The 72089-nt window shown below is 36.8% G+C and overlaps 2 protein-coding genes across 2 annotated transcripts; both read right to left on the bottom strand.

Annotated features, from left to right (window-relative positions):
• Positions 1–32231: 32231 nt before the first annotated feature.
• Positions 32232–49999, bottom strand: LOC127673971 (vomeronasal type-2 receptor 116-like). Its single transcript, XM_052169776.1, has 6 exons — positions 49779–49999; positions 43336–43630; positions 42196–42987; positions 41267–41482; positions 39574–39697; positions 32232–33160 (listed from the first exon to the last, which is right to left on the bottom strand). Exons 1-6 carry the CDS (start codon positions 49997–49999, stop codon positions 32232–32234), a joined length of 2577 nt encoding a protein of 858 aa, XP_052025736.1.
• A 16698-nt stretch (positions 50000–66697) lies between these two features.
• On the bottom strand, positions 66698–67729 carry LOC127673972 (formyl peptide receptor-related sequence 3-like). Its single transcript, XM_052169777.1, has one exon. The coding sequence runs from the start codon at positions 67727–67729 to the stop codon at positions 66698–66700; it is 1032 nt and encodes a 343-aa protein (XP_052025737.1).
• Between the last annotated feature and the right edge of the window lie 4360 nt (positions 67730–72089).

The raw sequence follows: 72089 nt of genomic DNA, 5'->3' as shown, positions 1-72089 counted from the left end.
TTGTGGCTTCATAGAAGGAATTGGGTAGTCTTCCTTCTGTTTCTATTTTGTGGAATAGTTTGAAGAGTATTGGTATTAGGTTTTCTTTGAAGGTCTGATAGAATTCTGCACTGAAACCATCTGGTCCTGTGCTTTTTTTTGTTGGAAGACTTTCTATGACCCCTTCTATTTCATTAGGGGTTATGGGAATGTTTAGATGATCTATTTGGTCCTGATTTAATTTTGGTATTTGGTATCTGTCAAGGAAATTGTCCATTTCCTCCAGATTCTCCAGTTGTGTTAAGTAAAGGCTTTTGTAGTAGGATCTGATGATGTTTTGGATTTCCTCAGTTTCTGTTGTTATATCCCCCTTTTCATTTCTAATTTTGTTACTTTGGATACTTTCTCTGTGCCCTTTGGTCAGTCTGGCTAAGAGTTTATCTATCTTGTTGATTTTCTCAAAGAACCAGCTCCTGGATTCTTTGATTCTTTGTATGGTTCTCTTTGTTTCCACTTGATTGATTTCAGCCCTGAGTTTGATGATTTCCTGTCTTCTACTCCTCCTGGGGGAATTGGCTTCTTTTTGTTCCAGGGCTTTCAGGTGTGTCATTAAGCTGCTAGTGTATGCTCTCTCCATTTTCTTTTTGGAGGCACTCATGGCTATGGGTTTTCCTCTTAGCACTGCTTTCATTGTGTCCCAAAGATTTGGGTATGTTGTACCTTCATTTTCATTAAATTTTTTTTTAACTTTTTTTTTATTCGATATAATTTATTTACATTTCAAATGATTTCCCCTTTTCTAGCCCCCCACTCCCCGAAAGTCCCGTAAGCCCCCTTCTCTTCCCCTGTCCTCCCACCCACCCCTTCCCACTTCCCCGTTCTGGTTTTGCCGAATACTGTTTCACTGTGTTTCACTGAGTCTTTCCAGAACCAGGGGCCACTCCTCCTTTCTTCTTGTACCTAATTTGATGTGTGGATTATGTTTTGGGTGTTCCAGTTTTCTAGGTTAATAACCACTTATTAGTGTCTTTGATTTCTTTCCTTATTTCTTCTTTGGCCAAGGTGTCATTGAGTATAGTATTGTTCAGCCTCCATGTGTATGTAGGCTTTCTGTTGTTTTTGTTGCTATTGAAAACCATTCTTACACCATAGTGATCTGATAGGAGGCATGGGATTAGTTTGATCTTCTTGCATTTGTTGAGGTCTGTCTTGTGACCAATTATATGGTCGATTTTGGAGAAGGTACCATGAGGTGCTGGGAAAAAGGTATATTCTTTTGCTTTAGGGTGAAATGTTCTATAAATATCAGTCAAATCCAATTGGTCCAAAGCTTCAATTTGTTTTACTGTGTCCCTGTTTAGTTTCTGTTTTCCTGATCGGTCCATTGAGGAGAGTGGAGTGTTGAAGTCCCCCACAATTATTGTGTTAGGTGAAATGTGTGCTTTGAGCTTTAGTAAAGTTTCTTTTACGAATGAGGGTGCCCTTGCATTTGGTGCATAGATGTTCAGAACTGAAAGTTCTTCTTGGTGGATTTTCCCTTTGACTAGCAAGAAGTTTCCCTCAGTGTCTCTTTTGATGACTTTAGGTTGAAAGTCAATTTTATCTGATATTACAATGGCTACTCTGGCTCGTTTCCCGAGACCATTTTCTTGTAAAATTGTCTTCCAGCCTTCTACTCTAAGGTAGATTTTGTCTTTGACATTTAGGTGTGTTTCCTGTATGCAGCAAAATGTCGGGTCCTGTTGTGAGTTTTAATGCTACAGAATGTTGAGAAGTTTCATTATATTAAATGGTGATGAGTGACAATTTCATGTAGAGTTATTCAAAGACTGATAGTGGTGTAGAAAATTATCAGGTTATTGTTAGATGTTATGGAGCCAACTGTGCACAGAATACTTGAAGTCTTTGAGATCTTTCTCCACAGTGAAAAAATAAACACAGTCACCTCTCTTTTACATAGCCATGGTATAAGATTATGTGACAAAACAATCGTGTACATATGATTAGATAAATTTCAGTAACTAACTCACTGGACAACACTTACAGAGATGCATGAAGTTTTATTCAAAAGTTTATATTTTCCAATTATTTAGTTTGTAGGGAGTGGTTCTGATGCTCAGGTTCTATTCCTTAATTGTTCCTTGATCTGCCAATAAGGAAAACCTTGTGCTATTTGCTGGGCAGAGGCAGGATCTCCAAGTCTCAGGAGGAAAAGGGAAACACAAGGAGAGAAGGAGAGTGGTTGCCATGCATTGGAGAGAGAAGAACAGGGCAACCATATGGGATCTCAAAAGGGAGTAGCCTGCAGGCAGGTGGTCAGGAATGCTTAGTAACTGAAGTTTAGGGAAGGAGGAGAGAAGGAGATAAGAAATTGGTAAGGGCATGATTTTCCAGGTTGGAGACAGCACCACCCAACAAATATGTCCTAAGGCAAATTAAAAAGGAATATCTGTGTGTTTGTGTCTTTTATGCAAAGATTCAAAGGAAACTGAGAGGGGCCTGGTAGTATGGCCATCTGCTGGAGCTAAACAATAAAACCACATGCAAAAGTGGTTTTTAACAAAATACATTATTTTAGTGTTTTGTGTGTAAATAAGCAGTTTTATTAAATCTTAAACAATTGCACATAAAATATTTAGTATATACTTACTCTCAATTCCCTCTAGTATTCCTATATGTATCCTCTCATTTCCAGCTCATCCTTCTTCTTCTTCTTCTTCTTCTTCTTCTTCTTCTTCTTCTTCTTCTTCTTCTTCTTCTTCTTCTTCTTCTTCTTCTTCTTCTCCTTCTCCTTCTCCTTCTCCTTCTCCTTCTTCTTTCTTCTTCTTTCTTCTTCTTTCTTCTTCTTTCTTCTTCTTTCTTCTTCTTTCTTCTTCTTTCTTCTTCTTTCTTCTTCTTTCTTCTTCTTTCTTCTTCTTTCTTCTTTCTTCTTCTTTCTTCTTCTTTCTTCTTCTTTCTTCTTTCTTTCTTCTTTCTTCTTCTTTCTTCTTCTTTCTTCTTCTTTCTTCTTCTTTCTTCTTCTTTCTTCTTCTTCTTCTTCTTTCTTCTTCTTTCTTCTTCTTTCTTCTTCTTTCTTCTCCTTCTCCTTTTCCTTCTCCTTCTCCTTCTCCTCCTCCTCCTCCTCCTCCTCTTCCTCCGCCTCCTCCTCCTCCTTCCCCCCTCCCTGTCCTTCTCCTTCTCCTCCTCCTCCTCCTCCTCCTCCTCCTCCTCCTCCTCCTCCTCCTCCTTCTTCTTCTTCTTCTTCTTCTTCTTCTTCTTCTTCCTCCTCCTCCTCTTTCTCTTCCTCTCCCCCTCCTCTTCCTCTTCCTCCTCTTCCTCTCCTCCTCCTCTTCTTCCTTTTCCTCTTCTTCCTCCTCTTCTTCTCTTCTTCCTCCTCTTCTTCCTCCTCTTCCTCCCCTCCTCCTCTTCTTCTTCCTCTTCTTCCTCTCCTCCTCCTCTTCTTCCTCTTCCTCCTCCTCTTCTTCCTCCTCTTCTTCCTCCTCTTCTTCCTCTTCTTCTTCCCCTTCCCCTTCTTCTTCCTCTTCTTCTCCTCCTCCTCCTTCTCTTCTTTCTTCTTCTTTGTTTAGATCTGTGTCTTTGCCTCTCAAGTATTAGGATCACAGGACTTAGTTTATTTATTTATTATATGTAGATGTATTTGTATTTGTGTTTGTTTATGTATACATATATGTATATGCTATGTGTGTGTATGTGTGTTTGTGTGTGTGTGAATTTTAATCTCTTTCTCCCTTCTTTGAAGGGATATGAATTTATTCTTCTTTTCATTGGAGTTTATTTAATGGTCTTCCCCATATTAAATCTGTATAAGTTCCTTTTAATCTTAGAGTCCAATCAATTCTCCATTTTGCCTGACCAGAAGTTTCAGCCTGGTTTATGTATCCTATGTTAGGCTGAGATATTATCATTTCTCCCCATGGAAAGCCAATGTCTAAGGATACTGGGTGCTCAGAGTAGGTTTGATGCCCTAATTCATTAGGGTTACCATGTCTCCTACCCATGCCATTTTAAACTAGAACACTGCCTGTCAGTGTATCCAGTTGGATACTATGATGGCCACATTTAGACCAAAATTGGCCTTAACCACTTATTCCTTTAAATTTAACACAATATCACATTGTCTCTATTATGTGCCTGTTTATTTAACTTATTTATTCCTTTCACAAAGGATTTTTCATTCTGCATTGCTAAGATCATTATTAATGTGCAATATAGTTAATAAATCTAGCAGTATTAGTAATCGCTTTTGTTCAGTGATCTCTGGATTCCTTAGTTGGAAACTTTATTCTCCTGAAAAGATGAAGACAAACAACTTTGAAACTACTCTGGGTCTTTATATTGACTCACATAATATATCTTTTCTAGATCAAAAGGTTTTTTGGCAATAAAAAATGCAGCATTTACTTGGATAAATATAACTACATTTCCCTTTTTCTTTATATAAATGTAAGATTGATATGTATTCGTTTTTTAAATTGCTAAGGGTGTTCTATTTATTGTTAAGCAAATATCTACATCGTAACTTTAATGAAAAAAGTTAATGTGTCATATTTATTTTTTTAATATATATATTTTTATTTTCTATAATCTTTGTTTACATTCCAAATGATTACCCCTTTCCAAGATCTCCTTCCTCATATGTCCCATAAACCTTCTTCTATCTACCCATTCTCCAATCAACTCTCTCCTTTTTCTCTGTCCTGATACTCCCATCTAACTCTAGATCAATCCTTTCCAGGATCAGGACCCTCTTCATACTTCTTCATGGGAGGCATTTGTTATGCTATTTGTTCCTTGGGTATTCAGGGCTTCTGGGCTAATTAATATCCACTTATCAGACATTGCATTCCATGTGTATTCTTTTGTGATTGGGTTACCTCACTTAGGATGATATTTTCCAGATCAAACCATTTGCCTAAAAATTTTGTGAATTCATTGTTTCTAATTGCTGAGTAGTATTCCATTGTGTAAATATACCACATTTTTTGTATCCATTCCTCTGTTGAGGGAAACCTGGGTTGTTTCCAGCTTCTGGCTACTACAAATAGGGCTGCTATGAACATAGTGGAGCATGTGTCCATATTGCATGCTGGGGAATCCTTTGGGTATATGCCCAAGAGGTATAGCAGGGTCCTCCGGAAGTGTCATGTCCAGTTTTTTGAGGAACCTCCAGACTGACTTCCAAAGTGGTTTTACCATCTTACAGCCCCACCAGCAGTGGAGGAGTGTTCCTCTTTCTCCACATCCTCGCCAACACCTGCTGTCTCCTGAGTTTTTTGAACTTAGCCATTCTGACTGGTGTAAGGTGAAATCTCAGGGTTGTTTTGTTTTGCATTTCCCTAATGACTAATGATGTTGAGCACTTCTTAAGGTATCTCTCAGCCATCAGAATTTCTTCAGGTGAAAATTCTTTGTCTAGATCTGTACGCCATTTTTTAATAGGGTTATTTGGTTCCCTGGGGTCTAACTTCTTGAGTTCTTTGTATATACTGGATATTAGCCCTCTATCAGATGTAGGGTTGGTGAACATCCTTTCCCAATTTGTTGGTTGTTGTTTTGTCCTTTTAACAGTGTCCTTTGCCTTACAGAAACTTTGTAATTTTATGAGGTCCCATTTGTCAATTCTTGATCTTAGAGCATAAGCTATTGGTGTTCTGTTCAGGAAAATTTCCCCTGTGCCCATGTCCTTAAGGGTTTTCCCCAGTTTCTTTTCTATTAGTTTCATTTTGTCTGGTTTTACATGGAGGCCCTTGATCCACTTGGAGTAGAGTTTAGTACATGGAGATAAGAATGGATCAATTCGCATTCCTCTGAATGCTGACCTCCAATTGAACCAGCACCATTTGTTGAAAAGGCTCTCTTTTTTCCACTGGATGTTTTTGGCTCCTTTGTCAAAGATCAAGTTACCATAGGTGTGTGGATTTATTTCTGGGTCTGCAATTCTATTCCATTGGTCCACTTGTCTGTCACTGCCAATACCATGCAGTTTTTAACACTATTGCTCTGTAGTATTGCTTGAAGTCAGGGATACTGATTCCCCCAGAGTTTCGTTTGTTGTTGAGAATAGTTTTAGCTGTCCTGGGTTTTTTGTTATTCCAGATGAATTTGAGAATTTCTTTTTCTAACTCTGTGAAGAACTGAGTTGAGATTTTGATGGGGATTGCATTGAATCTGTAAATTCCTTTTGGCAAGATGGCCATTTGAACTATATTAATCCTGCCAATCCACGATCATGGCAGATTTTTCCATTTCCTGAGGTCTTCTTTGATTTCCTTCTTCAGAGACCTGAAGTTCTTATCTTATAGATCTTTTACTTGTTTGGTTAGAGTCACACCAAGATACTTTATATTTTTTGTGGCTATTGTGAAGGGTGTCATTTCCCTACCTTCTTTCTCATCCTGCTTATCCTTTGAGTATAGGAAGGCACCTGATCTGCTTGAGTTGATTTTGTAACCAGCCACTTTGCTGAAGTTGTTTATCAGCTGTAGGAGTTCTCTGGTGGAGGTTTTCCGGTCACTTAAGTAGACTATCATGTCATCTGCAAATAGTGATAATTTGACTTCTTCCTTTCCAATTTGTATCCCGTTGATATCCTTATGTTGTCTAATTGCTATAGCTAGAACTTCAAGTACTATATTGAAAAGATATGGAGAGAAAGGGCAGCCTTGTCTAGTCCCTGATTTCAGTGGGATTGCTTCAAGTTTCTCTCCATTTAATTTGATGTTGTCTACTGGTTTGCTGTATATTGCTTTAATGACGTTTAGGTGTGGGCCTTGAATTCCTGTTCTTTCCAAGACTTTTAGCATGAAAGGATACTGAATTTTGTCAAATGCTTTTTCTGCATCTAATGAGATGATCATATGGTTTTTTTCTTTGAGTTTTTTTATGTAGTGGATAGCATTGATGAATTTCCTTATATTGAACCATGCCTGCATCCCAGGGATGAAGCCTACTTGATCATGGTGGATGATTGTTTTGATGTGTTCTTGGATTAGGTTGGGAAGAATTTTATTAAGTATTTTTGCATCGATATTCATAAGGGAAATTGGTCTGAAGTTTTCTTTCTTTGTTGGATCTTTGTGTGGTTTTGGTATCAGCATAATTGTGGCTTCATAGAACAAGTTGGGTAGATTTCCTTCTGTTTCTATTTTGTGGAATAGTTTGAAGAGTATTGGTGTTAGGTCTTCTATGAAGGTGTGATAGAATTCTGCACTGAAGTCATTTGGTCCAGTGCTTTTTTTTTTTTTTTTTTTTTTTTTGTTGGGAGACTTTCTATGACCCTTTATATTTCTTCAGGTGTTATGGGACTGTTCAGGTCATCTATTTGATCCTGATTTAGTTTTGGTGTCTGATATCTGTCTAGGAAACTGTCGATTTCCTCCATATTCTCCAGTTGTGTTGAGTATAGCCTTTTGTAGTAGGATCTAATGAGTTTTTGAATTTCCTCAGTTTCTGTTGTTATATCTCCTTTTTCATTTCTAAGTTTGTTAATCTGGATACTGTCTCTGTGCCTTTGGTTAGTCTAGTTAGGGGTTTATCTTCTTGTTGATTTTCTCAAAGAAGCAGCTCCTAGTTTTGTTGATTCTTTGTCTTGTTCTCTTTGTTTCTACTTGATTGATTTCAGCCCTGAGTTTGATGATTTCCGGCCTTCTACTCCTCCTAGGTGAAATAGCTTCTTTTTGTTCCAGGGCTTTCAGGTGTGTTGTTAAGCTGTTAGTATATTCTCTCTCCATTTTCTTTCTGGAGGAACTCAGGGCTATGAGTTTTCCTCTTAGCACTGCTTTCATTGTGTCCCATAGATTTGCGTATGTTGTGTCTTCATTTTCATTAAATTCTAAAAATCTTTAATTTCTTTCTTTATTTCTTCCTTGACCAAGGTATCATTGAGTAGAATATTATTCAGTTTCCACGGGTATGTGGGTTTTCTGTTGTTTTTGTTGCTATTGAAGACCACTTTTACTCCATAGTGATCTGATAGGAGGCATTTGATTATTTCGATTTTCTTATATTTGTTGAGGTCTGTCTTGTGACCAATTATATGGTCGATTTTGGAGAAGGGACCATGAGGTGCTGAGAAAAAGGTATATTCTTTTGCTTTAGGATAAAATGTTCCATATATATCTGTTAAACCCAATTGGTCCAAACTTTAATTAGTTTCATTGTGTCCCTGTTCAGTTTCTGTTTTCCTGATCGGTCCATCGAGGAAAGTACAGTGTTGAAGTAACCCACAATTATTGTGTTAGGTGCAATGTGTGCTTTGAGTTTAGTAAAGTTTTGTTTATGAATGAGGGTGCCCTTGCATTTGGAGCATAGATGTTCAGGATTGAGAGTTCTTCTTGGTGTATTTTTCATTTGACTAGCAAGAAGTGTCCCTCAGAGTCTTCTTCGATGAATTTGCGTTGAAAGTCAATTTTATCTGATATTAGAATGGCTACTCCAGCTTGTTTCCTGAGACCATTTGCTTGTAAAATTGTCTTCCAGCCTTTTACTCTAAGATAGTGTTTGTCCTTGACCCTGAGGTATGATTGCTGTATGCAGCAAAATATACGGTCCTGTTTACATATCCAGTCAGTTAGTCTATGTCTTTTTATTGGGGCATTGAGCCCATTGATGTTAAGAGATAGTAAGGAATAGTGATTATTACTTCCTGTCATTTTTTATGTTATTTTTTAAATTTGATTGGTTATCTTTTTTTGGGTTTGATGAAAGAAGGTTACTATCCTGCTTTTTTCCAGGGTGAAGTTTCCCTCCTTGTATTGGTGTTTTCCTACTATTATCCTTTGTAGGGCTGGGTTTGTGGAGAGATCTTGGGTAAACTTGCTTTTGTCATGGCATATCTTAATTTCTCCATCTATGGTGATTAAGAGTTTTGCTGGGTATAGTAGTTTTGGCTGGCATTTGTGTTCTCTTAGAGTCTGTTTGAGATCTGCCCAGCATCTTCTAGCTTTCATAGTGTCAGGTGAGAAGTCTTGTGTGACTCTGATAGGTCTTCCTTTATATGTTACTTGGCCTTTTTCTCTTACTGACTTTACTATTCTTTTTTATTTAGTACATTTGGGGTTTTGATTATTATGTGACAGGAGGTATTTCTTTTCTGGTCCAGTCTATTTGGAGTTCTGTAGGCTTCTTTTATATTCACGGGCATCTCTCTCTTTAGGTTAGGGAAGTTTTCTTCTATAATTTTGTTGAGGATATTTGTTGGCCCTTTAAGTTGTAAATCTTCACTCTCATCTATGCCTATAATCCTTAGGTTTGGTCTTCTCATTGTGTCCTGGATTTCCTGGATGTTTTGGGTTACACGCTTTTTGCATTTTGCATTTTTTTTAACTGTTGAGTCCATGGTTTCTAAGGTATCTTTAGCATTTGAGATTCTTTGTTCTATCTCTTGTATTCTGTTGTTGATATTTGCATCTATGTCCCCTAATTTCTTTCCAAGGTTTTCTATCTCCAAAGTTGTCTCCCTTTGAGTTTTCTTAGTTGTTTCTACTTCTGATTTTAGATCCTGGATGGTTTTGCTCAGCTCCTTCACTTGCTTGTTTGTGTTTTCCTGTAATTCTTTAAGAGATTTTTGTTTTTCCTCTTTCATGACCTCAGTCTGTTGACCAAAGTTCTCCTGTATTACTTTAAGTGATTTTTGTGTTTCCTCCTTATTGGCTTTTGTATTCCCCTGAATTTCTTTCAAAGATTTTTTGTGTTTCCCTTGTAAGGGCTTCTAACTTTTGTTCCATTTTCTCCTGAATTTCTTTAAGTATGTCCTTCATGTGTTCCTGTACCAGGATCATGACCAGTGATTTTAAATCCAAATCTTGTTTTTCTGGTGTGATGGGGTATCCAGGACATGCTGTTAATGGAGAATTGGGTTCAGATGCTGCCATATTCCCTTGATTTCTGTAAGTGATGTTCCTGCGTTTGCCTTTTGCTATCTAGTTCTCACTGGTGTTAGTTTGTCTTGTCAATGCTGGACTCACCAGTGCAAGCTGCCTCCTCCCTGCGGGCCTCCGGTACACAGATGACATCCTGCACTGCCTGGAGTCTGAGTGCTGTGCCCTAGGCTGTTCAGATCCAGAAGCAGAGACTTGAAGGCTCCTGCCCAGGGCCTGCTGGACTCACCAGAGCACACTGACTCCTCCCAGCCGGCCTCCCAGGTGTCCCTCTGGCCTCTTGCAGGGCCTGGAGATGTGGTGTTGTAGCCCAGGCTGTTCTGGATCCCGAAGCGGATATCGTCATATTTATTTTTATGTTGTCATTTTTTTAAGCGGCAGTATCAATTAGCAGATGGTCCCACATTGACATTATTTTGTAGATTATGCTGGTCAAGAATTCACATGTAAATTTCTGTCTTTAATTCCTGTGTCTGTTGTGTATTAGCTCAGATGTTGTGTTTGTCTTGTCCACATCCCTGTCCCTTGTTTATAGGGAGAAGCTTTTAGGCCTTTCATTCAATTCTGGCTGCAGTAGTCAACCTACACCTGCCTTTCTGAATGCTATGAAAAAAGAACATTAATTCCTATAAGATGAGATTTGGATTTCCTAATATGCCAAGCCTGAGAGAAACTGATGAGACTTTTGCCTTGTCTGTGCATTCCACAAAGTCGTTTTAGGTTTTACCAACTGTCATCACACTGACTACTTTTAGCTTGTGTGTATGTGGGAGTACAGTTTGTCCCTATCTGCCATTGCTGTGTTCTGCCCTTAAAAATGTCCCAACTACTGTGATAAGCTTTCAAATTCAGTAGGGAATTATTTTAAGAAGCTCCTTCAATACAATTACTCTTCCATTGCCTTCTTCAAAGCTAGAAAATCGTTTCTCTTCGCCACTTGTCTGTGTATTGTGCAAAGCTTTGGGTTTGGTCTCTTTTTGTTGTTTTCTTTCCTTCTATTTTTTTTTAACAGACCAGGCCTCTTATCCTGTTAGCCTAACATTCCCCAACTTATTACCTTGGCATTTTTAGAGAGTGTCTTTCATGAAAGCTGTAACTAACAAGGAAGAGAATTGCTCTCCTAAAATGACACCAAAAGCTCCCTTGCAACCCCTCTCTAGCTAGTCAGTCTTCCACTGGCTCAGCCTTGCTGTGCTCAGCACAGAACAGCCAGTGAGGCATCTTGGGGCAACAGCAGCAGTGGAGGCAGCAGCAGCAGCAGCAGCAGCAGCAGCAGCAGCAGCAGAGGTGACAGAGGCAATTCCCCAATTCTGCTCCCACCCTTTCACCTTTTCTTGAACCCTCACACCTGGCCCAGCCAGAGATTTCTATGGATAGCCTCAGGTACACAGATAAACATAGTTAGGCTATTCTCTGATTACCTCTTTACTTAAAATAACTCACTTATTTTTATCTACATTCTGCTAAATGAGTGGTTACAAGGTACTATGTGACTGAATCTGAATCATCACATCTTCCCAGGTGAGTCGCCCCATCACTCTTTCTCCATAACTTTCTCTACCTCCTGAATGACCCACCTTCTATTCTACCTTTTCTATAGGCCATTTTTCTAAATTGACAGGTGATGCATCTGTATTATACCCAAGATTTTCTCTGTACACATTTTTTTGAGATTTTCTAATTTTATGGTGAACAGGTTTTTGAAGTAATATGTAAAAATTCTGCATTTCTTCTGTGTCTTTTATGTCATAAATTTCATTTCTGAATTTATTAATTTTGTATCCCTCTATTCCTTTTGTTAGTTTGCATAAGGTTGTGCTTATCTTGCTTATTTTCTCAAAGAACTAATATTTTGTTTACTTCATTATTTCTTTTGTTCTTGTTTCAATTTTATGTATTGTTTGCCTTATTTTGATGATTGCATGCCATTTAGTCTTCTTGTGTTTATTCACCTATTTTGGTTGTAGAGCCATCAGGTATGCTGTTGAGTTTTTAATATGAGCTATCACTTTATGAAGTCAATAAGTGATATAAAATTTCTTCTTTACTCTGCTTTCCTTATGACCCATAACATTTGATATGTTGTCCATTCATTTTCATTGAATTCAAGGAAGTCTTTGATTATTTTATTTCTTCCTTGACACAGTTGTTATTGAGGAGAAAGTTTGTTAGTTTGCATAGGTTTGTTGGCTTTCTTTACTTTTTCTGTTGTTGTTGAAGTCCAGAATTAATTCATGATGATCTGATAAGATACAGGAATTGTTTTGATTTTCCTGTATGTAGTGAAGCTAGATTTAAGAACAACTAAATTGTTTATTTAGGAGATTGTTCTGTAAGGTACCGAGAAGAAGGTATACTCATTTGATTTTAGGTGAAATGTTCTGTAGATATCTTATTGGTCCTTTTGTGTCAAAACATTTTTTAGTTCAGTTTTTATTAGGAGAATTGAGTTCATTTGTGTTAATATATATTGATGTTCAATGATAGTTAATTCTAGCCACATTGTTGTTAGAGGTTTGTGTGTGTGTGTGTGTGTGTGTGTGTGTGTGTATGTGTGTGTGTGTGTGAGAGAGAGAGAGAGAGAGAGAGAGAGAGAGAGAGAGAGAGAGAGAGAGAGAACTTGTATGTATTTCCTTTCCTTTGAATTTTGTGGTTTGGATTTTTTTCCTTTTGGTTTAGTAAGCCTCCTTGGTTTGAAATTTTCCTTACGGCATTTGCTGTCTGGCTGAACATGTATATAGATATTGCTTAAAGTTAGTTTTGTCATGAAATACTTTGTTTTCTTCACAAATGGTCATAGAAAGGGCCACCTATGCATCTCCAAATTTTTATCCCAGAATTGTTCCTGTCTAAAGGAAATACAGGGACAGAGTACTGAGCAGAGAATGAAGGATAGGCCATCCAGAGACTACTCCACATCGGGATCAATCCCATATATATGGACACAAAATCCAGACACTATTGTTGATGCCAAGAAATTCTTGCTAACAGGGACCTGATGTAGCTGTCTCCTGAGTGGCTCTGCCAGAGCCTGACAAATACATAGGCAGATGCTCATAGCAAGCCATTGGACTGAGTACCATGGGTCCTTAAGGTAGAAATTAGGGGAAAGACTGAAGTAGCTTAAGGGATTTGCAATCCCATAGGAAAAACACCAATATCAACCAACTTTATCCCCCAGATCTCCCAGGGACTAAACCACCGACCAAATAGTAAACATGGAGGGACCCATGGCTTCACCTGCATATGTGGCAGAGAATGGCCTTATCAGGCATCAGTGGGAGGATAGACACTTGGTTCCAAGAAGGCTCCATACTCCAGTGTAGGGGAATGCCAGGGCGGTAAGGGAGGAGTAGGAGTGTTGGTAGGGGAGCACCCTCATAGAAGCAGGAGGAGGGGGGATGCAATAGGGCATTTGCAGAGGGGAAACCAAGAAAGAGGATAACATTCAAAATGTAAGTAAATTAAAATATCCAATAAAAAAAGAGAGAAAAAAAGAAAATACATGTCTGTACTTCAGTGACAACCCCTACACCCACCCTACTACACCTCCAAAAAGTAATAGTCCAGACAAGAAGCCACTGAGAAGAACTCTTAGAAAGTGTGTCAGAGATGTTGAAGTGTCCCTCTTTACAGTCAATGGCTTCTGACAGAGGTGTGGGAGGGGAAGGTCTTAGTTCTGTTTAAGGGACTGGTCACTGAGAGTTTGACGATGCTCCAATAAATTTATAGATAACATAAAGTCGATTTTGTTTTTGTAAAACAAACAAACAAACAAAACAAAAACAAAAAAAAAGAAAGAATGGAAGGAAGGAAGAGAGAGAGAGAGAGAGAAAGAAAGAAAGAAAGAAAGAAAGAAAGAAAGAAAGAAAGAAAGAAAGAAAGAAAGAAAGAAAGAAAGAAAGAAAGAAAGAAAAGTAAGAAAGAAAAGAAAGAATTACATGCCAGTAATCCAATTGGAAAGACTGAGATAAGATGTTGACAGTTTGTGGCCAGCCTTGGATGCATAATGTGACCACATCCAGTAAATAAATAAGTAAATAAAGTGTTTCAGATTTGAATCAAGATAAGGCAAAAGAGAACTATTTTTTAGGTATAGAGTCTGGACTGGCATATGCGGTCTTTTCCAATTTGAGAGACAATTGTTCAGGCACTTTTGAATTTGAGATTCTTTCAGAACTCAAGAGTAATTCTATCAGGTCTGCTTCATGATATCTGACCCTTTTTACTTTGCATTTTTCAATGATCTTCTTTAATCTGTACATAATTTACTGTTGTTTCTTCCTCATACGTGGATTTTCTTTTCTGGTGCAATGTACCCGGTGATTATTTTATATTTATACTCATCTATTTCTTTAGAATATGGAAATTTTCTTCTATGATTTTGTTAAAATATTATCTGTTGAATAGAACTAAGAATCTTCTTTTCTTCTGTTCCTATTATTCAAAGATTTTTGTCTTTTCATGCTATCCTAAATTTCTTGATATTTTGTTTCAGGAAGTTTGTAGATTTCTCATTTTCCTTGACAAATATTTCTATTTCTTGTATTGTATCATCTACATGAGAGATTATCTCTGCCTTTCTTGTATCAAGTTGATGTTTAATCAAAAGGTGCTCTTCACATACATAGGTATGCAATCTCCAGTATTCTCTTACTTTATACTATTTTATTGCTTCTATTTCAATATGTCTATGTCTTTAACGGTATTTAGTCCCTTCATATGTTTGATTGTATTGTTGTAGATGATTTTGTTAAGAGATTTTGACATTTACTATTTAAATGTCTCTATCATCTTTCTATAATTGCATTTAAGGCCTCTTTGTGCCTTTTAGCTAAGTCAGAACATCCAGGACTTTCTATTTTCTACTAGTCTATTTTCCACTAGACAACAAAGTTAGTTGTAATTCAGTAGCAAGAATGGTGACTCTTACAGAACAATATTCATTGGACTTAGTGTCTCTACTTTTTAGAACTGTCTTTTCATATAATTAGAAAATTTCTTAACACGAAAGTTTGTTTGGGGGTATTTAGCTTATACATTTCCTTAAATATTCTAGATATTTAACACTCTCTGAGGTACATTTTGAATTGTTTTTCTCAGATTACTTAGGTTGCTTAGTCTTTGTAGGAACAGTTTCCATTGTTGCAGAGAAATTAATTTCATGTAGTCTCATTTGCTGATGATTTGAAGATTTTCACCTATTTTTGAATTCTTGTTCAGAGAGTTTTTATATATGTAACTTCAAGTGTATTCCTTCTGCAAATTTCATGGTTTTAGGGTTATGAGTGAATATCATTAATTTTATTTGAATTGATGTTTCTATTGAGTGAAAGATAAACTGATGATTTCACTCTGTAGGTGGATTATAGTTTTTATCTCTTATTGTTAAACAGAAAGTATTTCTTACCAATGCATATTATTATTTTTTTGCTAAATGACACTGCTCATATTTATTTTGAGACAGCATCTCTGTTTGAATCTTGGGCTAGTTAGAAATTTCCTGGCATATAAGAGGTACAACTTTGATGACAGAGGAATTATAAAAGTTTTGAGATGAAGTGCATATTCCCAAAAGCCCACTATCCTGCATTTACTTTAAAAGAAAATACATTTGATTGTGCTGATGGCAGGAGAAAGTGTAGAAACTTCTTTGGAAGAGGACAAAAAGGAAGGAGGAATTTAGGAGGAGTTAATAGACTCTCTTTGGGACTATGGGCATATGACCTTTTAGAAGATCTCTTCCAGGAAGCAGTTATAGTATTCTCAAATCACAAAAATGGTTAGGATAAATGGGTCCACATCTTTGACAGAAAGTGTATTTTTTCTTTCTAAATACATAGTCTTTTTTCACAGAATATGAAATAGAGATGTACTGGAAGAAAATTGGCAGGGCAAACAGTTATAAGCTGAGGCTTTGAGTAATGTCTGGGAGAGAAGTCCTTTCAGAAAACATGATGCTGGCTTGTTATGAAAGCCTTCTGTCTGTGTCAAAAATCTGGTAGGTTTCTAAGAAATATAGACCAGATCTTTGAGGAAAGAATCCAAGAAAGGCTGGAAGGTTTACTGAATCTCTAAAGTGCATTGAATAGCATTCGTGTTCTTTTTTTTTTTTTTTTTAGATTTATTTATTTGTTATATGTAGTACACCATAGCTGTCTTTAGACACCCCAGAAGAGGACATCAGATCTCATTATGAATGGTTCTGAGCCACCATGTGGTTGTTGGGATTTGAACTCAGGACCTCTGGAGGAGCAGTTAGTGCTTTTAACCATTGAGCCATCTCTCCAGCCCCAGTATTTGTGTTCTTAATGAGTCAAAATGTTCGAAGTGGTGGTTAAGAGTTGATGAATGAATCACACTTCTGTGTGATTTTATTCTGTGTAAGTGTGCAGAATATCTTTGTGTGGGTGTATGCACAAGTCTTAAAGTACTTATCCCCCCTCAAAAGGCCTCTGGTGCTAGTTGTACAATTTCTTCCACATATGCATGTGATAATTGAAACGTGATAATAAATTAAAATATTTTCAACATCTGTAATCACCTTGAAAACAGAAATATGGAACATCTTTAAATCTTGTATTCTAAGATAAGCACATTATACTTACAAATGATGGCAATTATAAGATCCACAGTGTGTCTCTAGGAAATTTTATATAATATATTCATGAACTTATAATAACAGACTCTGTAATTTTATAACAGTAAATAATGTTTACAGAGCACAGAAAATGTTGTATATTGGGTGGTAATAGCCTTCTAAATTAAAACTTTTTCATCTTGGAGACATAGATATTATGACATGGGAAATTGTAACAGGAATATTCTATTACAAATGAAGACTACTTCAGACTCAGAGTTAAAGAACACATGAGTTTGCACATTCCTAAAGATAATAAGAATATCCAAATGTCTTTACTTCTAAGGCCATAAAATGTGTATGAGCTTCTGGGGAGGGAGGAGACTGGTAAAGAATTTTGAGTTGTGTGATAGTTGTTAAGTGACTTCCAATATTGCAATATTCATGAGAAGTCATACTAATGTAGTAGGCTTTTATGTTATTCAGCTGTTTTAGAGCTGCCCATTCTCCTGTTAAGTAAATTCTCACCCATACTCCTGTAGCTAGCATAAAAAAAGCATTATTTTTTCAAAAAAGGAAAAATTCATCTTCTGTATCTGATAAATAGCAAAGGTCTATTGATAGTTGATTGCAATACATAGAACACTAATCAAAGAAGGAGAAATACGGCTTTTGTTGAAAAGAGAGAACAAGAACTAAATGATGACCAAGGGTTATATGCTCTGAAGCAATTAAATAAGAAATATTTTTATGCATCATCACAGAGAAGCCATGGCATATATGATATATGAAATTAGTATGTAATTTAAGTTTATTAGCAGATTGAGGCACCATATCCCACAAGGTAACATTTAACAGACATACATTAATCCTTGTAGAAAAATATATGGAGGTTTATACCAAGACTGCACAGAGCCACTATACTAAACAGTATAGCACATGCCTTGTGAAGAATCTTTATCTGAAGGAAACTGCATGTAAGAATGTATATTGACAAAAATAGAGGTATTGTGTAATGTAGTAATAAATGGAGTGGTGGGATTGTCAAATGGAGCCTAGTTGATCTACCAGTATATCTTATATGCTGGTTCAGTATTTGCTTTGATACATGCTGTATATTTTGCACTCCAGTCATCATTGTCCCCAACAAGTTTCTATTTTGAATAATAGAAATTTTGAGATATGGTAATGTTGCATTGACAGAAATCAACAGTAACAAATGTTTTTTTTTATTCGATATATTTTTTATTTACATTTCAAATTATTTCCCCTTTTCTAGCTCCCCACTCCCCGAAAGTCCCATAAGCCCCCTTTTTCTTCCCCTGTCCTCCCACCCACCCCTTCCCACTTCCCCGTTCTGGTTTTGCCCTATACTTCTTCACTGAGTCTTTCTATAACAAGGGGCCACTCCTCCTTTCTTCTTGTACCTCATTTGATGTATGGATTATGTTTTGGGTATTCCAGTTTTCTAGGTTAATATCCACTTATTAGTGAGTGCATACCATGAGTCACCTTTTGAGTCTGGGTTACCTCACTTAGTATGATGCTTTCTAGCTCCATCCATTTGCCTAAGAATTTCATGAATTCATTGTTTCTAATGGCTGAATAGTATTCCATTGTGTAGATATACCACATTTTTTGCATCCACTCTTCTGTTGAGGGATACCTGGGTTCTTTCCAGCATCTGGCAATTATAAATAGGGCTGCTATGAACATAGTAGAGCATGTATCCTTATTACGTGGTGGGGAATCCTCTGGGTATATGCCCAGGAGTGGTATAGCAGGATCTTCTGGAAGTGAGGTGCCCAGTTTTCGGAGGAACCACCAGACTGATTTCCAGAGTGGTTGTACCAATTTGCAACCCCACCAGCAGTGGAGGAGTGTTCCTCTTTCTCCACATCCTCTCCAACACCTGCTGTCTCCTGAATTTTTAATCTTAGCCATTCTGACTGGTGTAAGGTGAAATCTCAGGGTTGTTTTGATTTGCATTTCCCTAATGACTAATGAAGTTGAGAATTTTTTAAGATGCTTCTCCGCCATCCGAAGTTCTTCAGGTGAGAATTCCCTGTTTAACTCTGTACCCCCATTTTTTAATAGGGTTGTTTGGTTTTCTGGAGTCTAACTTCTTGAGTTTTTTATATATATTGGATATTAGCCCTCTATCTGATGTAGGATTGGTGAAGATCTTTTCCCAATTTGTTGATTGCCGATTTGTCCTCTTGATGGTGTCCTTTGCCTTACAGAAACTTTGTAATTTTATGAGGTCCCATTTGTCAATTCTTGATCTTAGAGCATACACTATTGGTGTTCTGTTCAGAAATTTTCTCCCTGTACCAATGTCCTCAAGGGTCTTCCCCAGTTTCTTTTCTATTAGGTTCAGAGTGTCTGGCTTTATGTGGTGGTCCTTGATCCATTTGGATTTGAGGTTAGTACAAGGCGATAAAGATGGATCAATTCGCATTCTTCTGCATGCTGACCTCCAGTTGAACCAGCACCATTTGTTGAAAAGGCTATCTTTTTTCCATTGGATGTTTTCAGCCCCTTTGTCGAGGATCAAGTGGCCATAGGTGTGTGGGTTCATTTCTGGATCTTCAATCCTGTTCCATTGATCTGCCTGCCTGTCACTGTACCAATACCATGCAGTTTTTAACACTATTGCTCTGTAGTATTGCTTGAGGTCAGGGATACTGATTCCCCCAGAATTTCTTTTGTTGCTGAGAATAGTTTTAGCTATCCTGGGTTTTTTGTTATTCCAGATGAATTTGTTAATTGCTTTTTCTAACTCTGTGAAGAATTGAGTTGGGATTTTGATGGGTATTGCATTGAATCGGTATATTGCTTTTGGCAAAATGGCCATTTTAACTATATTGATTCTGGCGATCCATGAGCATGGGAGGTTTTCCCATTTTTTGAGGTCTTCTTCCATTTCCTTCTTCAGAGTCTTGAAGTTCTTGTCGTAAAGATCTTTCACATGTTTGGTAAGAGTCACCCCAAGATGCTTCTCCGCCATCCGAAGTTCTTCAGGTGAGAATTCTTTGTTTAACTCTGTACCCCATTTTTTAATAGGGTTGTTCGGTTTTCTGGAGTCTAACTTCTTGAGTTCTTTATATATATTGGATATTAGCCCTCTATCTGATGTAGGATTGGTGAAGATCTTTTCCCAATTTGTTGGTTGCCGATCTGTCCTCTTGACGGTGTCCTTTGCCTTACAGAAACTCTGTAACCTTATGAGGTCCCATTTGTCAATTCTTGCTCTTAGAGCATACGCTATTGGTGTTCTGTTCAGAAACTTTCTCCCTGTACCGATGTCCTCAAGGGTCTTCCCCAGTTTCTTTTCTATTAGCTTCAGAGTGTCTGGCTTTATGTGGAGGTCCTTGATCCATTTGGATTTGAGCTTAGTACAAGGAGACAAGGATGGATCAATTCGCATTCTTCTGCATGCTGACCTCCAGTTGAACCAGCACCATTTGTTGAAAAGGCTATCTTTTTTCCATTGGATGTTTTCAGCCTCTTTGTCGAGGATCAAGTGGCCATAGGTGTGTGGGTTCATTTCTGGATCTTCAATCCTGTTCCATTGATCCTCCTGCCTGTCACTGTACCAATACCATGCAGTTTTTAACACTATTGCTCTGTAGTATTGCTTGAGGTCAGGGATACTGATTCCCCCAGATTTTCTTTTGTTGCTGAGAATAGTTTTAGCTATCCTGGGTTTTTTGTTGTTCCAGATGAATTTGATAATTGCTCTTTCTAACTCTGTGAAGAATTGAGTTGGGATTTTGATGGGTATTGCATTGAATCTGTATAGTGCTTTAGGCAAAATGGCCATTTTAACTATATTGATTCTACCGATCCATGAGCATGGGAGGTTTTCCCATTTTTTGAGGTCTTCTTCCATTTCCTTCTTCAGAGTCTTGAAGTTCTTGCCATACAGATCTTTCGCATGTTTGGTAAGAGTCACCCCAAGATACTTTATACTGTTTGTGGCTATTGTGAAGGGGGTCATTTCCCTAATTTCTTTCTCAGCCTGCTTATCCTTTGAGTATAGGAAGGCCACTGATTTGCTTGAGTTGATTTTGTAACCTGCCACTTTGCTGAAGTTGTTTATCAGCTGTAGGAGCTCTCTAGTGGAGTTCTTTGGGTCACTTAGGTAGACGATCATGTCGTCTGCAAATAATGATAGTTTGACTTCCTCCTTTCCAATTTGTATCCCTTTGACCTCCTTATGTTGTCGAATTGCCCGAGCTAGTACCTCAAGTACAATATTGAAAAGATAAGGAGAAAGGGGGCAGCCTTGTCTGGTCCCTGATTTCAGTGGGATTGCTTCAAGTTTCTCTCCGTTTAGTTTGATGCTGGCTACCGGATTAGTCATTAGGGAAATGCAAATCAAAACAACCCTAAGATTTCATCTTACACCAGTCAGAATGGCTAAGATTAAAAATTCAGGAGACAGCAGGTGTTGGAGAGGGTGCGGAGAAAGAGGAACACTCCTCCACTGCTGGTGGGGTTGCAAATTGGTACAACCACTCTGGAAAGCAGTCTGGCGGTTCCTCCGAAAACTGGGCACCTCACTTCCAGAAGATCCTGCTATACCACTCCTGGGCATATACCCAGAGGATTCCCCACCATGTAATAAGGATACATGCTCTTCTATGTTCATAGCAGCCCTATTTATAATTGCCAGATGCTGGAAAGAACCCAGGTATCCCTCAACAGAAGAGTGGATACAAAAAATGTGGTATATCTACACAATGGAGTACTATTCAGCCATTAGAAACAATGAATTCATGAAATTCTTAGGCAAATGGATGGAGCTAGAGAACATCATACTAAGTGAGGTAACCCAGACTCAAAAGGTGAATCATGGTATGCACTCACTAATAAGTGGTTATTAACCTAGAAAACTGGAATACCCAAAACATAATCCACACATCAAATGAGATACAAGAAGAAAGCAGGAGTGGTCCCTGGTTCTGGAAAGACTCAGTGAAACAGTATTTGGCAAAACCAGAACGGGGAACTGGGAAGGGGTGGGAGGGAGGACAGGGGAAGAGAAGGGGGCTTACGGGACTTTCGGGGAGTGGGGGGGGGCTAGAAAAGGGGAAATCATTTGAAATGTAAATAAATTATATCAAATAAAAAAAAAAGACAAAAAAAAAAAAAAAAAAAAAAAAAAAAGAGTCACCCCAAGATACTTTAAACTGTTTGTGGCTATTGTGAAGGGGATCATTTCCCTAATTTCTTTCTCAGCCTGCTTATCCTTTGAGTATAGGAAGGCCACTGATTTGCTTGAGTTGATTTTATAACCTGCCACTTTGCTGAAGTTGTTTATCAGCTGTAGGAGTTCTCTAGTGGAGTTTTTTTGGGTCACTTAGGTAGACTATCATGTCATCTGCAAATAATGATAGTTTGACTTCTTCCTTTCCAATTTGTATCCCTTTGACCTCCTTATGTTGTCGAATTGCCAGAGCTAGTACCTCAAGTACAATATTGAAAAGATAAGGAGAGAGGGGGCAGCTTTGTCTGGTCCCTGATTTCAGTGGGATTGCTTCAAGTTTCTCTCCATTTAGTTTGATGCTGGCTACCGGTTTGCTGTATATTGCTTTTACTATGATTAGGTATGGGCCTTGAATTCCTGTTCTTTTCAAGACTTTAAGCATGAAAGGATGCTGAATTTTGTCAAATGCTTTTTCAGCATCCAATGAAATGACCAAGTGGTTTTTCTCTTTGAGTTTGTTTATGTAGTGGATTGCATTGATGGATTTCTATATATTAAACCAACCCTGCATTCCCGGGATAAAGCCTACTTGATCATGGTGGATGATCGTTTTGATGTGTTCTTGGATTCCGTTGGCAAGAATTTTATTGAGTATTTTTGCATCGATGTTCATAAGGGAAATTGGTCTGAAGTTCTCTTTCTTTGTTGGATCCTTGTGTGGCTTTGCTATCAGCATAATTGTGGCTTTGTAGAAGGAATTGGGTAGTGTTCCTTCTGTTTCTATTTTGTGGAATAGTTTGAAGAGCATTGGTGTTAACTCTTCTTTGAAGGTCTGATAGAATTCTGCATTGAAACCATCTGGTCCTGTGCTTTTTTTGGTTGGAAGTCTTTCTATGACTCCTTCTATTTCTTTAGGCATTATGGGACTGTTTAGATGGTCTAGTTGGTCCTGATTTAATTTTGGTATTTGGTATCTGTCAAGGAAATTGTCCATTTCCTCCAGATTCTCCAGTTGTGTTGAGTACAGGCTTTTGTAGTAGGATCTGAAGATTTTTTGGATTTCCTCAGTTTCCGTTGTTATATCTCCGTTTTCATTTCTAAGTTTGTTAATTTGGATACTTTCACTGTGCCCTTTGGTCAGTCTGGCTAAGGGTTTATCTATCTTGTTGATTTTCTCAAAGAACCAGCTCCTGGATTCGTTAATTCTTTGTACGGTTTGCTTTGTTTCCAATTGATTGATTTCAGCCCTGAGTTTGATGATTTCCTGCCTTCTACTCCTCCTGGGTGAATTGGCTTCTTTTTGTTCCAGGACTTTCAGGTGTGTCATTAAGCTCCTAGTGTGTGCTCTCTCCATTTTCTTTTTGGGGGCACTCAGGGCTATGAGTTTACCTCTTAGCACTGCTGTCATTGTGTCCCAAAGATTTGAGTATGTTGTGCCTTGATTTTCAATAAATTCTAAAAAGGCTCTGATTTCTTTCTTTATTTATTCTTTGGTCAAGGTTTCATTGAGTAGAGTATTATTCAGCCTCCATGTGTATGTGGGCTTTCTGCTGTTTTTGTTGCTATTGAAAATCACTCTTACACCATAGTGATCTGATAGGAGGCATGGGATTAGTTCGATCATCTTATATTTGTTGAGGTCTGCCTTTTGTCCAATTATATGTTCGATTTTGGAGAAGGTACCATGAGGTGCTGAGAAAAAGGTATATTCTTTTGCTTTAGGGTGAAATGTTCTGTAAATATCAGTCAAATCCAATTGGTCCAAAGCTTCAATTAGTTTTACTGTGTCTCTGTTTAGTTTCTGTTTTCCCGATCGGTCCATTGAGGAAAGTGGAGTGTTGAAGTCCCCCACAATTATTGTGTTAGGTGCAATGTGTGCTTTGAGCTTTAATAAAGTTTCTTTTACGAATGAGGGTGCCTTTGCATTTGGCGCATAGATGTTCAGAATTGAAAGTTCTTGGTGGATTTTTCCTTTGACCAGCAAGAAGTGTCCTTCTGTGTCTCTTTTGATGACTTTAGGTTGAAAGTCAATTTTATCTGATATTAGAATGGCTACTCCTGCTCGTTTCCTGTGACCATTGGCTTGTAAGATTGTCTTCCAGCCTTTTACTCTAAGGTAGCTTTTATCTTTGACACTGAGGTGTGTCTCCTGTATACAGCAAATTGTAGGGTCCTGTTTCCTTATCCAGTCTGTTAGTCTATGTCTTTTTATTGGGGAATTGAGACTATTGATGTTAAGAGATATTAGGGAATAGTGATTATTACGTCCTGTCATTTTTGATGTTCTTTTTATATTTGAGTGGTTATCTTCTTTTGGGTTTGACGAAGGAAGGTAACTATCTTGCTTTTTCCAGGTTGTAGTTTCCCTCCTTGTATTGGAGTTTTCCTCCTATTATTCTTTGTAGAGCTGGGTTTGTGGAAAGATATTGTGTAAATTTAGTTTTGTCATGGAATATCTCGGTTTCTCCATCAATGATGAATGAGAGTTTTGCTGGGTATAGTAGTCTTGGCTGACATTTGTGTTCTCTTAGAGTCTGCATGAGATCTGCCCAGGATCTTCTAGCTTTCATGGTCTCTGGTGAGAAGTCTGGTGTGATTCTGATAGGTCTTCCTTTATATGTTACTTGGCCTTTCTCTCTTATTGCCTTTAATATTCTTTCTTTGTTTAGTGCATTTGGGGTTTTGATTATTATGTGACGGGAGGTATTTCTGTTCTGGTCCAGTCTGTTTGGAGTTCTGTAGGCTTCTTGTATATTCATAGGCATCTCTCTCTTTAAGTTAGGAAAGTTTTTTTTCCATAATTTTGTTGAAGATATTTGCTGGCCCTTTCTGTTGTAAATCTTCACTCTCATCTATACCTATAATCCTTAGGTTTGGTCTTCTCATTGTATCCTGGATTTCCTGGATGTTCTGGGATACAAGCTTTTTGCATTTTGTATTTTCTTTGACAGTTGAGTCAATGGTTTCTATGGTATCTTCGGCATCTGAGATTCTTTCTTCCATCTCTTGTATTCTGTTGTTTATATTTGCATCTATGGCCCCTGATTTCTTCTCAAGGTTTTCTATCTCCAAAGTTGTCTCCCTTTGTGATTTCTTAGTTGTTTCTACTTCTGTTTTTAGGTCCAGGATGGTTTCGCTCAGTTCCATCATTTTTTTGTCTGTGTTTTCCTGTAATTCTTTAAATGATTTTTGTGTTTCCTCTTTCATGACTTCTGCCTGTTGACTCAAGTTCTCCTGTATTTCTTTAAGTTTTTTTTTTTGTTTTTTTTTTTTTTTTGCCTTTCTTATTTATTGGCTTCTATCTCTTGGGCCTTATTCTCCTGCATTTCTTTAAGTGTTTTTTGTGTTTCCATTATACGGGTTTCTAGCTTATTCATGTTCCTCTGCATTTCTTTAAGAGATTCATTCATGTCCTTTTTGTGTTCTTCTAGCAGCATCATGAACATTGATTTTAAATCCAAATCTTGTTTCTCTGGTTTGTTGGCATAACCAGGACTTGCTGATGTTGGAGAGTTTGGTTCAGATGCTGCCATAATGCCTAGATTTCTGTTAGTAGCGTTCCTGCGTTTGCCCTTTGCCATCTTGTTCTCTGGAGCTAATTGGTCTTGTCTCTGGCTGGTGTTCCAGCCTCCTGAGAGGCTCTAGGGCTATTTCTGCACCACTGGAGGGCAGGGTTTCCCCTGCTGCAGATTGCTAATGTGCTTTCCTCCTCTTGGGTACCCTTGCAGCCCTAGTGTTCTTTGCCCCAGATTGTGTCTGTGAGCCAGAAGGGTGCCCATTTGCTCCTTCAGGGAGTGCTGAGGCTGTATGCTGCAGGGACCTTTTCTGCGTGCTGATCTCTCTGCTGGGCAGCGGAACTCCCAACCAGGTTGGTGCACACAAGGCTAGCCTAGCTGCTCAGGCCCTGAGTCTAGGCAAAAGCCTGGAAGGCCAATGTCTGAGCAAAGTTCCCCTCAGCTGTGAGTGTTAATTGGGTCTGTCAGGTGGCTAGGATGGTGGCATGCGCATGCTCCCTGAGAGTGCTGGGAGAGTCTGCTGGGCTAACAACCTCCTGGCGGGGTCGGCCCACAGATGGCCCACCGAGCAGCCCAGGGCCTGGGGGCAGTCCAGGGCCTGACTGTCTGAGACCCTCCTGCACTGCCTGTAGACAGGGTGCTGCCAGCTGGGAGAAGTCAGTGTGCTCCAGTGAATCCAGCGGGCCCCGGAGGCAGCCTTCGGGTGCCTGCTTCGGGATCTGAACAGCCTGGGCAGCAGCACCCTGTCTACAGGCAGGGCAGGCGGTAAGCTGTGCACCAGAGGCCAACTGGGAAGGGGCAGCTTGCACTGGTGAGTCCAGCACTGACAAGACCAAGTAACACCAGTGAGAACTAGATGGCAAAAGGCAAACGCAGGAACGTCACTAACAGAAATCAGATGGCAACATCTGAACCCAATTCTCCTCTACCAACATGTCCTGTATACCCCAGCACACCAGTAAAACAAGATTTGGATTTAAAATCACTGGTCATGATGCTGGTACAGGAACACATGAAGGAAATACTTAAAGAAATTCAGGAGAAAATGGATCAAAAGTTAGAAGCCCTTGCAAGGGAAACACAAAAATCATTGAAAGAAATCCAGGAGAATACAAAAGCCAACAATGAGGAAACGCAAAAAACACTTAAAGAAATACAGGAGAACTTTGGTCAACAGGCTGAGGTCATGAAAAAGGAAACACAAAAATCTCTTAAAGAATTACAGGAAAGCACAAACAAGCAAGTGAAGGAGCTAAGCAAAACCATCCAGGATCTAAAATCAGAAGTACAAACAACTAAGAAATCTCAAAGGAAGACAACTTTGGAGATAGAAAGCCTTGGGAAGAAATCAGGGGACAGAGATGCAAATATCAACAAGAGAATACAAGAGATAGAAGAAAGAATCTCAGATGCTGAAGATTCCATAGAAACCATGGACTCAACAGTTAAAGAAAATGCAAAATGCAAAAAGCTTGTAACCCAAAATATCCAGGAAATCCAGGACACAATGAGAAGACCAAATCTAAGGATTATAGGCATAGATGAGAGTGAAGATTTACAACTTAAAGGGCCAGCAAATATCTTCAATAAAATTATGGAAGAAAACTTCCCTAACCTAAAGAGAGAGATGCCCATGAATATACAAGAAGCCTACAGAACTCCAAACAGACTGGACCAGAACAGAAATACTTCCCGTCACATAATAATCAAAGCACCAAATGTTCTAAACAAAGAAAGAATATTAAAGTCAGTAAGAGAAAAAGGCCAAGTAACATATAAAGGAAGACCTATCAGAATCACAGCAGACTTTTCACCTGAGACTATGAAGGCTAGAAGGTCCTGGGCAGATCTCATGCAGACTCTAAGAGAACACAAATGCCAACCAAAACTACTATATCCAGCAAAACTCTCAATCACCGTAGATGGAGAAACTAAGATATTTCATGACAAAACCAAGTTTACCCAATATCTATCCACAAACCCAGCCCTAAAAAGGATAATAGGAGGACAACACCAATACAAGGAGGGAAACTTCACCCTGGAAAAAGCAAGATAGTAACCCCTCATCAAACCCAAAAGAAGTTAAGCAATCAAATTTAAAAAATAACGTCAAAAATGATAGGAAGTAACAATCACTATTCTTTAATATCTCTTAACATCAATGGACTTAATGCCCCAATAAAAAGACACAGACTAACTGACTGGATACATAAACAGGACCCTACATTTTGCTGCTTACAGGAAACACACCTCAGGGTCAAAGACAAACACTACCTTAGAGTAAAAGGCTGGAAGATAATTTTACAAGCAAATGGTCTCAGGAAACAAGCTGGAGTAGCTATTTTAATATCAGATAAAATTGACTTTCAACCCAAAGTCATCAAAAGAGACTCTGAGGGACACTTCTTGATGGTCAAAGGAAAAGTACAAGAAGAAGAACTCTCAATCCTGAACATCTATACTCCAAATGCAAGGGCACCCTCTTTCGTAAAAGAAACTTTATTAAAACTCAAAGCACACATTGCACCTAACACAATAATTGTGGGTGACTTCAACACTGCACTTTCCTCAATGGACCGATCAGGAAAATAGAAACTAAACAGGGACACAATGAAACTAATTGAAGCTTTGGACCAATTAGATTTTACAGATATATATATATAGAACATTCTATCCTAAAGCAAAAGAATATACCTTTTTCTCAGCACCTCATGGCACCTTCTCCAAAATCGACCATATAATTGGTCACAAAACAGACCTCACAAATATAAGATGATCAAACTAATCCCATGCCTCCTATCAGATCACTATGGAGAAAAATTTCTCTTCAATAGCAACAAAAATAACAGAAAACCAACATACACGTGGAAACTGAACAATATTCTACTCAATGATACCTTGGTCAAGGAAGAAATAAAGAAAGAAATTAAAGACTTTTTAGAACACAATGAAAATGAAAACACAACATACCCAAATCTATGGGACACAGTGAAAGCAGTGCTAAGAGGAAAACCCATAGCCTTGAGTGCCTCCAAGAAGAAAATGGAGAGAGCATACATTACCAGCTTAATGACACACCTGAAAGCCCTGGAACAAAAAGAAGCTATTTCACCCAGGAGGAGTAGAAGGCAGGAAATCATCAAACTCAGGGCCGAAATCAATCAAGTAGAAACAAAGAGAACCATACAAAAAATCAACAAAACTAGGAGCTGGTTCTTTGAGAAAATCAACAAGATAGATAAACCCTTAGCCAGACTGACCAAAGGGCACAGAGAAAGTATCCAAATTAACAAATTTAGAAATGAAAAGGGAGATATAACAACGGAAACTGAGGAAATCCAAAAAATCATCAGATCCTACAAGAGACTGTACTCAACACAACTGGAGAATCTGGAGGAAATGGAGAATTTCCTTGACAGATACCAAATACCAAAATAAAATCAGGACCAACTAGTCCATCTAAACAGACCCATAATGCCTAAAGAAATAGAAGGAGTCATAGAAAGTCTTCCAACCAAAAAAAGCATAGGACCAGATGGTGTCAGTGCAGAATTGTATCAGACCTTCAAAGAAGAGTTAACACCAATACTCTTCAAACTATTCCACAAAATAGAAACAGAAGGAACACTACCCAATTCCTTCTACGAAGCCACAATTGCGCTGATAACAAAGCCACACAAAGATCCAACAAAGAAAAAGAACTTCAGACCAATTTCCCTTATGAACATCGATGCAAAAATACTCAATAAAATTCTTGCCAACCGAATCCAAGAACACATCAAAACGATCATCCACCATGATCAAGTAGGCTTTATCCCGGGAAAGCAGGGTTGGTACAATATACGGAAATCCATCAATGCAATCCACTACATAAACAGACTCAAAGAACAAAACCACATGGTCATTTCATTGGATGCTGAAAAAGCATTTGACAAAATTCAGCATCCTTTCATGCTTAAAGTCTTGAAAAGAACAGGAATTCAAGGCCCATACCTAATCATAGTAAAAGCAATATACAGCAAACCGGTAGCCAGCATCAAACTAAATGGAGAGAAACTTGAAGCAATCCCACTGAAATCAGGGACCAGACAAGGCTGCCCCCTTTCTCCTTATCTTTTCAATATTGTACTTGAGGTACTAGCTCGGGCAATTCGACAACATAAGGAGGTCAAAGGGATACAAATTTGAAAAGAAGAAGTCAAACTATCATTATTTGCAGATGACATGATAGTCTACCTAAGTGACCCAAAAAACTCCACTAGAGAGCTCCTACAGCTGATAAACAACTTCAGCAAAGTGGCAGGTTATAAAATCAACTCAAGCAAATCAGTGGCCTTCCTATACTCAAAGGATAAGCAGGCTGAGAAAGAAATTAGGGAAATGACCCCCTTCACAATAGCCACAAACAGTATAAAGTATCTTGGGGTGACTCTTACCAAACATGTGAAAGATCTCTACGACAAGAACTTCAAGACTCTGAAGAAGGAAATGGAAGAAGACCTCATAAAAATGGGAAAAACCTCCCATGCTCATGGATCGGTAGAATCAATATAGTTAAAATGGCCATTTTGCCAAAAACAATCTACAGATTCAATGCAATACCCATCAAAATCCCAACTCAATTCTTCACAGAGTTAGAAAGAGCAATTATCAAATTCATCTGGAGTAACAAAAAAACCCAGGATAGCTGAAACTATTCTCAGCAACAAAAGAAAATCTGGGGGAATCAGTATCCCTGACCTCAAGCAATACTACAGAGCAATAGTGTTAAAAACTGCATAGTATTGGTACAGTGACAGCCAGGAGGATCAATGGAACAGGATTGAAGATCCAGAAATGAACCCACACACCTATGGCCACTTGATCCTCGACAAAGAGGCTGAAAACATCCAATGGAAAAAAGATAGCCTTTTCAACAAATGGTGCTGGTTCAACTTGAGGGCAGCATGCAGAAGAATGCGAATTGATCCATCCTTGTCTCCTTGTACTAACCTCAAATCCAAATGGATCAAGGACCTCCACATAAAGCCAGACACTCTGAAGCTAATAGAAAAGAAACTGGGGAAGACCCTTGAGGACATCGGTACAGGGAGAAAGTTTCTGAACAGAACACCAATAGCATATGCTCTAAGAGCAAGAATTGACAAATGGGACCTCATAAAATTACAAAGTTTCTGTAAGGCAAAGGACACCATCAAGAGGACAAATCGGCAACCAACAAATTGTGAAAAGATCTTTACCAATCCTACATCAGATAGAGAGCTAATATCCAATATATATAAAGAACTCAAGAAGTTAGACTCTAGAAAACCGAACAACCCTATTAAAAATGGGGTACAGAGTTAAACAAAGAATTCTCACCTGAAGAACTTCGGATGACGGAGAAGCATCTTAAAAAATGCTCAACTTCATTAGTCATTAGGGAAATGCAAATCAAAACAACCCTGAGATTTCATCTTACACCAGTCAGAATGGCTAAGATCTAAATCTCAGGTGACAGCAGATGCTGGTGAGGTTGTGGAGAAAGAGGAACACTCCTCCACTGCTGGTGGGATTGCAGTAGTACAACCACTCTGGAAATCAGTCTGGTGGTTCTTCAGAAAACTGGACAAAGTTCTACCTAAGAACCCTGTTATACCACTCTTGGGCATACACACAGATGATGCTCTTACATGTAGGAAGGACAGATGCTGCATTATTTCATCCCAGCATTATTTATAATAGCCAGAAGCTAGAAAGAAGTCTCTCAACAGAGGTATGGATAGAGAAAATAGAGCACTTCTTAGCTATTACACACAAACAATGAATTCATGAAATTCTTAGGCAAATGGATGGAACTATAAAATATCATTCTGAGTGAAGTAACCCAATCACAAAAGAACACACACAGTATGCACTCACTGATAAGTAGATATTAGCCCAGAAGCCTGGAACACCTAAGATACAATTCACACACCACATGAAGCTCAAGAAGGAAGACCAAAGTGTAGATACTTCATTCCCTCTTTGAAGGGGGACCAAAATACACATGGGAGGAGATACAGAGACAAGTTGTGGAGCAGGACTAGAGAAAAGGCTATCCAGAGACTGCCTCACTTGAGGATACATCCCATATATATTTACCAAATCCAGACCCTATTGTGCATCCAAGAAGTGCTTGCTGACAGGAACCTGATATAGCTGGCTCCTGAGAGGCTCTCCCAGTGCCTGACAAATACAGATGTGGATATTCACAGCCAACCAATGGATTGAGCACAGGGTCCCCAATGGAGGAGCCACAGAAAGGACTGTAAGAACTGAGGAGTTTTGTAGCTCCATAAGAGGAACAACAATATAAATCAACCAGTACCCTCAGAGCTTCCAGGAACTAAACCTCCAACCAAAGAGTACACATGGAGGAACCCAGGGCTCCAGCGGCATATGTAGCAGAGGATGGCCTTATCAGACATGAATGAGAGGAGAGACCCTAGGTTCTGTGAAAACTTACAGCACAAGTGCAGGAGAATTCCAGAACAGGGAAGCAGGAGTAATTTAGTCGGTGAATAGGGGTAGGGGACATGGGAAAGGGGGTTTTCTGAGAGAAAAAGAAGAAAGAGGACATTTTTAAAAATATTTATTTTATTTATTTATTTATTTATTTATTTATTTATTTATTTATTATATGTGAGTACACTGTAGCTGTCTTCAGATACTGCACAAGAGGGTATCAGATGTCATTATGGATGGCTGTGAGCCACCATGTGGTTGCTGCGATTTGAACTCAGGACCTTCAGAAGAGCAGTCAATGTTCTTAACCACTGAGCCATCTCTCCAGCCCAAGGAGGACAACATTTGAAATGTAAATAAAGAAAATATCTAATAAAAAAGAAATGTAAATAAACAAAATAGCCAATAAAAACTTAAAAGAAAAATACATGAATCAAGTAATTTTCTCTAAAAGAAAAGTTAAAGAAAATTTGATGAAATTGATTTCATATCATAATTTTATAATATATGTTTATAGTGGAATAGTGAATTAATTCAATCCTCTTAAAAGTTGCTAATATAGAAGCTATTTTTTTTCATTATATTTTAAGAGACTTATTCCTTCGAAAACGTGTTTTGTCCCTGATATGATGAAAAGAATTTTTTTCTGGTCTCAACAAGATAATGTAACACTTAGGAGCAAATATGAAGCCAAGGAGGGCTGCACTGGACGCTAAGATAGAGAACACTTCCATAGCCACCATGACTTTCCCCTTAGTGCTGTGGTAGACAGGAAGAAAGGTGACCCAGACACAGAAAAACACAAGCATGCTGAATGACAAAAATTTGGATTCATTGAATGTATCAGGCAGATTTCTAGATAAGAAGGCCATGGTGTAACCCCCAAGTGCCAAGGAGCAGAGGTATCCCAGAACACAGTGGAAGGCCACAGATGATCCCTTGTTGCAAAAAAGTAGGATGTGTCCATGTTCAGCCTGGAAATCTTGGTCAATAAATGGAGGAGAAGTTGCCATCCATAGTCCACAAAGAAGAAGTTGGATCAGAGTGCAGATAGGAATTACATAATTTGGAGCCCTTGATGTCATTAACCACCTCACCATTCTCCCTGGAAAGGTGACCTTGAAGGCAATAACCACAGTAATAGCTTTGGCCAACACAGTAGCTAGAGCCACAGTAAATGCAACTCCAAATATGATCTCCTGAAGGATGCAGGAGGCTGCATTTGGTTGACCAATGAAGGTCAAAGAACAGAGTAAACAGAAGGTGAGTGTAATGAGCAAGGTGTAACTGAGACCTAGATTATTGGCTTTCACAATGGGAGTGTCTCTGTGTTTCACAAAGACCCCAGTTACAAAGGCTGTGAGTGCAGACAAACTCACAGCTACACTGGCCAGTGTCCTCCCCAAGGGGTCGTCATAGTCAAGAAAGCTCACAGTTTTCTGGAAGCAGTGGTTCTTCTCTGCATTGGCATAGTGACTCTCTGGACACTTCACACACTGATCCACATCTGGTCAGAAATGGAGATTATCATGAGGTCATGAGTCCAGACTGAATTGGTTCCTATTTTTGCTGAGTCATTTCTATTTACAAGGTCTGTCACAAATTTTATCTTTCTTTTTTTCTTTAGGGAAAAGGCAATAACCACACTATTGTGGATACTTACATACCTATAAAGAGTTCCTTCTTTCTTTTGTATTTCTTTAAGTATCCATGTTCACAGGCAGTGGATTTTCGTTCAATTATTCTTTCTTTCCCACCATCACACTCTTTCCCTTACATAAGTTATCTGCACTTTTATAGGAAATAATTTTTCTCTTTAGGTAGATAACAACTTTCAGTAGTTTCTCTTAAAGTCTATCTTCTTATATAGTGACTTGATCTAACTTAATATTGTTCCTCTTTTGACTTACAAGTTTTTCTGCCCTTTAGACATAGGTATATCTCTTTTGGAGGTAACTAATATATGGAATTTCATTGCATAAAGTACAATGGGCCTGATATCATCTCACAAATTACATATGTTTTATGATTTACACATGCAAAAGAGAGAGTATAAGGAACAACCATTGGACCTGATGGGGTTCATTGCCCCACTATAGGGGGAAATGCCAGGTCAGCAATGCTGGAGTGGGTGTGTGGGTGGGTGGGGAAGCACCCTAATAGAGGCAGTGAAAGGAGGATGGGATAGGCAGTTTCTGGAGGGGAGACCTGAAAAGGGGATAACATTTGAAATGTTAATAAAGAAAATATCCAATAAAAAGGAGTATGTTTTTGCAATGAGTTTCATATAATGCTTTTTTGCCAGTCAGTCATAAATTTACTTTTCTTTTTAAAATTCTGTGTTTGTAAATTCTCTTCTCTCTCTGCTGGAGTTTAGTGAAGGAACCTCATTACATTAGTAAATACAAAAAGCTCTCAATAACTGTTTTCATATCAATTAGGCCAAGAATCAATGTTCAAATAAAAAATTATTGCCATAGCTAACAGACTTTAGAGAATATTTTCATATTACTATACTCTTGAAATTTTGTGTATGTTAGGATTAGCATAAAATATCTTACATTAGCAATATACCCAAATATTTCTACATTTCTTAAAATGTGAATTTACCATCAGATTTAAAATTTTAACTCATTCATACTATTAAATTAATATCTCTACTAAAAATAGTATTACATTATTGTACAATTTTCAATAAGCATTATTTTTAAATTTGCATTGTTTAGTATTCATGCAGTAGAGTTTATAAATATAATCCATGGCAGATATGGTCTTGGTATGTGACCAGTTGTTATTATGCATACACAGGATACATTCAAAAACTCAGTTTGTGATATGCATATAATATGCATGAGCACATACCTATACATGAATGCATGCATACACAATAATATGCAGACACACACATACTATACATAGGCATATACTTATAAATATATAGCATATGCACACACACACAGACTTTTTAATTTTTGCAGCCAAAATTAAAACATGCAGGGTGATAAGTTATCTTTCAAAAGTTATTTCCTCAGGGGGACCAAGTTTTATTTAGTTGAATGGAAATTTATTAAAAGACTGTCAACAGTGAAATGAAAAACTTCTATTTTAGAATTTTAGGAGAGTATGGCTGACAGATGCCACCTTAGTCACCCAAATCATGTTATACAGTTTATCAGTTCAGACTCTGTGTATTTCTATAATACAATACCAATTACAATGTTAAAATTGACAATAAAGAGATAGGAAGTTTGCAGAGGGGTAATAAGGAAAGTTGATACCATTTGAAATGTAAATAAAGCAAATATCTAATAAAAACTTCATAAATTTTCATTTAATTCACTTTATCTGCTTATTAAAATATTTCTGCTACTTTTTATAATTTAGAGTGAAAAATTAATAATATTCAGTATAAATTTTATGATGCCATGCCAAAACAATTAAGCATAATTGAGATTCAGTGATGGGAGTATTAAGTAACTTATATAAAATATGTTTTGAATTTCATGGTGATAAAATATTATAATCCTGTGTCTTTCATGTTCTCTGACTATCTCTGTTTTTCTGTACCTCTCTGTATATCTATCTTTATATATATATATATATGTGTGTGTGTACATATATGAATATGTATATATATATATGATGTATGCATACATGTACACATATAAATACATATATTATACATGCATATACATATATATCTTTAACTTTAATTCATTGCTAGATATTCACTTTGAAAATTAGTAATAAAAAAAATTGAGCTGGACAGTCGTGGATCATGCCTTTAATCCCAGCACTTGGGAGGCAGAGGCATGTGGATTTCTGAGTTCGAGGCCAGCCTGGTCTACAGAGTGAGTTCCAGGACATCCAGGGCTACACAGAGAAACCATGTCTTGAAAACCCACCCCCCAAAATTGCCAAGTATTGTCTCATGATAGCAAACTCATCAATTTATGCAGTAATTTGGGAATTAGATCATTAGTTGCAAGAATCACATGCAAAGTGCCAGACAAGAGTCCTTCTCTCATACAAACTGTGTTCTTAATGAAAACAAAAGCTAACTCGGCAGATCCTAGCATGTTACTTGCACACTTCAAATAGTGTTACCGATTAATCTATTATATTCAAAAATCAAATCTGTATCATTCACATACAGCAACAAAAAATAGAAAAGGATATCTAACTAATACAAATGAAAATGAGGGTTGTAATAGCAATAACTATCAATTGCTTCTTGAATAAACTCAGCTAGATATTTTCTAAGTAAAAATTTTAAAAACATTTAAGGGGTTGTGTTGTTATGCTGTCTTAGTTATTGTTCTATTCCTGTGGAAATACAATAGTTCATACAAATTATTTGACTGGGTTCTTTGCTTATAGGTTTACTCTGTTAATCCACTTCTGCCACATCAGAAAGCAAGACAGCATTCAGGCAGATATGACACTGGAGCAGTTGATAGGTTTTTATACCCTGAATTGAAAGCAGAATAGAGAATGCAGAGAGCTCAACTGTCAGAGAACATTTTAAAATTTCAAACCTTGCATCTTGTGACACATCTCCCCAAAAGATCTCTAATCTTAAAAAAAAGAACACTAATCTTCAATGAAAGGCCTAACAGCAAAATAAAAAGTTTTGTTAAAATTTTATCCAAGAGAAGGCAAGAAGATAGCTATCACTGTAATATGCAGGTACCTACTAGAAATCAGTGTCTTCTGAATATATTGGGCAGTTGGACTTACGAGTTTATAAGATAAAGACTTAAGCCAGACCAAAATCCCATGTAAAGAGTTGGGGAAGAAAGAGTTTGAACATTCGAAAGTTCTGTGATGGGAAACATGATTAAAACTTGAGCTGAAGGGGTTTACAGCCCCAAGGGACAAAAAATTACTTCGGACACCAGACACCCCAAGACCCCTAGGGACTGAACCATCATCCAAGGGGTACACATGGTTCCAGCCAAAAATGTGGCAGAGGAATGCCTTGTTGGGCATCAGTAGGAAGAGTGGTCTTTTGTCAGGTAAAGGCTCAGTAGAGGCCCCAACAAAGGGAAACAGATGGGGATGGAGGGATGGGAGGGAGGTGGGAGTGTGTTGGGTAGAAGGGCATATACATGGAGGCAGGGGATGGGAGGAGGGGTAGGGAATCTTTGGGGAGGGGGGGCTTTTGGGAGGGGGAAAATTGGGAAAGGTTTTGCCATTGGCAATGTTAATGAAGAAGATACTCAATAAAAAAAAAAAAGTTGGAGAAGGTATGAAACACACCCCCAGAAAATAATATATTGGCAATTAGTAGCTCATGGGAGGACAGTCATTTTTATCATGCATCACATGGTTGGTTGACCATTGTCAAGTGGGATCTACAAACACAGAAGTGGATGAGTACCACAGAAAGTATTACATAGGTTAATTAGAATAATTTTGTATAGTAAAGAAAGAAGGGAATAAATCTGGGATGATTGAGATGGGTAGGATGGTTTGTATATGCTTTGTAGAGAGAGTGAAACTATTAAAAAGCCTTGTTTGCATAGGTATGTCTCTATGTCTCTATGGGCATAGGTCCCTGGTCCTAGGTGTAGAGAAGGCAGATTTAGATTAATTACTTTAAAAAAGGAAGCCTCAAAATCAGCCTGGTGTAAATTCTGTTGTACGGTCAATAAAGTACACTTTTTTTGAAGAGGATTTTAATGAAAAGAAACAGGCTAAAAAAGGAAAATTATAAAACATGGCTAAAATATTAAAGGGGAACAGAAAAGTAGAATGGAGCTGAATTCTGTGTTCAAGGAAATAAAGCAAATAAGGGACTAGGGCATTGGGGAAGATCCTACCATGTTGTTTAGGTCCAGGAATAGGGGTGCACACATTTATTCCCAGGAGACAGAGGCAAGCATATCTCTGAGCTCAAGTGCAGCCTAATAATGAGCAATCTATAAGTAAAGAAAAGCTTAAATCCAGGCTTGGAGGACCACACCTTTAATCCTAGGATTTAGGAGATAGGTATGCAGATCACTGAGTTCAAGGTAAATCTATAGAACAAATTCCAGGACAGCCAAGCTTAGTCTGTGTAGGAGACAGAAAACAGCAAGCAGGCTATAATGTAATAGAGTAAAAGATACAAAATTTCAGTCCCAGGAAACAGCAAAACTCAGTAACATCATAATGACTCTCTAGTATTAGAGTCAAGAATAGAAGGGACTATTGGACAATTGATGTTTATTAGCTAGAGATAAGAAATTAGTAGTATTTAAGAAGAGACCAGCATCACTGTGGTGAATTCTGGGAAGTGTTTTCTGAGAGCTCAAAGAGGCTGTGTTCTAGAGATAGCCATGGTTGTACCTATAGCTAGAGATATACTTGGTAATGTGTAAGAATTGCCCTGGAGGTACTGGATTCTAAGGTGTGAAGCAGTCATGGAGAGCAGTTGAGGCTTGTCATTGTAAGAAGACATAGAAGGCCATTGGTGAAGGTGAAACTTCAGCTGCAGTTGATGGCCCAGGATTAAGTGGTCATGCAAAGAAGTTGAAGCATGGTACCATAAAAAGATGCTATGAGAGGCTATTGATGAAGCCTAGGTGTAGCAGAAAACCCTACTATATGTCAATACCATGAGATGAATACCCAGAATACCAATAGCTGTGGAGTGGAGGCAACCAGAGCCTAGAGGGCTACAGATGGCAGAGGTAGAGAAGTGATATAAGTCATTTGGATGAGCCCAGAAGAAGAAGCTGTGAAATTGAAGTTGACATGGAGACCCTAAGATGTTAAAGATGCCAGTGCTGTGAGATATGTTTTGAGGTAAGCTGCTAACAGGGAGTGGTACCAGCCCAGGAGATAAAAGTTTGTTACACCCAACAAAGATGAAAAAGGAGTTGGGGAATTGAAGTCCACTTTGCCATCAGATGTAGAGATGCAGAGTTTGGAGTTTGAACAGCTGGTTTACTATCTTGCTTGGGGGAATTACAGTTAAGTGATTTAATGAATCTTAGAAAAAACTTTGAACTTTGGACTTTTAACATTGTTGGACAGTTATAGACTATGAGGACTTTAGAAGTCAGACAAAATGTATTTTTTATTATTATAGTATGGCTAGGTATCAAACCCATCGACTTGGGTTTGAACAAACCTCTGTGGGCCAGGGAGTGGAATGTGATGCTTTGCATATGCTTGGCCCAAGGAGTGGCCCTATTGAAAGGTGTGATCTTGTGGGAGTAGGTGTGGCACTGTGGGCATGGGCTTTAAGACCCTCGTCCTAGCTGTCTGGAAGGCAGTCTTCTGTTTGACTTCAGAACAATATTTTGAACTCTCAAGTCCTCCTATATAAAGTCTGCCTGGATACTCACATGCTTACACCTTAATGAGAATGGACGGAACTTCTGAATTTCAAAGCTAGCAAAATTAAATGTTGTCTTTTTTAAGAGTTGCTGTGGTCATGGTGTTTGTTTACAGCAGTAAAATCCTAAGATAAGGAGCAAATATAATCAAAATGCATGGTAAAAAATTATAGAACTAAAACAGGAGAGAAAATATATTTGAAAATGAGTTGGAGATAATCACTACTATGAAGATTTAAAGATCTGGGTATTAAATTTATTGAAACACAGCTGAAAATCTTAGACTGATATGTTATCAATATGGGCTAAATGGTACCATCAAATGAAACATACTGTGGAGTATACTGAAGATATTTATTTTTTCTTCCACAATCAATATTGGCACTGAATCTCAGATATAAATCAATTATGATTTTTTAATGACCACAATGATCCATTTCAAAGAGATTGTAAAGAATTATGACAAATAAATTCCTAAATAAAGAAATAAAAAGTTTTTATTTCTGATTTGAATTCAGACCATATTCATCGGCTAGTTTATTATGGAATCCTCTGGAGAAGTGGAAAAGATTTCTGTAAAACCTGCATTTACCTGTATCATTGGAAATCTCATTGTCAGCACAGGGAGTGCAACTGTAGCAGCAGATGGCCTTGCCCTCCAGGATAACTTTTCTGAATCCAGGCACACAATTCTTACTGCACACAGACTGTGGGATCTTAGGAAAATGATAGGGAATTTATCTAAATCTTATGGTTTTATGAAAAATGAATATAAATAGGATTTTTGACTATTATGTACTGAATTCACAAGTATTTTTGAAAATAAATTTAGAAAGATTATGCCCTGGAAAAACAAATGTGCTAAAAGATTCATCTGAGAATTATTAGATAGATTGTACTATCTATCTAATAATTAGAAAAATTGTACATATAATGAGTTATGGGCAAGTTTTAGAAAGATTGGTGATAAAGAATATAATATAGACCACAGAATTGCTCCAGTTTGATACTATCTTTGTACTTTCTGACTAATGCATTGAGCACCATTACTTCCACCATGCTTTTGAACCTGGTCTTTCAATTTGATGGGATTAGATTGGACATAAAAACAAAGGCATGCGTATTTCAAGGAAGAAATATCAAGATAAATCTAGCTAAGTTGCAATGAGACATTCAGAACAAATACACAGAAGATAGAAGGGAGTGGTATTATTCATGCTTTTCTATATTCATATGTAACCTCAATTTGGAAATCATATATTTCCAAATATAATGAACTACACCTTCAAATCATTTCTTAAGTTATTACAATTCTGTATTTATTTATGTTAGTATATAGGCAAACTAGTAGATAGGAGATTTACCATGTGCACACCATACAAGACTCCTCCCGAGGTTCAAAAAGCTAGGACAATTGTTCATAGGGTAGAATTTTTAAGCAAGAATGACAATGGACCTATTGATAATATATGGACAGTTAAGAGATTAACTATCCCTTAACTTATCCCTTAAGTTAAGACTTATGGTATTGAAAATACTATACAGGATAAAGTATTTAGATGCCTATTTCCATATTAGTGCCACCATTTGGCAAGCAATTTAAACTTTAAAGATACAGACTTGCTGGAGAAATTATTTCAATGTGGTTGGAATTGAAACATTTTAATCATCTTCTCTAATCTAGGTTTCTTATTGTTTTTACTGTAAATACTGGTGTATAGAAACATCTTTCTGGTGTTTTAGGCTGTTTTCATGACTAAGCAATCCTTGTTTTCATGGTCCCATCCATGATGGACTTTCATACTTCTGGAACCATAACCAAAAGTATATTGTTTTTTCCATAAATCACATTTGGATGTTCTTTTGATCACACAATTAAAAGTAAATTTTATATTGTTCCATGTTATTAATACCAAATAAGAAAATTTCTAAAACACTTTGACCCAAGTGTTTTAGACTTGGGTCAAAACTGGAAGAGGAAATTAACTGCTCTGTAATGTCATACAAGAGACATTACAGAGCAGTTAATTTCCTCTCCCAGTTTTCCTAAATTTCAAAATAATATTCATATTAAAAATACTGTAGGCTTTATTTAACACTGAATACTTCCACTAATCTGAATGACGAAACAAGGAAACAATTTCCTAGAACTACTACTTTGTTATTTTAGTCTAGTAATCAAAGATTGATGGGCCTTATGTCAGAAAACAATTGTTCCATCTGAAATTTAAATTTTATTATTAACACAAGCTTAAAGCAATGATTTCACACATAGCATAGCCCACCTCTGAAAATCCTTCTGGCCATTGTATCATCTTCTCAGATAAGGACAACTGTTGGCCCTCAGAAGCATTTGCTGAAAAGGATCCTATTTTCACCTTTTGTCCAAGACCCTTTGGTAAATTCCAAAAATTAAGAATGTCATATTCTGCATTTAATTTCTCTCTTCCACCTAAATTCATGTTGTCTCTCTCAGCAATGTCCTTCAGGAAAATGTTAAGCTAAAAGAGATTCATGAATTTATATTACACTGTGTCCAAGAGGCAGAATTGAACTAATGGCTTTGAATGTATCTTATTTATCTTAAGTTATTATGAGAAAGTCAAGTTAATGAAGTTTCCATTAATGTTGAATAAATGAATAGCTGAGTATGAGGAATACCATTCTGCTTTTGAATGTCAACTCAGCGTCAAGAGAAAACTATGAACAAACTTTGGTAATGAATGAATGATTTCTGACTCATGCAAATGTTAACTTTCTTGAAACCTCGCTAGACCCATTTACATTCAGAATACCTTCAGAGTTACACAGTCTAAAATGAGGGTGTTGATATCTCAAGGGTAAAAAGGGTGTTATTTAGGTATAAAAGCACTCTCAGTATTTCACTTAAATGTATATTCAGTTAATCCTGTGGCAATATATACACATAAAAATTATTGATTTGTATTACATGTATTATCATGAGAATATTGTTTATCTAGCTTTCGATGATATCACATTTGTATTGACTAATAACATATCTTAATGTTATCTCTCATCCCATTTATTAACAACACACACTTGAAAATGTCTTGATCTCTAAATGAGTTTAGAGACAAAAAAATTGTTATGACTGTGGACAAGATGAAAATAATTTCAAAATACCTAACTTGCTGTCATTGCAGATCTCATATATCAAGGTGCTGATAATACAATATAGTGGAGTGGTTATTACCTGCCAGGGGAAGAAGTTCTTCCCTTCCCCATTTTGATGTGGTTGCATTTGTATTTGTTGAAGACGCATTTGATGCAGACTGTGAGCCACAGCATATACAGCTTTGTAGATATTGCTGCTTTCTTCACTGATTGCCATGTCCAATATATGACTAGGTAACACATCCAGAGAAGCATTGGACTGACAGTTAGGTGACAGTTGACAATCAATATCAGAAAATGAGCACTTGAAAAACAAATGCCAAAACTTAGGAAGGTAAATGTCTTCTGGGTATTTGTATGGGTTAACTGTTTGAATAAACTTAGTAAGCTCAAAACTCGCTCTATTATGGTGTGTAAAAATTAGGCTACCATGGAATGAGTCAAGCATGAAATAGTCAGCAAAGTCAGTAATATGAGGTTCAATGTTCATGACCCAGACTTTTCCTGTTAACAATCTTTGCCCAATATTTCTCACTAGACCTGTGAGGGAATCAATGTCACCATAAATAATTATGACATTTGTCTCATCCATATTTTCCCAGAATTTGTAAAAATATGCAGTCCATGTGATAGGGATCATCTTCAAAAAAGCTATGCAGATGCCGTTTCTTTCCATATCTTCTCTGAACTCTGATAAAATTATATTCCCTTTGTGGTCATCTGGGAGAATAAGACCAACCCAGGACCACCTAAAATGAACCATCAAAGATACAATGCCAAGTGAAATTGATGAGTCCTTGGGGGCCAACTGGTAGAGAGAAGAATACTGACCACGGTCACTCAAAATGGGATCATAGGAACCAAAAGACAGCTGAACCAAGTAAGAGGAAGAATATTAACATCAAGCAAAATTTTCATTCCTGAAGCAACAAATGACAACAGAAAACAAAGGTAGATTTTTCTTAATTTTAAAGGAAAATTCCATTTACAGGATTTAACAGAAATTCCTCCCAAGCCTGTTAGTTTCAAGGAAATACCTGGGTTTATTCATGTTACCATCCTTTCTGTTTCATGGAAGAGAGATTTGGATTGATATCCAATTATTTGTATACTTGCTTTGATATTAAATAATGTGAATACCCCTCTTGTAGTTTTAAAAACCCCTGTATCATCAAGAAAGAGACATGATTCCCCAGTCCCACACTCCACAACTTCTTACCTGAGGAAATTTAAAGAGCTGAAGTAATGTTCCAATTTGGGCAGACGTTGTCCATGATGTTCCTGTGAGGGCAGTAGTAAAATTGCTTTTGACACAATTGTAATTTGGTAAAATCATTTTCTGCCCTTGAGCAGTGAGCCAAAAACATACATTCATCAGAGTTTCCTTCTTAGTGAATCTGACATTGTAGAAATCAAATCCAATAGATATATTAGGTAAAAGATTGGGGTTCCCATTGATCTCCTCAAGGGCAAAGAGCAAAGCCAGAATATACTGGTAGTTCTTAAAATTATAGCTGTATAAATGACAAAACATAAGCAAAAGGAATACAACATGGATCACATATTGAGTAGAGTAAAATTTATAGTTCATCTTTGTTTCCATTAAATATAAAATTTAATTTTTTCCCCATGCATAGGTGGAACCAGATGGGTAAATATGTTAAGATTGGCAAGATCTTTTATTATTACTACTCATAAATTATAGTTCCTCAAAGCATAATTTATTTTTTATTTTTTTTTTCAGAAAAGCCACCTGTTCCTATCATATTTTATTTATTTTTTATTTTTTACATGATATAAAAAATTCAGGCTACATATCATGAATCACTTTCCCCCAAAATGACAGATCTAATATTTTGATCATGGCTTTTGAGATGTTTAATTATGAATACCCACCATTTTATTAGCAAAGCAATAATATTTTAGAAATAATTTGTTTATTAAATAATATTCCAAGTTATATACATTTCTTATGGATCATAGTTGCCATAACTCTGATATTATTTTTCTTCATTTTGCAGTCACAAATTACTAGTGGATAATATACCATATTTGAACTTATTCTATATTATCACTGGATGACATGCATGTACTCACATTCTTTTGGGAAATAGTACCTGAGGTCATGACTCTTTTATTGGAATGTTATACTCCTGAGACTTCCTTTCATTTGTATTTTAATAGCTTATCTGAAGAGAAAAATAATTTTTCCCCAAAAGACCCCAAATCCACACTGACATAAAAAATACATTTAATTTCAGTGTCAGAGTATTGGACATAAAAAAATACTTCATTTAGGTTCCATTGTGTAATGTTTTATTCCCCCAAAAGTCTTATAGAACTTAATTCAGTATCAGTGGGAAGATTCTAAAGACTCTTGTTTTTATAATCAGTGGTTGGAAACAATCTCAAGCAAGTAATCTCAATGATTCATAGGAAGGTATATTTATGATTTCATAGTCTGTATAACTACACACAATATCCTGTAAATGCTCATGTGAATCAAACACCATCATGGAGAATGGGGGTATCCACAGAAACCAACCACAAGCTGAAAGGCTGTTGTTCTTCATGTTTTATTGCTGTGAGAATATGACCATGGCAACACAATGACCATGACAACTCTCATAAAGGAAAACATTTAACTGAGAATAGCTTAAACTTTCCATGTTTTCATCTAGTATGGTCTTGATAGAAAGTACAGCAGTATAATGGCAGAAATGCCAACTTATAATTTTACATCTTAATCCACATACAGCAAAAGTGGAAACTAAGACACATTGGCAAGACTTTGGCTTATTAGTCCAATAAACCTTCCCTTACAGTGACACACTTACTTCTTACTCAAACAAGGTCACACCTCCTAATAGTGCTACTCATTATAAGCAAAAGATTTAAAAACAATAGAATATGGGACGTATCCCTGCTCAAATCACTGCATTCAAGTCTTTGGCATTCTTAATCTGGTAGTCATAACATAATGCAAAATGCATTTAGTCTATCTTCAAAAGTTTCCATAATTTAAAACATTCACAAATTTGTTTAAATTCCAAAGTTCAGATTCTCTTCTGAGAATCCAGCATGCTCTCATCAAGTAACAGGAAAATAAAAGAGCAGAACACATACTTATATAATGACTCAGAATATACATTAGGAGCATAGTGAGGTCATGCTAAATGAAAGCAAGACAACATACAAGCTGACCAAACTCAAAACTTTACATCTCTCTATGTTAAAATACTGTTCACTCCTTAAAATATCTAATTCCTTTCATCTTCCTTGACTGTAAAAGCCTTTTTTCTTAGGATTATTCCATTTGACAATAGCAGTGGTTTTTGGTTGGTCTCTCTGGGTTCAGGCATCTTCTACATCACCTGATCTCCTTTCTTATTCTTAACTCATGGACTATTCCTTCATTAAGAGCCGAGAATGACATAATCTTATACACATGCACACATACACACATACACACACACACTCATACACATACCCACACTCTAACTGGGGTATGCTTTGAAGGAATCTGCTCAAAGTATAATAATCTTCTAAAGGAAATAATTCACAAAATGGTTAACCACCTCCAAATGAAAGCCTATAAACAAATAAATTACACAGGCTGAACAGGTTTTTAAAGACTGAAGAGAAATTCATTAGTTTATTAAAAATATGTACTAATAGTCAGCTTTCAAGTTGAATATATGTTAATCAGGCTAGGAACAAAGACACATGATGGACAAGAGCCATATGATAGGAAAGTTAGACTTAAATACAAAGAGCTATTCTCAGCATCACAAAAAAATTCTTAGCTTCTGGAAAACATCGAAAGAAAGAACCAGAGAAAAGGAAAAGGAAGATAATACTAAAGATGATGGCTAAACCCAAGAAACACAAAGCAATGGTATGAATAAACATATTGAACTCTGATTATTTTTAGTATTTCTTCCCTCAGAAATTTTGAATCTGGTATCTCAGAGACTGGATCAAAATTCATTATGATTAATATATGTAAAGTTCCTATATGTCCTAGGTGTTACTCAAAATATTGGGGTTTGGGCCATGTGAAAATGTTAAGAAAGTAGAAATCTAGTTCAGTATTAAAATATAAGATTGTATGTACTCAGAAAAAAGTCATTCTGATGAATCAGATTTGATATTCCAAGAAGTATGATAGTCACAACAAAATATCATACAAATCACCTGTAAACATCAAACATCGGAGAAATGACTTGTATAAATTTTTACAGCATAAAATTTCTTGAACATCTTAGAAAATACCATTATTTATTTATGCAATTGAAATAGAACAAAGTGAAATTATGTTATTTAATTTCATATTTTTTGAGAATAGATTTAATTTTATAGAAAATCAGTCTATATATGTCAGAATTATTACTGAAGGTAAATATTTTAGTTGTATGCACATATCTATATAAGATGAATGGAAATCTAATATTTCCATGCTAAAAAACAAGAGACACCTGTACTTACCTCAGTGAGACTGCCAAACACCCTTAGGCCAGAAAGTTTGCTGTATATTTTATGAACTGATTGTGTTGGTATTTCTGGTTTTGCTCAAAAACGGATATTACATCTTACTTATAAAACACACTGATAAAAATCTAACAAACTATACCTGATTGCCAATGAGAAACATAAACAGGGAACGAATGAAGGCAAGTGGAAGCAAGGGGAAAACACAAAGGAAAGGTTTTCTAGTTACATAAATAAAAGGAATGCCAGGAAGGAATTTTGTGAGTACTCAGGATCCAGTCAGGCTCCTTGTACTGAAAAGACATACTGCTGAAATTCAAAGAGAAGGATATCAATGAAAAGGAAATTCAAAATCAAAATATAGTTTAGATTAGAAAAACATTAACTGAAAATGTACATTTGATAGACATAAAGACTCCAGGATTTCATTTTCTACAAAATAAATAAAAAAATTGACAATGCAATATTTTATAGGTTCTTCATTTTTCAAACAAATGTAGTCTTCATTTGGATTGGTGTATATGTTTATAATTAAATATCTGCATTTCAAAAGGATACATTTTTGTATATTATCAGGGAATAAATATTGAAAACCTTTAGCTGTAGTCTAACTTCCTATAATTTAAGCAACAAACATAAAACATGAAATATGAATAAAATATATCATAAAGTGAAATACTTTAAAATAACTTTCAAGATAAAAGCTTCTTTATTTATTACGAAAATAATATGATGATGGCACATAACTACTATCTACATTGTTAAGAACTATGTTCTACAGGGAAGTGGGAAGGGGTGGATGGAAGAACAGGGGGACGGAAGAGGGCTTATGGGACTTGTGGGGAGTGGGGACCCAGAAAAGGGGAAATCATTTGAAATGTAAATAAAAATATATCAAATAAATTAAAAAATCATGTAAAAAAAGAAATATGTTCTAGAGATATGCCAACTTTATAAAGCTACAAATACATGAAATTAATATATGGTTGATAAAAACCAATTTGAGATATAAGTTTATACCTGTATTTTAATTGATGTGATGGAAAATAATTTACTCATAAAAACAAAGTGGAAATTTTCTGTTGTATTTAGAAAAATACTAGAAACATCAATAAAAGGACTGAGCATATTGCCTAATAAATTTTTTTAGCTAGTGTAGGATCCTAGAACTGGCTTAGAAAGGCTGAGATTGATCTCACTACACTCATTGTAAGATGAGAAAATTTGTCCTCACAATTTTTCTTTCACTTGAAAATATGAGCTGTATAAAAAGTATGTGCACACACACAAGTTATATAATAATATATTTGAAAAAACTATAGTATTAATACAACAATAAAAAGCCTATTTACTCTTAACATTATTCTATATTCAACAGGAACACTCTACACAATGAATATTCATTTCTTACATTTCCTAAATGATAGATAAAAAGAATGAACCACTCAGAAAATGTTACTTTTAAAATACAAGAATATAATGACAGCCCACTTATAAATGTGATAGTAACAAGGAAAACATGTGTGCTTACAAACATATAATAAATAAGAATCACAGACATAAGAAATAGTCTATTTAAAATGCATAGAAAATTTCTAAACAGATAAGTAAAGGATTAAGTAAGAAAGATAAATAATGTTGTCAGCTTTGTAAGTATGTATGTGTATTTGTGGTCAATTCTAAATAAAAATTATACTTCATGAATGAATTGTATGAAATAATATTGTTAACTTTTTTTCTCATAAAAGCCAATACTTTTCTGTCATGAATTTAAATTTTTTCTTACATAATGACAAGTTAAATATTTGTGACAACAAAAATATTTTATTTATAATGAACAAGCCAAACACTAATGATCACTGAACAAAAATTAATTTTTGCTAGAATTGCTGAGAATAAAGGACACAGGAATAATGAAGTTACAAGGAAAAAAATATGATAAAAGAGACTCCCCAACATCTTATAAGCATTTGAGAAAATTTTGTGATTTTTTTCTGAGATGATATATGATTGTCTAAAATAAATAGAACAATAATAAAGTATTAATATTAATAATTAATACAATCAAATTTTCCACAGCTATATTTGCTGTGTTAAATTTTCAAAAATAAGCCCCTCAGGGTAGCATAATGTTCAGTATGTATTCATACCTAAACTTGTTTTCTCCGCCACTATGTTTGATGCACTTCTTAGTATCTCACTATGACTTTACCAAACACATAACATTGTCACATTGAGCATAATTTACCTTTACACCTATATTTCTTTTGGTTATTTTTTTTACTTGTTAACTGCCAACTTTTTAAAAAGGATTTCTAAATGTTGAAGTTCTATTTTACTGCCCTACTTTCTGAATAAGTACAGATACATAAGATGGTTACCATGGGATTGGAAGGTCTGATTGGGATAAATTCATCTCATCTCCCTTATTAGGAAACATACAGACATATTTCTCTCTAATTCATAAAGGCCAGTCTAATATTATCCTTCCATCTGGAATATTTCACAAAACCTAAAACAGTCAAACGATGACCTCCTCATAGTCATGGTGTCTTGGTAAATTCAGCCATGAAAATGAAAATACTGCAAACAGATAGCATAAAGAGGTAAACACTGGGAACCTTAGAATAAAAATTAAATCAGCAAACAAACACTTATAAAAACATGAGATAGATGAAATATCTGTGAAGGACAAAAGCATTCACAACTTGTAATTGTGACACACTAATTTGAAATCAGCTGCATGTACCAAAACACAGTCTCCTCAATTAAGCAGCAGAGAAACACTGAGGACTTACTTCATTTAGTGAAGTAAGCACAAAAACACACCCAGAACATGAGCAACAAGGTCAGCCTAAAAATAATTTATCCTTCTTTGAGGCCATAATATTGAAAACTATTCTGACAGTGTGGTATAACAGCAATTGCAAAGAAGATGTATACTTTATTAATCAAATGAGAAAACTAAAATGAATAAACTCAAAGATACAATTTTATTCCACCTGAAAGAGGAAAGAGACAAAAGTGATAATTAATTTAAAGAATATATTTTAGAATATTTATAAGAGAAGTTGTTATATTAAAAAGGAACCAACGTATTAATACATTTGAATGACCACATGTACTAAGTTATAAGAAGTCTAAATATTAAAAATGAATAATTGTACTTACTGTAAATAATTGTCCATATATTGGTATGGTAGAGTTGGATGTGGAACTTTGTTTTGAGAGTAATAAGTATGAATAGGAAAAAATGCACCTATTACAAAATCTCCTTCACGGTGAAAATCTTCAGGGGTTTTGTAAAAGCACATACTAATATTCAAAGTTATAAAGGCAGTGACACATTTGGGAATCTGTAAGAACAAGGAAATAAAAATCCAGTAGAACATCTTATTGATACATTGGTTTGCTTGATGCAGATCATGCAGGTCTAACACATATATGCTAAGGTCATGTTTTTGTAACTATGGTTGTTTTGAACTTTGTTCATGAGTGAGACTGTCACACTAATCATTCCACAATTATTCTGTTGTCTCCTTCCCTTCTATTGGGAATTTTTAGCCTATTTCTCTTGAGCTCTACAGATAAGGCCCTCTATTGAAAGGAAAACAATGTAGAACATAAGTTTGCTCCTATTCTTTATTAGCCAAAGGCACTATGATTTCATCCAATGATAGAAATAGCCAGAGATCAGGGTTGAGCTCCTCTTGGGATGAATTGGCTAAACTTATGAAGCAAGAGACTTTTTACATGAAAAAAACTTAGGCTTCTCCCCCATTTTACATCAGAGCAGTCCAATTACATGAACATGGAAAGGACTGAAATGAAAGCACTGCAGGTATATCTATTCAAAATTAATATAGTGCATAGCTTTTGAGAGGTCCCTTTTGTGGCTCAATAGGAAAGACACAGAGATATCTGTATAATATTGTTGATATTTTTTCTAGGGTAGTTTCTCAGGTAACATTCTAGACCCAACTCACTTGGGCCTGTGGTTCTATCAAGTAGATATCTCTCTGCTTAAGTCAGTCCTCTGTTGATCTCCCATAATTCATCATTCCTTTTCTGCATCTCAGTATTCCTAATATTCTTCTGAATTTCATGACACAGATAACATTTTAACTAGTTCTTTAATAAATTATTCTTTTTTCATATACACAAACACATAAGGAGAAAAACAAATCAAACAAACAAGAAAAATAACAACAAAAAATCTAGTGTGAGATATTCCACAGCTTACTCAACATAAAAAAATCAGTATCAGTAGTGCTGTCTTTTGCTGTGTTCTACAGAAGTTTGCTTTTAACATTTTAAGAAGGTAATCTCAGAAAATCATGTCCTTTCTTCTGGCAGACAAGGAAGTCACAAACATTTATATAGAGAAATCAATGATTATGAGTTTCAGAAATGACAACAGTATTTATCTTGCCAGCAACTAACATGCTAGCACAACAATATACAATTTTTAATACAGGGACACACATTCATAGTCAGTTGACACCACAAGTGTAAGCATATGATGTATCAGCATCTCTCCTCTTTACTCTAAAAGGGGCTTTATCTCTCACATTAGGGCACTATATACAATAAGAATAATTATGGGAAATAAGAATTGTATTTATAATATCCAGTTCATTTATATATCACAACCTTAAACAAAGTACTCCTATTATCTATCTTATCTTGGTGTGTTATATGTTCTCTTACTTTGGTTTTTTATTGCTTCTATTGCAATATTTAGGTACTTAACAGTATTATTTAGTCTCTTCATATATTAGTTTTTATGTTGTAGATGATGATTTGGCCATTTACTCCTTAAATTCCCCTATCATAATCTTATGATCAGATTTAAGACCAATTTTTGTGTGCTTCAACTGGGTTGGAACATCAATTGCTTTCTGTCGTAAGATACCTAGGCTATTTTCCATTGGATATCACTAATTGTTTTTCTTAAACTGGTTTTTAACCATGTCACTTTTGTGTTATTGTATGCTTTGATGATGTTTTCTGATTTAAATTAGAAAGAATCAGTGGCATTTTGCATGGTGTTCCCTTAGTTAATGTTTCTTCTTTTGTGTTATGTCTGGAATATCCTGTTGTTTGGTGGAGTTTTCAGGTCCAGTAGTGTTTATCTATTAGGTTTTTTAAAGCCTAGATGACTGCCATTTTTTTTGTTTTACTTTATTTATTTATTTATTTATTTATTTATTTATTTATTTATTTATTTGTGAAAATGTTGCTACTGGAATTCTTTGATAAATTTTTGCTTCCTGGAATGCTGAGATATTCTGCCAAAAGTGTTTGCTAATATATGGGGTATAGGTGACAAGATGCAATTTAGGCCAAGTAGGAGGAATTGAGGGGAGCATTTGTTCAAGAGTCAAGTCTTACATGGGCTATGTTATACCACCATGACCTCCATAAGAGCAACCTGAGATTTGGACTGGAATATGGAATGCTGATGATGGGGTGAATGAATTTATTTTTGACACTTTCTCAAATTTTTCATTGTGCAAATATACTAGAAATTTGTTATCTACACGTTTTTCTTATAGATATTGGCTCTTTCCTTTATGTGTAGCTTGGTGAATAGAAACATTGCAACAATGAACATGGATAAACAAGTATGTATGTAGTTGGCTAAGGAGTATTTTGTTTGTGTGCTCAGAAATTATAAAGCTGCTGATACTGTTTTAAATATTTGTATAAACCTCTACATAGAATTCCATATTAAATTTATTTTTAATGTGTAATCAATCTGTTATCAATCATTTTCTTGATGTAATCATTCCTATTGGCAAAAAAAGGTAGTTGTAATTCAGTTTCCTCTGATAGGCAAAAATTGTGACTGTTACAGAACAATATTCATTGGACTTTGGTTTTCAGCATTTTAGAACTCTTTTCATTTGATTAGAAAATTCATTAACAGGCAAGTTTGTGTTTGGGATATTTATTTGGCTTAAATATTTTAGATATCCAACACCATCTGTGGTATGTTTTGAAATGACTTATTCAACATTGGCTTTGTGGGAACAGTTTCTATTGCTGCAGAGAAATTAATTTCATGTACTCTCATTTGCTGATGATTTGAAGATTTTCACCTCTTTTTAAATTCTTTTTCAGAGAGTCTTTACATATGAGACATCATGTATATTCCCTCTGTTTTCTTCTGCAAATTTCAGTGGTTTAGGAGTAGAAGTGAATACCATTAACCTGATTTGAATTGGTGTCTTTATTGGGTAGATGATGAACAGATGGTTTCACTCTAAGTGGATGTGTAGTTTTCTCTGTTATTGTTGAACAGAAAGTCTTTACACCAGTTAACATTATTGATTTTTTTCAATAACTGTTACTGCTCATATGAACTTTGAGGCAGCATTTCTGTCTGAAACTTGGCCTAGGTGACAATTTCTTTATATACAGGAGGTATAAGTTTGAGGATTATGCAATTATGAAGGTTTAGAGAAGATACAGATTCCCAAAAGTCCACTACGCTGTATTTTTAAAGAAAATACATTAGATTGTGCTGATAGCAGTATGAAATGTAGGGAGTAGACTAGTAATCATTTGGGAGAGGTAAGAATGGAAGGAGGCATTACGGAAGAGATAAAAGATACTGGTTGGTATACTGGTACATCTGACCCTTTATACAATCTCTTCAATGAAGCAGTTGCAATATTCTTGATCACAAAACACTTTGGATAAATTGGCCCAAAGCTCTTGACAGGAAGTTTTTATTTTTTAAATCCATAGATTTTCCAGAATCAAAATATTTTGTACAGAATCCAAAATAGAGATGAACTGGAAAAAATTGTCAGGGCAAACAAATTCATAAGCTGAGGCTTTAAGCAGTGTCTGAAGGAGAAGTTCTTGGAAAAAATATGATGCTGGCTTGTCCCATAAGCCTGTGTACAAGTAAGATGTTTGGAGGTTTGTACAGAGCCATATTGGGGCAGTCTTGCATATGGTTTGAGTTTGACATTGGTCAAGGACAATCCCTGGCTTCGGACAGGAATCTGCCATTAGGACATAATAGGGAAGTAAGTTAAAGCAGGACTTTTTATCCTAGGGTGGAGCTCAGTGAAGGTTAAGATCATTGTTCTTCCAGGTCTAGGAATTCCTGAATTAAGCAGGTGACCCACCCAGCTGCCAGAGCAGTCAAGATGAGGACCTGCAAGGGAAGCTAGACAACTTCCACTGGAACTCAGCCCGGAGTCTGGGGGGAAGGGTTTGCCCAAACTGTTAAAAGGTCTGGTGCCACTAAAGTTTCCAGCCTTGATCAGTGAAATGTTGTCTTGGCCCTTCTTCTTTTCGCCCCTTCCTCATCCATCCCTCAGCTTCTGTTCCAGCAACCCAGTTCATAATATCTGCAGGCAGCTAAGAAATACAACAGAGGTTCCCTAAGAAACAGTAACCTTTAAGGGAAGAATCCAAGACAGCCTAGAAGTTGTACAGTATCTCTCACTTATGGTCTTGCTCTGTCAAAATGATCCAAGTAGCTATACGGAGTCTATGACTGAATTAACTTAAATTTCCTTCCGTGTAAGTGTTCAGATTATGTTTGTATGGGTTTGTGCACAAGACTTCAAGTATTTTAACCTCCTCAACAGGCTCTCTGGTACTAGTTGTGTAAATTTCTCTACATATTCATGTGGTTATTGGAATGTGATAAAACAAAATATTTGCAAATCTTCAAAGGCATCAGAAACAGAAATCTACAATATATTTAAATCTTACATTTTAATATAAGCACATTTTACTTACAAATTATGCTTTTTATAAGTTCCACAGTGTTTCTAGTCAATTTTATATAATATATCTAAGAACTTGAAATATCAAACTCTGTAACAGTAAATAATGTTTATGGAACACAGAGAATGTTGTATATTGAGTTGTAATAACATTATACATTAAAACGTTTCCATGCTGGAGACGTGGTTATTATGATTCAGGAAATTCTAACCAGAAATATGCTATTAGAGATGGATACTCCTTTAGACTCAGAGGCAAAGAACTAAGGAATCTGGAAGTCCCTAAAGATACAGAGAATATCAGAACCTCTTTCCTCCTAAGGGGTTAAAAAGAATATGAACTTCTGCAGACAGAGGAGAATGATAAGGCATTTTGAACTGTGTGATTCTTGTAGAGTGAGTTCCAATGTTACAATATTCATGGACACTCATACTATTGAATTAGGATTTAAGTTAGATAGGTGTTTTTGAGCTGTCCATGCTCCTATAAGCAAAATTTCACACATACTCCTATAGCTCACCCCAAAGAAATCATTAGTTTTTCCAAAAATAGGAAAAGGAAACTCAATTCAGTATTGTGTCATTAGTAAAGGTCTACTGATATTTGGCTAATGCATATAAGGCTAATGAAGGAAGCAGAAATACAACTTTCTTTGAGTAGAGAACAAGAACTAAATGATGATTAAGAGTTACATGCTATGAAAATAAGAAAATATTTGTATGGATCATCACACAGAAGCTAATATATATAACACATATAAAAAATGATATGATTTGAGTTGCTAGCTGATTGAGACAACATATGCCACAAGGTAATATTCAATAGGCATAAATTAAACCTTGTAGAGAGACATATGGAGGTTTGTACCAAGACTTCACAGAGCCACTTCACTAGAAAGTATAACTCACGCCTTGTATAGAACATCAATCTGAGGCAAGTTGTATGGAAGAATGGGATTTGACCTAGACAGAGGTAATGTGTAATATAGTAATAAGTGGAGTGGTAGGGTTGGCAAATGGAGCCTAGTTTACTGACACATATATTTTATATGCTAGTTCAGTATTTACTTTGACACATAGTGTATATTTTGCACCCCACTCATCATTGTCCCCAACAAGTTGCTATTTTGAATATTGTAGAAAATTTCAGATATTGAAATATTTAATGGACAGAAATCATCAGTCACAAATCTTTACCAGTTTTGTCTACATTTTTTTACAGTCTACATAATCTGCTGCCTGATTCTCAAAGATGTCAAGGGTTGAAAATATTCTCTTCAGCATAATATTTCTATTATTCCTTCTCTACTATGATAGATTCAAATCCATTTAAAATCTTTGAACAAAATAATATGCCCTATGCTTTATTGTTTAATCTAAGGTAATTTGTCACAAACAAGATAAAATTAAGTAATGCAAATATCGAATGTTTATTTAAATCCAGGGAAACTCACATAACTGTGCATAGATATCTTCACTAAATTTTGTTACAAAAATGAAATAGTGACCTCATTACATATATATTAATGCTTATTTTTCCTCTTAAGTATGAGGATAAGAGACAAAGTAATATTTCAGTGCCAACAAACTATATTTTGTCTACACAATCTGTAGTACATGCACAAATATTTGGATAGGAGTATAAACAAAACAAGACAGTTGATGCTTAATGATAAAAATTTAGATTATAGAATATATATATATGAGACTGCTCAATTATGCCGATAGAAAAATGAAAGATGAAAATAGGAGAGAGATGATATATATAGAAGAGAAGCAAATCAATGCAAGCGGGGGATGGACGACCACTGGCCATCGCGGGCCAGCCAGGCTGCAAGCAGCGGGGGATTTACGGCGCCTTTCACCACACAGAAGCCACATCAGAACTCTGCCTCCCGCCAGTCAGTTAAGGGGCCTCCATATTGGTTCTTGGTCACCAGAGAAATCAGACTGAGGTACGCAAATATAACCCGAGACCAACATCGCGGGGGGTCTAAGCCCGACGGGCGTTGGCCTGCACCTAGGCCCTGGGCTGATCGGGGGTGGGGCTGGGGGTGGGGGGGCACCGGGGTGCAAACCCAGCCAGGAGGTTGTTTGCCCAGGCCGGCACGCCGCCATTTTGCCTACGGGAAGCCAGAGAGACCTAGCAGGCAAAACCAAACAGGCTAACAGGCATAGCCCGAGGCGGACATAGCACGGGTCTCAGACAGTCAGGTCCTGGACTGCCCCCAGGCCCTGGGCTGCTCGGTGGGCCATCTGTGGGCCGCCAGGAGGTTGTTAGCACAGCAGACTCTCCCAGCACTCTCAGGGAGCATGCACACGACACCATCCTGTAACCCGTCCCGCAGGTCAGTTATTCCAGGTTTCCGAAGGGGTGCTACCTGCGGGTCAAAAGGGGGGGAGAGAAGGAGGGAGGCCAAGCACCAAGAATGACAAGCCAATCTGAGTTGTGTCAAAGCCTCCTTTAATGTTCTGGGGTACACAGGTTTTAAGGCTTTCAGGAGGGGCTTACCCCAAGGCAAGGACAAAGGAAGGAAGGGCAATCCTAGCAGTTTAGCAGGAAGAGATAAGGGTCCTCCGGTGGAGACAACAGGTGTTTGCACAGGCTGGAGCCTGCCGCAGTTATCTCAGGACTTCCTTCCACCTCAATTACCGGAGTCGGCGGGTGATGATGCAGGTAGGACCATTCTGCAGTTATCTTGAGACAATGGCTAAACCAATGCCCACGGAAGAGGTTCCAGTTAATTGTTCTTGTATTTTAGCAGCCACCACCTTAGGGCCATGAGGAAGCAATAGTCCGAATAGCTCAGGATGGCTTCCCACACCATCCTAGCCACCTGACAGACCCAATTAACACTCACAGCTGAGGGGAACTTTGCTCAGACCTTGACCTGCCAGGCTTTTGCCTAGACTCAGTGCCTGAGCAGCTAGGCTAGCCTTGTGTGAACCAACCTGGTTGGGAGTTCCGCTGCCCAGCAGAGTGATCAACACACAGAAAAGGTCCCTGCAGCATACAGCCTCAGCACTCCCTGAAGGAGCAAACGGGCACCATCTGGTTCACAAACACAATCTGGGGCAAAGAACACTAGGGCTGCAAGGGCACCCAAGACGAGGACAGCACATCAGCAATCTGCAACAGGGGAAACCCTGCCATCCAATGTCGCAGAAATAGCCCTAGAGCCTCTCAGGAGGCTGAAACAACAGCCAGAGACAAGACCAATTAGCTCCAGAGAACAAGATGGCAAAGGGCAAACGCAGGAATGCTACTAACAGAAATCTAGGCAATATGGCAGCATCTGAACCAAACTCTCCAACATCAGCAAGTCCTGGTTATGCCAACACACCAGAGAAAAAAGATTTGGATTTAAAATCACTGTTCCTGATGCTGCTAGAAGAACACAAAAAGGACATGAATGAATCTCTTAAAGAAATACAGGGGAACATGAATAAGCTAGAACCTGTATAATGGAAACACAAAAATTACTTAAAGAAATGCAGGAGAATAAGGCCCAAGAGATAGAAGACAATAAAGAAGAAAGGCAAAAAAAAAAAAAAAAAAAAAACTTAAAGAAATGCAGGAGAACTTGAGTCAACAGGCAGAAGTCATGAAAGAGGAAACACAAAAATCTCTTAAAGAATTACAGGAAAACACAAACAAACAAATGATGGAACAGAGCAAAACCATCCTAGATCTAAAAACAGAAGTAGAAACAACTAAGAAATCACAAAGGGAGACAACTTTGGAAATAGAAAACCTTGGGAAGAAATCAGGAGCCATAGATGCAAATATCAACAACAGAATACAAGAGATGGAAGAAAGAATCTCAGATGCCGAAGATACCATAGAAACCATTGACTCAACTGTCAAAGAAAATGCAAAATGCAAAAAGCTTGTATCCCAGAACATCCAGGAAATCCAGGATACAATGAGAAGACCAAAGTTAAGGATTATAGGTATAGATGAGAGTGAAGATTTACAACAGAAAGGGTCAGCAAATATCTTCAACAAAATTATGGAAGAAAATTTTCCTAACTTAAAGAGAGAGATGCCTATGAATATACAAGAAGCCTACAGAACTCCAAACAGACTGGACCTGAGCAGAAATACCTCCGGTCACATAATAATCAAAACCCCAAATGCACTAAACAAAGAAAGAATATTAAAGGCAGTAAGAGAGAAAGGCTAAGTAACATATAAAGGAAGACCTATCAGAATCACACCAGACTTCTCACCAGAGACCATGAAAGCTAGAAGATCCTGGGCAGATCTCATGCAGACTCTAAGAGAACACAAATGTCAGCCAAGACTACTATACCCAGCAAAACTCTCATTCAACATAGATGGAGAAACCAAGATATTCCATGACAAAACCAAATTTACACAGTATCTTTCCACAAACCCAGCTCTGCAAAGAATAATAGGAGGAATACTCCCATACAAGGAGGGAAACTACACCCTGGAAAAAGCAAGATAGTTACCTTCCTTCATCAAACCCAAAAGAAGATAACCACTCAAATATAAAAATAACATCAAAAATGACAGGAAGTAATCATCACTATTCCTTAATATCTCTTAACATCAATGGTCTCAATTCCCCAATAAAAAGACATAGACTAATAGACTGGATAAGGAAACAGGGCCCTACAATTTGCTGTACACAGGAGACACACCTCAGTGTCAAAGATAAAACTACCTTAGAGTAAAAGGCTGGAAGACAATCTTACAAGCCAATGGTCACAAGAAACGAGCAGGAGTACCCATTCTAATATCAGTTAAAATTGACTTTCAACCTAAAGTCATCAAAAGAGACACAGAAGGACACTTCTTGTTGGTCAAAGGAAAAATACAACAAGAAGAACTCTCAATCCTGAACATCTATACTCCAAATGCAAGGGCACCCTCTTTCATAAAAGAAACTTTATTAAAACTCAAAGCACACATTGCACATACCACAATAATTGTGGGTGACTTCAACACTACACTTTCCTCAATGGACCAATCAGAAAAACAGAAACTAAACAGGGACACAGTAAAACTAATTGAAGCTTTGGACCAATTGGATTTGACGGATATTTATAGAGCATTTCACCCTAAAGATAAAGAATATACCTTTTTCTCAGCACCTCATGGTACCTTCTCCAAAATCGACCATATAATTGATCACAAGACAGACCTCAACAAATATCAGAAGATCGAACTAATCCCATGCCTCCTATCTGATCACTATGGAGTAAAAGTGGTCTTCAATAGCAACAGAAACAATAGAAAACCCACATACACGTGGAAATTGAACAATACTCTACTCAATGATACCTTGGTCAGGAAGAAATAAAAAAAGAAATTAAAGACTTTTTAGAACACAATGAAAATGAAAACACAACATACCCAAATCTATGGGACACAATGAAAGCAGTGCTAAGAGGAAAACTCATAGCCCTGAATGCCTCCAAAAAGAAAATGGAGAGAGCATACATTACCAGCTTAATGACACACCTGAAAGCCCTAGAACAAAAAGAAGCTATTTCACCCAGGAGGAGTAGAAGGCAGGAAATCATCAAACTCAGGGCCGAAATCAATCAAGTAGAAACAAAGAGAGAACCATACAAAAAATCAACAAACCAGGAGCTGGTTCTTTGAGAAAATCAAGAAGATAGATAAACCCTTAGCCAGACTGACCAAAGGGCACAGAGAAACTATCCAAATTAACAAACTTAGAAATGAAAAGGGAGATATAACAACGGAAACTGAGGAAATCCAAAAAATCATCAGATGCTACTACAAGAGCCTGTACTCAACACAACTGGAGAATCTGGAGGAAATGGACAATTTCCTTGACAGATACCAAATACCAAAATTAAATCAGGACCAACTAGATCATCTAAACAGTCCCATAATGCCTAAAGAAATAGAAGGAGTCATAGAAAGTCTTCCAACCAAAAAAAGCACAGGACCAGATGGATTCAGTGCAGAATTCTATCAGACCTTCAAAGAAGAGTTAACACCAATACTCTTCAAACTATTCCACAAAATAGAAACAGAAGGAACACTACCCAATTCCTTCTACGAAGCCACAATTACGCTGATACCAAAGCCACACAAAGATCCAACAAAGAAAGAGAACTTCAGACCAATTTCCCTTATGAACATCGATGCAAAAATACTCAATAAAATTCTTGCCAACCGAATCCAAGAACACATCAAAACGATCATCCACCATGACCAAGTAGGCTTTATCCCGGGAATGCAGGGTTGGTTCAATATACGGAAATCCATCAATACAATCCACTACGTAAACAAACTCAAAGAACAAAACCACATGGTCATTTCATTGGATGCTGAAAAAGCATTTGACAAAATTCAGCATCCTTTCATGCTTAAAGTCTTGGAGAGAACAGGAATTCAAGGCCCATACCTAAACATAGTAAAAGCAATATACAGCAAACCGGTAGCCAGCCTCAAACTAAATGGAGAGAAACTTGAAGCAATCCCATTGAAATCAGGGACCAGACAAGGCTGCCCCCTTTCTCCTTATCTTTTCAATATTGTACTTGAGTTACTAGCTCGGGCAATTCGACAACATAAGGAGGTCAAAGGGATACAAATTGGAAAGGAGGAAGTCAAACTATCATTATTTTCAGACGACATGATAGTCTACCTAAATGACCTAAAAATCTCCTCTAGAGAGCTCCTACAGCTGATCAACAACTTCACCAAAGTGGCAGGTTATAAAATCAACCAAGCAAATCAGTGGCCGTCCTATACTCAAAGGATAAGCAGGCTGAGAAAGAAATTAGGGAAATGACCCCCTTCACAATAGCCACAAACAGTATAAAGTATCTTGGGGTGACTCTTACCAAACATGCGAAAGATCTGTATGACAAGAACTTCAAGACTCTGAAGAAGGAAATGGAAGAAGACCTCAAAAAATGGGAAAACCTCCCATGCTCATGGATCGGTAGAATCAATATAGTTAAAATGGCCATTTTGCCTAAAGCACTATACAGATTCAATGCAATACCCATCAAAATCCCAACTCAATTCTTCACAGAGTTAGAAAGAGCAATTATCAAATTCATCTGGAACAACAAAAAACCCAGGATAGCTAAAACTATTCTCAGCAACAAAAGAAAATCTGGGGGAATCAGTATCCCTGACCTCAAGCAATACTACAGAGCAATAGTGTTAAAAACTGCATGGTATTGGTACAGTGACAGGCAGGAGGATCAATGGAACAGGATTGAAGATCCAGAAATGAACCCACACACCTATGGCCACTTGATCCTCGACAAAGAGGCTGAAAACATCCAATGGAAAAAAGATAGCCTTTTCAACAAATGGTGCTGGTTCAACTGGAGGTCAGCATGCAGAAGAATGCGAATTGATCCATCCTTGTCTCCTTGTACTAAGCTCAAATCCAAATGGATCAAGGACCTCCACATAAAGCCAGACACTCTGAAGCTAATAGAAAAGAAACTGGGGAAGACCCTTGAGGACATCGGTACAGGGAGAAAGTTTCTGAACAGAACACCAATAGCGTATGCTCTAAGAGCAAGAATTGACAAATGGGACCTCATAAGGTTACAGAGTTTCTGTAAGGCAAAGGACACCATCAAGAGGACAGATCGGCAACCAACAAATTGGGAAAAGATCTTCACCAATCCTACATCAGATAGAGGGCTAATATCCAATATATATAAAGAACTCAAGAAGTTAGACTCCAGAAAACCGAACAACCCTATTAAAAAATGGGGTACAGAGTTAAACAAAGAATTCTCACCTGAAGAACTTCGGATGGCGGAGAAGCATCTTAAAAAATGCTCCACTTCATTAGTCATTAGGGAAATGCAAATCAAAACAACCCTAAGATTTCATCTTACACCAGTCAGAATGGCTAAGATTAAAAATTCAGGAGACAGCAGGTGTTGGAGAGGGTGCGGAGAAAGAGGAACACTCCTCCACTGCTGGTGGGGTTGCAAATTGGTACAACCACTCTGGAAAGCAGTCTGGCGGTTCCTCCGAAAACTGGGCACCTCACTTCCAGAAGATCCTGCTATACTACTCCTGGGCATATACCCAGAGGATTCCCCACCATGTAATAAGGATACATGCTCTACTATGTTCATAGCAGCCCTATTTATAATTGCCAGATGCTGGAAAGAACCCAGGTATCCCTCAACAGAAGAGTGGATACAAAAAATGTGGTATATCTACACAATGGAGTACTATTCAGCCATTAGAAACAATGAATTCATGAAATTCTTAGGCAAATGGATGGAGCTAGAGAACATCATACTAAGTGAGGTAACCCAGACTCAAAAGGTGAATCATGGTATGCACTCACTAATAAGTGGTTATTAACCTAGAAAACTGGAATACCCAAAACATAATCCACACATCAAATGAGATAAAAGAAGAAAGCAGGAGTGGTCCCTGGTTCTGGAAAGACTCAGTGAAACAGTATTTGGCAAAACCAGAACGGGGAACTGGGAAGGGGTGGGAGGGAGGACAGGGGAAGAGAAGGGGGCTTACGGGACTTTTGGGGAGTGGGGGGGGGCTAGAAAAGGGGAAATCATTTGAAATGTAAATAAATTATATCAAATAAAAAAAAATGTCAATAAAAAAAGAAAAAAAAAATTAAAGATCATCATATAGATAAATGGATTATATCTATATGATAATTAGAAAATCATATTATATCTAATATGAAATTCTATAGATAAAATGATAGACATAAAGATAATTCTAAGTTGATTGAAGGAATTATAAACATTTTCAGATAATATTGACAATTTACATGGAAAATATTTCTGGTAAAATTCAAGAAATAAATAGATAAACACATTAAAATCGACTATTTCATGGAAAATTTTACATAAAAAATTGTACATATAAAAACTCTTTCTAAATTAATTGAAGGTGGAATTAGAAACATTTGTGATAAAATCAAATATTTATATTGGAAACATTTCTGATAAAATAGAGGAAATATATAGAAAGACATTAAAATTGAAGATTGTCATGAAAAATAATGCAGATAAAATGGTAGACATAAAAGAAATTACTAAATTAATTAAAAGGGAAATTACAAACATTTTCTGATAAAACTGAAGATTTACATGAGAGATATTTCATTTGTCTATGTCTTTTTATTGGGGAGTTGAGTCCATTGTTGTTAAGAGATATTAGGGAATAGTGATTGTTGCTTCCTGTTATTTTTGATGTTATTTTTATGTTTGTGTGGGTATCTTCTTTTGGGTTTGTTGGAAGAAGATTATTTTCTTGCTTCTTCTAGGGAGTTGTTTCCTTTCTTGTGTTGGCATTTTCTATCAATTATCCTTTGTAGGGCTGGATTCGTGGACAGGTATTGTGTAAATTTGGTTTTATCATGGAATATCTTGGTTTCTGCATCTATGATGATTGAGAGTTTTGCTGGTTATAGTAACCTGGGCTGGCATTTGTGTTCTCTTAGGGTCTGTATGAGATCTGCCCAGGATCTTCTAGGTTTCATCGTCTCTGGTGAGAAGTCTGGTGTGATTCTGATAGGTCTGCCTTATAAGTTACTGGCCCTTTTTCCCTTACTGCTTTTAATATTCTTTCTTTGTTTAGCGAATTTGTTTTTTGATTATTATGTGCCTGGAGGACTTTCTGCCCTTGTCCAGTCTGTTTGGAGTTCTGAAGGCTTCTTGTATGTTCATGGGCATCTCTTTTTCTAGGATAGGGAAGTTTTCTTCTACAATTTTGTTGAAGATATTTACTGGGCCTTTAAGATGTAAATCCTTACTCTCATCTATACCTAGGTTTGGTCTTCTCCTTGTGTCCTGGAGTTCCTGGATATTTGGAGTTACCAGCTTTTGCATTTTGCATTTTCTTTGACTGTTGAGTCAATGTTTTCTATGGTATCTTCAGCCCCTGAGGTTCTTTCTTCTATCTCTTGTATTCTGTTGTTGATGCTTGCATTCATGACTCCTGAATTCTTTCCAAGGTTTCCTATCTCCAGAGATGTCTCACTTTGCAATTTCTTTATTGTTTCTACTTCCACTTTTAGATCCTGGGTGGTTTTGTTCACTTCCTTCACTTGATTATGTTTTCCTATAATTCTTTAAGGGATTTTTATTTTTCTTCCTTAAGGGCTTCGGCATGTTGACCCATGATCTCCTGTTTTTCTTTAATGGATTTTTTGTGTTTCATCTATAAGGGCTTTTACCTGTTGATGGATGTTTGCCTGTATTTCTTTAAGGGAGTTATTTAAGTCTTTCTTGAAACCCTCTATTAGCATCATGAGATACGGATTTTAAATTCAACTCTTTTCCTGTGTGTTGGGGTATCCAGGATTTGTTGTGTTGGGAGAACTGGGTTCTGATGATGTCATGTGGCCTTGGTTTCTGTTGGTAGGGTTCTTGTGCTTGCCTTTCCCCATCTGGTGCTAGTTGGTATTGTTGTCTCTGGCTGGAGTTTGTTCCTCCTGTCGGCTTGTAAGCCTGTGTTCTTACTCTTCTGAACTCAATATTGAAAGCACTGCTGGGAGATCTCTCTCTCCTGGGAGGCTCTGCACAGAAGAGAGCTCTTGGTACAAATGGAATGGGGGGGAATGGGGGGGTGTGAAGGGGGTGCACAAGAAGACTTCCCAGCTGCTCCACTGATCTTAGGCCCTGTGTGCTCCTAGCTAAGTCACCTCCAGAGAGAAGGTGGAGATCTCACTCTGAGCTCAAAAATGGAAGTAGAAACTATAAAGAAATCACAAAGTGAGATATCTCTGGAGATAGAAAACCGTGGAAAGAATTCAGGAGTCATGGATGCAAGCATCAACAACAGAATACAAGAGATAGAAGAAAGAACCTAAGGTGCTGAAGATAACCATAGAAAACATTGACTCAACAGTCAAAGAAAATGCAAAATGCATAAAGCTGGTAACTCAAAATATCCAGGAACTCCAGGACACAAGGAGAAGACCAAACCTAGGTATAGATGAGAGCAAGGATTTACATCTTAAAGGCTGCTGGGAGATCACTCTTTCTTGGAGGACTTCTATATGCACAGAAGGCTATAATGTACTTTTATATCTTTTACACAGTTACAAACATGTACACACACAAAAAATAAAACTTTCTAAATGCATATAACATCTAGGGAATCAAACAAAAATATATTGTGTTTCCTTTTGATAATGGTTTTATTCATATTATATTTATCAACAATTTTACCTATATTCTAATAATGAGACTTATTTTTCTTCTTCATGGCAGAACTCTTTGTTGTTCTTTGACTTGATCTCGAGTGGCTCAGTTTGACTTGAATTCTCAAAATCTCTATATAGACTGGCTTTTATATGATAATCCTTTCTAGACATCAGTTCTAGGATTTTAATTGCAACACATGCCCACCAAATATTTATTTTATAATAAAAATTTAATGTATGAAATTAATATATGCTGTGTCATATAAGTATTTTGAGAATGCATAATTTTGTAATTTTTAATATTTTTCACCATAGTGTTATCCCATGCTATAGACTCAATTGAAAACTTCTTGAAAGGACAATGTCATCCTTCTATGCCTTCTGACGCTGCCTGGCCTTTCTGCTGTTGCAAAATCTTGGCATGTCTGCTACAATGAAAACACCATCTCCTGATCCATCCTAGAGAACCTGATTCACTCAGAGAAGCTGGTAAGAACCTTTTCTCACATCTGGAGTCCCAGAGCTGTGGCTGAGGGTCTAGCGGACTCACTATCCAGCAATCACTGAAATATTTGCCCTCCCAAATACAACTTCCCTTCCATTCCTTCCACCCCTTCTGCTGCTGTGACAGACTCTTGACAGGTCTGCTACAGGGAAGACACTATCTCCTGATCCATCCAAGAGAACCCACTGCACTCAGAGCAGTTGGAGTGCAGAAGCCTTCAACCAAGGAATACACATTCTTCCTGCCACAATTGTGTCTTAGGAATGCCTTGTTGGGCATCAGTGGGAGGAGAGTTCCCTTGTCCTATGAACGCTTGATAGATGCCCCAGCATGGGGAAATCGAGGGAGAATAAGTGGGAGTGGGTTGGGCATAGGGGCACTTTCTTGGAGGCAAAGGGTGGGAGGATGTGTTGGAGGTTTTCTGGGAGGGGGGAACTGGGAAAGGGTATAGCATTTGAAATGTAAATGAAGAATATGTTCAATAAAAAAGAATGGACAATATCATTAGGTTTTATTTTTATTTCTTTCTTATAAATTGAAGGACAAAAATGATCTTATAATTAATATTTAAAAATATCATGCAAGGTGGCATTAGAGAGAAAATGAGAACCGGGTAGAACAGAAAGCATTCCACTGGCTTTGAAGCTACCATTCCTATAGTCCAGAGTCTTCAGGACATGAAGAAAAATTGCTGCTTTTGCCACTGCTTAGGACTGAGTCTTCTCGTAGGGCCCTCTCCAGACTGGCAGACAGGGAATGTATCAGTTTCTCTCTAAATTCTTGACCAAGAAAGACATAGAGTATTGGGTTGAGACAGCTGCTGAAGGAAGCCAGTGTGCTTGCAGGGTTCACCAACATGTGAATGCTATTTGGTGTCTCCTTATTCCAGATATTACCTAAAAGAATAATCAACTGAAAAGGGAACCAACACATAAAGAAGGAAATTGCTACAGCAGTGAGAACACGTAAGGGACGGCTGGAATTCAGAAAGCCTTTTCTGCAAATCTTGGCAGCCATGAGTCCATAGCAGATGGCAATGAAGGACATGGGTAGGCTGAAGCCAATAATAAAACTGATGATTCCTGTAGCTGTACTCACAGTAATTGACACCTTTAATTGCTCCTCAGGTTTTGCAACCACAGATTCAAAGTTACATGTACAGTGCACTTCACCCCTTGGATCTCTCACTGTAGTCAAGAAGAGAAAATGTGGCAAGGTAAGCAGCAGAGAAAGAATCCAAGCTCCAACAACCACTTTCCTGGCTAGACTCACAGTTCGGTGATTCTGAGCCCATACTGGGTGCAGGACACAAGTACAGCGGTCCATGGCAATGAGAGTGATCAGGAAAACACTTACAAAAAGGTTTATATGTACAATGCTGTGAACAAGTTTGCAAAGAAACCAACCAAACAGCCATTTTCCCTTCATGACCATTGAGATGATATGTAGTGATAAAGTAGCCATGAAAGAGAAATCACCCAAAGCCAGGTTCAGATAACAGATGGTGGTCACAGTGTGTGCCATCCGGAACCCAGCCACCCAAATCACAAGCCCATTACCTAGCACACCAAGGACAAAGGTTATGGAGAGGACTATCACTGAGAGGATCCATAGAACTCTGGAGGTGGTAGATTCATAAAACACCACTTCTGATCCATTCAGAGGGATGGAGAGGTTGGCTTCCATTTCCTCAGCACCTTAAACATTTCAACAATGACTGTTATACAGATGCGCCTCCAATATACAATGCTCTTACTCAGATTCCACATCACCTTCCATAGCATGGTACCCATTTTAAGTGCAGTGAATGAAACCTACTTCTCTGTTGAATCTTTCTTATTGAAGCCATACTTACATATACTATCAGAGAGAATTATTACTTCTCAGAATGACTGTGAAAGGGATCATACTATTCTATCTTACACCACTGATAGCGAACAGGAAATACAATGTTGGCAGGCCTGAGCTTACCAGCTGTAACATAGAAGTGACTGATAAGATTTTCCCTTGATCAAGGTTTTCCATATGTTCTTTGTTCTCAAGGAATAAATTTATGTAATAGAGAGAGTATTTATTGCAAAGATTAAGGGTTGTGGAAGGTAATTTTACCCAAGATTATAGATGATGCCTTTTTCATTATGGCTGTGATATTCTCACCACTGTTGTGGCATTATTCTATGACTGTCTTGTATTCAACTGAATATTCTTCTAGGTACACACCGTTATAAAAAGACACTGCTCTTGAAGACCATAACATCCTTGTAATTTTGACCTACCCAATGATTCTTGTTACTTTTTATATTATCAATTTCAAAGAGAATGTTTTTAAGATTATGGTGTGCATGTTGCATTCAGAGTGGTAAGTTTTATGTTATTTTCTGTCCAAATGATAGTATAGCATATGTTCTTTTTTTATGGGTCTCTGTCTGTGTGTCCGTGTGTCAGTTGAGTGTATGTTCATGTTTGTACATATTGGATTAAATGCAGAGCTCAACTGGCGTTCTTCAGGTGCAAAACACTTTGGACTTCAGGACAGACTTCTGTCACAGACCTCGAACTTACTGAGTTGGCCATCTGACCAGACAGTGCAAACCAGGTATTCCTTTATATCTGCCTCCCCAGAAAGGTGCCTACAAGTACTGCCCCATCTGTATGTTCTACGTCTTTATTTTTATAAGGAAATCATTTTACCAAGTGTATGCCCAGAGACATACACCTCATTTGTATGGTATATCCTTTTATTATTTGCCTGTAAGTTCAACAATGCATGAACAAAATTAATATTACAATGAAGCCAGGACTCAAACCTTACATTAGTGTTTCTGTGTAGAAACAACATTTCTTAATCATTTAGATACTGATATGGAAGAATACAACTCTACTTCAAGAAGTCTTAATGATAAAGATGTATTCAAGATACAACTACCAAGACAAAGTGGCACATAATCTCATATCCACATTCTCAACTAGTGCATGTCAAGCTTTCAATGTCATTCTTCCAATGACACCCTGAAAAAAACATTTACCAAGATATTCACCTTCTCTCTGATGTAGGTTCCCACATATTCTCTCAGATCCTGCCTATTTTAAAGATCAAATTTCAACTAATGTAATGCATTTGTTTGGATCTAGCAAACTGTAAAGAGTTACTGCCACTGTTCAATAATGTGTACCTTCTTGTGGTTTATGAAAGGAAGGAAATAAATGATAGGTGAATACCATTTCTACCTTTAAGCTAGTGTCTTCTACTCTCCCTGCTTGAGATTGAGTTCTGACTATTTGATGTAGTAAAAGTGAGCATGCTTACATATTTATAGTTATGTGGGAGAAATTGTGAGATAATTAGGTTTTTAGAAGTATGAGGGAATCTCCTTAATCTGCATACAATTTGCAAGTACAATATATGGTGTTTATATTTGTTTTAGTCACTCTAAAATATTTCATTATGTATCACTTTGTAAGAACAATTTCATGATTGAACAATTGTGAAACTTACCAAAAGTTGTTTGACTAATAATAGGTATTTGGTTTCAAATCAACTTGTTTAGATTTTGAATCATTTCTTTACTCTACCAAATGTTAAGGAAGTGCCCCAACTCTAGCACGAATTTAATTAATCCTGTGTCCTAATGAAGCCTGGGTTTTGTCAAGGATAGATATCATTTTCACCTATTCTCGATATAAATCCTGACCATTCCAGAAGATAGAGTCCATTCTGCTTCATAACATTTTACTAGAATGACCTATATACATTATTCAATACTTGATGAAAGGCATATATAAGGATGTCATTAGGTACCTTCAGTGTTTGAATTTCTACATTTTAAAGAAAAAAATCATTTTATATTTAATGGAGTGCTTTATTTTATACAAGTTCTAGGCTTTCTGGTACTGATGAATGTATTTCAATGTATTTTTGTATACCAGCTCCCATGTTAAGGAATGCTAAATTTTTTTTAATGACACCTATGGTTACTATAGCAATCTCAATTAAGCTTGTTTTAGATTTCTTTGTTTATATATTTTATGTATTTTCATTCATGAATTTATATATAACACATACATATAAACCAATGAAGATACCTAAATTTACACATTACCCACAAGAATAAACAGGGAAGCTCATTGGTCTTATAAAGTAAATAACACACAGGTCTCCAAAGTCCTGAATATAAAAAAGTTCATAGTATCCGTCCCAACTTTTTTATATATAAAACAAATACTAGGAAGATAGATGGCATAAATGCCTATGGGAGTCTTTCTGATCTGCTAAGATGCCTGTCTACAAGTTATTATAAGATACAGGTTTAATGAGTCACCATAATGGTTGTGGTGGAGCTGTCAATGATAAATCTGTCTTTTATCTTTCTCTATTGCTAGAGGTTGCATATCATTTCTTTTCCTCAACGTAACCCCCACCAAACTCATTGATTCAATAATTTATAGTTCAGCATGATTATTACTTTGGCCTGTCATTGGTTCACTGTGTGTGACTAAGTAAATATTTGTGTTACATCTTATGAGTTAAAGTGTCATAAAACCAAGACTGACCTTTGTATTTAACACATGCTCATGCTCTTCAAAATCTATGATAACTGATTTGATTTATGGTCTTCGGGGAAGTAGGTCAATTTGACTAGAGAAAAATCAATTTGAATAGTTTGTTAAAGTCAGCACAAGAAAACACAATATTCTGAAATCATATATCCTAACCATTAATCTTGATGTAGTTTTGGATATGGGCATCCCATGATAAATATACTGTGTCAATACATTCTCCCCCCTATGAGTTTCAACAACTGAGGTATTTCTTAATTTTATAAGGATAAAAACTAGATGTTATTAGTTCACATCCTAGAGGCGTTCATGCACATTTAATCATTATTTTAAATATTCTGCTGCTGAATAATTACATTTTTACATCCTGTGATCAGGATAATGAAGGAAAAAATTCAAATAAAGCCATAACATGGAATTGCGGGCTTAAAAAAAAAAAAAAAAAAAAAAAAAAAAAAAAAAAAAAAAAAAAAAAAAAAAAAAACAAGCAATGATCAAGAAAGCTAGAGAAAGGACACAAGAAACGTGAACCAAAGATTTTTTCTGGAGATACAAAACAAGGTCTTAAATAGCAGGACTGATTAGAAGGAGATGAAAACCTAAGCTACTGAAACATTAACCCAGAAGAGATAGTCTGATAATAAATTTTTCTATAGGCTGGAGGGATTGTTCATCCCTTCCAGATGACCCAAATTCAATACTCATCACAAAATGGTGTTTACATATGTAAACAAATTTTGAGGGGATCTTTTATCACCTCCTGGCATCCTCTGGGAATAGGCATACATCTGGTGTTGAAACATGCATACCAAAAAACACCATGCATACAGAATTTAAAAAATGATAAACGGTTCAGAAAAATACATTGTTTCCCTAATATGTAAGTGTTATCCACATCCCTGAAATATTTACTGTATGCTTTGTGTCAGTGATTCTGTATCTTATAGTCATGCAAGCAAACAAATAAAACAGAACAAAAATGTTTAGCAAATATGAATCCAATGTCATGAATGAACTGATTGATATTCTATAATCATTGATCAAAAAGATTTACAGCCTGTGAGCCAAGAATTCTTTTTATATATTATTTTTCTGACTGAAGGAAAGCAATAAAAATAAGTCCTTGTTCATTAAGGAATGTGTAATCCAGTTGCTCTGCTCTTAAATGAAGCATTTATTATTTCACCATTATAGACAATGCTCATTCTCATTTAAATGACTTAGCCAGTCATTCAACTGTTTAACAACCTTGCCCAAGTCCTTAAAGTCAGCCATCTTTGTTCAGAAAATTATTTTCAGATAGTTTAATTTACAGAGTTCACTAACAGTGTACTGAAACGGTTGAAGAACTGGCATAAATCTAAGTATACTAGTTTTGTTTTTTCTCTGCTGAACAAGGGGCAACCTAGAACGGAAGCCCACAGGAAGACTTTCCTTTTTTCTTCATTATATGAATTGTGATGTATTCAATCCCTCCTCTGGACATTTT

This window comes from Apodemus sylvaticus, chromosome 23, assembly GCF_947179515.1.
Source record: "Apodemus sylvaticus chromosome 23, mApoSyl1.1, whole genome shotgun sequence".
NCBI lineage: Eukaryota > Metazoa > Chordata > Mammalia > Rodentia > Muridae > Apodemus > Apodemus sylvaticus.
Note: the sequence above shows the minus strand (reverse complement) of the source record. Positions and strands in the feature narration are given on the sequence as shown.

Bases quoted from the DNA above. Each gene is read 5' to 3' on its own strand.
- LOC127673971 (XM_052169776.1), bottom strand. From the start codon at position 49,999: ATGTTCTACTGGATTTTTATTTCCTTGTTCTTACAGATTCCCAAATGT. The intron at 41,483-42,195 runs GTAATAACCACT...AATCTCTTTTAG, and splicing joins AGAACTTCTTCCCCTGGCAG to CTTAACATTTTCCTGAAGGA. The intron at 39,698-41,266 runs GTGGGCTATGCT...CATTTTCCTAAG, and splicing joins GGCCAGAAGGATTTTCAGAG to ATCCCACAGTCTGTGTGCAG.
- LOC127673972 (XM_052169777.1), bottom strand. From the start codon at position 67,729: ATGGAAGCCAACCTCTCCATCCCTCTGAATGGATCAGAAGTGGTGTTT.